Source organism: Mustela nivalis (assembly GCF_964662115.1).
Source record: "Mustela nivalis genome assembly, contig: HAP1_SCAFFOLD_2299, whole genome shotgun sequence".
Taxonomy (NCBI): Eukaryota; Metazoa; Chordata; class Mammalia; order Carnivora; family Mustelidae; genus Mustela; species Mustela nivalis.
The window spans coordinates 1-68,663 of record NW_028134366.1 but is presented as its reverse complement, the minus strand read 5'-3'; the positions used below and the strand labels follow the sequence as shown (position 1 = coordinate 68,663).

The 68,663-nt window shown below is 36.4% G+C and overlaps 1 protein-coding gene across 1 annotated transcript; it reads left to right on the top strand.

The window, feature by feature from the left end:
* The first annotated feature begins 34,215 nt into the window (after positions 1-34,215).
* Positions 34,216-64,864, top strand: LOC309858389 (complement factor H-like). The gene is made up of 7 exons (XM_082751091.1): positions 34,216-34,392; positions 53,942-54,127; positions 54,468-54,573; positions 58,458-58,534; positions 60,004-60,195; positions 61,914-62,084; positions 64,598-64,864. Exons 1-7 carry the CDS (start codon positions 34,335-34,337, stop codon positions 64,822-64,824), a joined length of 1,017 nt encoding a protein of 338 aa, XP_082607217.1. The 5' UTR covers positions 34,216-34,334; the 3' UTR covers positions 64,825-64,864.
* The last annotated feature ends 3,799 nt before the right edge of the window (positions 64,865-68,663 follow it).

The window sequence follows — 68,663 nt, the reverse complement described above, 5'->3', positions numbered from 1 at the left end:
ACCGCCCCCCCATCTTTTCCTTCTGTCAAACCTTATACTCGGGGTTCGTTTTGGCTGGGTTCTTTTTTTTCTTGTCATTTACTTTTGTCAATCTCTTTTTGTTTGTATACTTTATAAATCATAACTTTGGAGCCCATTTAGGCTGGGTCTTCTCTTTTTTTTTTTTTTTTCCTGTCTCTCTCTCTCTCTCTCTCTCTCTTTTTCCTTTCTTTTGGTGGGGACTCCCGATTGCTCAGAAGCATTCCACCTTGCCTGGATCATGGTTGATACATTCAGCTACACATTCCCTCAGGCCATCTCTCACCAAAATGCCAAGGAGGAGGAATGCCCAGCAGAGGAAAAATTCAGAGACTGTGTCCTCTCCCTCAGAGCTTTTGGATATGGACATAAACAGTATGTCGGAAAGGGCATTCAGGCTAACAATTATCCAGGCAATGGCCAGGTTGGAGAAAACCATTAATGACAAAATGGAATTGATTAGGGCAGAAGTGAAAGCCACCAGAGAAGATGTTAACAATGCTATCACTGAGTTTCAATTTAATCTAAATTCTCTAACAGCTAGGGTAACTGAGGCAGAAGATAGAATTAGTGATCTAGAAGACAAACTGATAGAGAAAATTGATCAGGAGGAGGCCTGGAACAACAAGCTTAGAAGCCATGAAAATCGAATTAAGGAAATAAATGATTCCATGAAACATTCCAACATCAGAATTATTGGAATCCCTCAGGGGGAGGAGAAAGAAAGAAGACTAGATATAGTTGAACAAATTCCCCATGAAAATTTTCGCAATCTGAGGAATGGAAACAGTGTTTGTGTGCTAGAGGAAGAAAGGTATCCCCCCCAAGGTCATAGAATCTAAAAAGACCTGGAGACACCTGATTGTGAAACTGATGAATCATAATTTTAGACAGGAGCTCTTAAAATGAGCTGGGGGAAGAGATTCTTTACATACAGAGGAAAGCACATCAGAATGATGTCATACCTGACCACAGAAACCTGGCATGCAAGATGTAATCAGGGCACTAAATGAAGAGAACATACAGCCATGTTGTTACCCAGCAAGACTGACATTCAAAATGGATGGAGAGATAAAGAGCTTCCAAGATGGGTAAGGTTTAAAAGAGCATGTGACCACCAAGCCAGCACTACAAGAAATATTAAGGGGGGTTCTATAAAAGAAGAAAGAAACCAAGAGTGTCATTGAACAGAAATTTATGGAGACAACCTATAGAAACAAGGACTTCACAGGTAACACGATTTCAATAAAAATGTATCTTTCAATAATCACCCTCAATGTGAATGGCCTAAATGCTCCCATAAAATGGTACAGGGCTGCAGATTGGGTAAAATGACAGGACCCATCCATATATTGTCTACAAGAGACCCATTTTGAACCTAAGGATACATCCAGACTGAAAGTGAAGGGATGGAGAAGCATCTTTCATGCTAATGGGCCTCAAAAAAAGGCTGGGGTAGCGATTCTCATATCAGATAAATTAAATTTTAAACTAAAGACTGTAATCAAAGATACAGAAGGACACCACATCATTCTTAAAGGGTCTATCCACCAAGAAGATCTAACAATTGTAAATTTTTATGCTCCCAATATGGAAGCAGCCAACTACATAAGACAACAGTTAATCAAGATAAAGAGTCATACTGATATAATACATTAATAGTAGGGGAACTTGCCACTCTCAGTGCCACTCTCAACATGCCACTCTCAGTAATAGACCGTTCAAGCAGAAAATCAATAAAGAATCAAGAGCATTGAAGGACACATTGGACCAGATGGACCTCATAGATATATACAGAACATTCCACCCTAAAAACAGGATACTCATTCTTCTCAAGTGCACATGGAACTTTCTCCAGAATAGACATACTGGGTCACAAATCAGAACTCAACTGATGCCAAAAGATTGAAATTATTCCCTGAGTATTCTCAGATCACAGTGCTTTGAAACTGGAACTCAACCACAAGAAAAAGTTCAGAAGGAATTCAAACACCTGGAAGCTAAAGACCACCTTGCTTAAGAATGTTTGGATCAACCAGGAAATCAAAGAAGAACTTAAACAATTCATGGAAACCAATGAGACTGAAGACACTTCAGTCCAAAATCTACAGGATACTGCAAAGGTGGTCCTCAGGGGAAATACATAGCCATCCAAGCCTCCCTCAAAAAAACTGAAAAATCCAGAATACACCAGCTGTCTTTACACCTTAAAGAACTGGAGAAACAACAATTAATTAAGCCAACTCCACACACAAGAAGGGAAATAATCAATATTAGAACAGAGATCAATCAGCTAGAAACTAGAGATACAATAGAACACATCAACAAAGCTAGAAGCTGGTTTCTTGAGAATCAATAAAATCAATAAACCATTGGCCAAACTAATCCAAAAGAAAAGAGAGAAGACCCAAATTAATAAAATTATGAATGAAAAGGGAGAGATTATGAGTAACACCGAGAAAATAGAAACAATCATCAGAAATTATTACCAAAAGTTATATGCCAAAAAGTTAAGTAACCTAGATGAAATGGATGCATCCCTGGAAACCTATAAACTTCCAAAACTGAATCAGGAAGAAATTGACAACCTGTATAGACCAATATCTAGAAACGAGATTGAAGCAGTGATCAAAAACCTCCCAAAAAACAAGAGCCCAGGACCTGATGGATTCCCTGGGGAATTCTACCAGACTTTCAAGGAGGAATAATACCTATTCTCCTGAAGCTGTTTCAGAAAAAATTGAAGCAGAAGGAAAACTTCCAGACTCTTTTTATGAAGTCAGCATTACCCTGATCCCCAAACCAGGCAAAGACCCCTCAAAAAAGGAGAATTTCAGACCAATATCCCTGATGAATATGGAAGCTAAGATTCTCAACAAGATCCTAGCTAATAGCATCCAACAATACATTAAAAAGATTATCCACCAGGCACCTGGGTGGCTCAGTGGGTTAAGCCGCTGCCTTCGGCTCAGGTCATGATCTCAGGGTCTTGGGATCGAGTCCCGCATCAGGCTCTCTGCTCAGCAGGGAGCCTGCTTCCTCCTCTCCTCTCTCTGCCTGCCTCTCTGCCTACTTGTGATCTCTCTCTGTCAAATAAATAAATAAAAAATAAAAAATAAAAAAAAGATTATCCACCATGATCAGGTGGGATTGATCCCTGAGTTGCAAGGGTGGCTCAACATTAACATGTGATGGAACAAATCAATAAGAGAAGAGAGAAATGCCACATGGTCCTCTCAATTAATGCAGAAAAAGCATTTGACGAGCTACAGCATCCATTCCTGACTAAAAACTCTTCAAAGTATAGAGTTAGAGGGAATATTCCTCAACTTCATAAAATCTATCTATGAAAAACCCACAGCGAATATCATCCTCAATGGGAAAAAGCTGACAGCCTTCCTTTTGAGATCAGGAACATGACAAGGATGCCCACTCTCACTACTCTTGTTCAACATAGTATTAGAAGTCTTAGAAACAGTAATCAGACAACAAAGAGAAATAAAATGTATTCAAATTGGCAATGAAGAAGACAAACTCTCTGCCTTCACAGATGACATGATACTTTATATGGAAAACCCAAAAAACTCCACCCCCAAACTACTAGACCTCATACAACTCATTAATGTAGCAGGATACAAAATCAGTGTACAGAAATCAGTTGCTTTCTTATACAATAATAATGAAAATACAAAAAGGGAAATTAGAGAATCGATTCCATTTACTATATAGCACTAAAAACCATAAGATACCCAGGAATAAACCTAACCAAAGAGATAAAGGATCTGTACTCAAGGAACTACAGAACATTCATGAAAGAAATTGAAGAAGACACAAAAAGATTGAAGACCATTCCATGCTCATGGATCAGAAGAATAAACATTGACAACTATCATATGATCTCCCTGATATGAGGAAGTGGTGATGCAACATGGGGGCTTAAGTGGGTACGATAAGAATAAATGAAACAAGATGGGATTGGGAGGGAGACAAACCATAAGTGACTCTTAATCTCACAAAACAAACTGAGGGTTGCTGGGGGGAGGGAGTTTGGGAGAAGGGGGTGGGATTATGGACACTGGGGAGGGTATGTGCTTTGGTGAGTGCTGTGAAGTGTGTAAACCTGGTGATTCACAGACCTGTACCCCTGGGGATAAAAATATATGTTTATAAAGAATAAAAAATTAAAAGTAAAAAAAAAAAAATGTCTATACTGCCTAGAGCAATCTATACTTTCAATGCCATTCTGATCAAAATTCCACCAACATTTTTCAAAGACCCAGAGCAAACAGTCCTAAAATTTGTATGGAATCAGAAGGATGCCAAATTGCTAAGAAAATGTTGAAAAAGAAAAACAAAACTGGCAGCATCATGGTGCCTAATTTCAAGCTTTACTACAAAGCTGTGATCACAATACAGCATGTTAGTGGCACAAAAACGGGCACACATAGACCAGTGGAACAGAGTAGAGAGCCCAGACATGGACCCTCAACTTTATGGTCAAATAATCTTCAACAAAGCAGGAAAAAATATACAGTGGGAAAAAGACAGTCTCTTCAATAAATGGTGCTGGGAAAATTGGACAGCTATGAGTAGAGGAATGAAATTTGACCATTCTCTTACACCATACACAAAGATAAACTCAAAATGGATAAAAGACCTGAATTTGAGACAGGAATCCATCAGAATCCTAGAGAACATAGGCAGTAACCTCTTTGACATCAGCCCAGCGAATTATTTCAAGATATGTCTCCAAAGACAATGGAAACAAAAGCAAAAATGAAGTTTTTTTGTTGTTTTTTTTTTTACTTCATCAAGATCAAAGCTTCTGCAAAGCAGTCAACACAACAAAGAGGCAACTCATGGAATGGGAGAAGATATTTGCAAATGACAGTACAAAGGGCCGATATCCAAGATCTATAAAGAATTCCTCAAACTCAACACACACAAAACAGATAATCATGTCAAAAATGGGCAGAAAAGGGCGCCTGGGTGGCTCAGTGGGTTAAGCCGCTGCCTTCGGCTCAGGTCATGATCTCAGGGTCCTGGGATCGAGTCCTGCATCGGGCTCTCTGCTCAGCAGGGAGCCTGCTTCCATCTCTCTCTCTCTCTCTCTCTGCCTGCCTCTCCATCTACTTGTGATCTCTCTCTATCAAATAAATAAATAAAATCTTTAAAAAAAAATGGGCAGAAAACATGAACAGACACTTCTCCAATGAAGACATACAAATGGCTAACAGACACATTAAAAAATGTCCATCATCACTAGCCATCAGGGAAATTCAAATAAAAACTACATTGAGATACCATCTGACACCAGTTAGAATGGCCAAAATTAAAAAGACAGGAAACAACATGTGTTGGAGAGGATGTGGAGAAAGGGGAACCCTCGTCCACTGTTGGTAGGAATGCAAGTTGGCACGTTCACTTTGGAAAACAGTGTGGAGATTCCTCAAGAAATTCAAAATAGAACTTCCCTATGACCCTGCAATTGCACTACTGGGTATTTACCCCAAAGATACAGATGTAGTGAAAAGAAGAGCCATCTGTACCCCAATGTTCACAGAAGCAATGGTGACAGTTGTCAAACTGTGGAAAGAACCAAGAGGCCCTTCAAAGGATGAATAGATATGGAAGATATGGTCCATATATTCTATGGAGTATTATGCCTCCATCAGAAAGGACGAATATCCAACATTTGTATCAACATGGAGGGTAGTGCAAGAATTATGCTGAGTGAAATAAGTCAAACAGAGAGAGTCAATCATCATATGGTTTCTCTTACTTGTGGAGCATGAGGAATAACACCGAAGACATGGGGAGATGGAGAGGAGAAAGGGGTTGGGGGAAATTGGAGGGGGAGATGAACCATGAGAGACCGTGGACTCTGAGAAACAAACTGAGGAGAGTTTTGGAGGGGAGAGGGGTAGGAGGTTGGGTGAGCCTGGTGGTGGGTATAATGGAGAGCACATATTGCATGGAGCACTGGGTGTGATGCATTAACAATTAATTCTGAAACACAGAAAAGAAATTTAAAAGAAAAGAAATTTACTGGAGAATACAGAATGCAGGTAATAAAAATTAATGTGTTGGAAATTCACAATTTGATAGGTGAAGTACAGAGGATTATTTCTAGGGCAGGAAAACTTTTGTAAGGTACTCAAGTGTTGGATACATGACATTATGAATTTGACAAAATTCATAAAACTTTACAGCACAGAAAGTAAAAATTCATATATTCAAAATGTTAAAAATCAGTTAGGAGGTTGAAGGGTCTCAGAATGGAATGCAAAATGTAACAAAACAAATAAGCTACATTATAAATTCATTATATAACATAACTGAAGAGGGAGGGGTAAAGGGTACTTACCTAAATAACTTAAGAAATTATTGGGAATGTAAGACTAAAGCCAAAGGAACTGTACATAAAGAGTACTATAGTTGGTGAAGCTATTTCTCATGTGGGTGTGGATAGATGAATCTGAAAATATTATATATGTATACCGGAATTAAACAAAAGGAAATCAATGTCAAATGGTAAGGGCCAAGCTCCTTAGTGTTAGAAAGGGAGCTTACAGATAAGCAAGGAGAGAGAATAGAATGAACTCTCGAGTATTGGGTTAAAGTCAGAGCCATTGGTCTGAACATGAAAATACAAAGAAATATGGAAATATGTTTATATATAGGCTAGTGTATATACATATATTTCTTAGTTCTGGTGGCTGAGAGAGCCTTGAAGCAAGAACTCCAGTAACAATAAGCACGTCAGCATCTGGATCATGGTTTCTAATATTGTCCTCTAATAAAAGGACCCAGGACTCCCAGAGAAATTGTTGGTTCTAGGTCTGGAGCAGGAAATGTACAAGATGATCCTGAGACATCTTGTACGGTTAGAAAATAAGGAAATGCTAAAAAAAAAAATCAAAATTATAGGGATATGATAAAAGTACACAGAAGTCACCTTAAAGAGTTCAAAATGGCCAAAGCTGGATTTGAGAACAAAATAAATAATATAGCATTCATGAACATAAGTAGAGCCATTTTGAAATGGAGCCAGAGCAGCCATTTCAGAGGAAATGCCTTGCATGTAAAATTTCTGAATCTTTGAATTGGACTAAAATACCAGCATTCCAGGAAGTCAGCAGAAAAGCAAATACCCTGTTTGAGAAGACTGATAAAACTGAGCATTTGCCTAATGATCCCTTTGCCTGACCAATCAAGGAAGTACAAATATAGCCCTGCTTCTCAGCACCAATGAACTCTTTTCAAAAACAACTTACCTAATCTTCCTTTTTTCCCGTAAAATTCCTAAGTCCACCTTCTGTAATCAGTACACTATTTGAGTTTCTACCTAAATCGGTACCCTAAATTGCAATTCTTTGATCCCAGGTAAAAGCTTTGCTTCTTGAACTGGTTTCTTGTTTTTAAGTTCAAATATAAGGTTATCATTTGAAGTATAAACCAAACATCTAGAAATCCATACAGATGCTCATAAATGACTTGAGTGAATAAATGGGAGTAAAGAAATGAGTTTCCATGCTGAAGAATTCTAAATAATTTATGGAAGTACTCCCCAAAAGTTGGTGGAGCTTAATTCTTAATTCCCAACAAACACCATTTCATCTAGGTAATTCAGGTTAACATCACAATGATGTCATGTTGATAATATGTAACTTTGAAATGATGTAATAAGAATGACACTTCCATTCTGTGATCTTCCTCCAAGAATGCATAACCTAAATAAAATGAAGAAAAAAACTTCAAACTGCAACTGAGGGACACTTCAAAATTTCTGAACAAATTGTCAAGGAGACAAAGAAGACATAATGACTAAAGTAGTATGATGTGATACTCTGGATGGGATTTTGGTAAAGAAAAGTGATGTTAGTAAAAACTAAGAAAATATGAGTAAAGCATGGAGCTTAGTTAATTACAATGTATCACTATTGTTTCATTAGTTTTGACAAATGTGCCTTAGTAATCTAAAATGTTAACCACAGGGGAAACTGAATTGAAGTATCCAGGAATTCTCTGCACATATTTGCGACATGTCTTTAAATTGAAAATTATTCTAAAGAAAGTCTATTGAATGTTAGCACAAGGAGAAATGGCAATATGGATATTCTTATATCGATTTTAAAAATGTACTTCATAATTAAAACCTTTCCATCAAGAAAAGAGAAGTGGAATAGAAATTTAAGAAATTTAGCCTTTGTAACACTCAGTTTTTTTCCAAAATTCAGTTAGAGTATGTTCTCTATTTTTTTATTTATTTAATCATTTTTATTAACATATAATGTATTATTTGTCCCAGGGGTACAGGTCTGTGAATCATCAGGCTTACATAATTTCACAGTACTCACCATGGCACATATCCTCCCCAATGTCCATTACTCAACCACCCTCTCCCAAACCCTCCACCCCCCAGCAGCCCTCAGTTTGTTTTGTGAGATTAAGAGTCTCTTATGCTTTGTCTCCCCCCAATCCCATCTTGTTTAAATTTTTCCTTCCCTACCCCCAAACCCCTCGCCCTGCCTCTCAGATTCCTCATATCAGAGAGTTCATATGATAATTCTCTTTCTCTGTTTGACTTATTTCGTTCAGCATAATACCCTCTAGTTCCATCCAGGTCCTTGCAAATGGCAAGATTTCATTTCTTTTGATGGTTGCATAGTATTCCATTGTATATATATACCACCTCTTTTTTATCCATTCATCTGTTGATGGACATCTAGGTTCTTTCCATAATTTGGCTATTGTGGACATTGCTGCTGTAAACATTCAGGTGCACATGCCCCTTCACATCACTACATTTGAATCTTTCGGGTAAATACCCAGTAGTGTGAATGCTGGGTACTAGGGTATTTTCAACTTTTTGAGAAACCTGCATGCTGTTTTCCAGAGTGGCTGCACAAGCTTGCATTTTCACCAGCAGTGTAGAAGGGCTCCCTTTTCTCTGCATCGTTGCCAACATCTGTCACTTCCTAACTTGTTAATTTAAGCCATTCTGACTGGTGTGAGGTGGTATCTCATTGTGGTTTTGATTTGTATTTCCCTGATGCCAAGTGATGTGGAGCACCTTTTCATGTCTCTGTTGGCCATCTGGAAGTCTTCTTTGCAGAAATATCTGTTCATGACTTTTACCCATTTCTTGATTGGATTATTTGTTCTTTGGGTATTGAGTATGAAATGTTCTTTATAGATTTTGGATACTAATTCTTCATCTGATATGTCATTTGCAAATATCTTCCCCCATGTCAGTTGTCTTTTGGTTTTGTTGACTGTTTCCTTTGCCATTAAAAGCTCTTGATCCTGATGAGGTCCCAATAATTCATTTTTGCTCTTGCTTCCCTTGGCTTTTGTGATATGTCCAGGAAGGAGTTCCTGTGCCTGAGGTCAAAGAGGTTGCTGCCTGATTTCTCTTCAAGGATTTTGATGGATTCCTTTCTCACATTGAGGTCTTTCATCCATTTTGAGTCTACTGTTGTATGTGCTGTAAGGAAGTGGTCCAGTTTCATTCTTCTGCATGCAGCTGTCCAATTTTCCCAACACCATTTGTTGAAGAGTTTGGTTTTTTTTTTCCCACTGGAAATTCTTTCTTGCTTTATCTAAGATTAGTTGACCATAGAGTTGCGGGTGCATTTCTGGGCTCCCTACTCTGTTCCATTTATCTATGTGTCTATTCTTGTGCCAGTACCATACTGTCTTGATGATGACAGCTTTGTAATAGAGCTTGAAGTCTAGAATTTTGATACCACCAATTCTGGTTTTCTTTTTCAACATTCCTTTGGCTATTCGGGGACTTTTCTGGTTCCTTATAAATTATAGGATTATTTGTTTCATTTCTTTGAAAAAAGTTGTTGGTATTTTGATAGGAATTGCATTAAATGTGTAGATTGCTCTAGGTAGTATAGACATTTTCACAATATTTGTTCTTACAATCTATGGGCATAGAGTGCTTTTCCATTTATTTGTATCTTGCTTAATTTCTTTCATGAGTATTCTCTAGTTTTCTGAGTACAGATTCTTTGCTTCTTTGGTAAGATTTATTCCTAGGAATCTCATGGCTTGGGGTGCAATTGTAAATGGGATGGGCTCCTTAATTTCTCTTTCTTCTGTCTTGTTATTGGTGTGAAGAAATGCAACTGATTTCTGTGCATTGATTTTATATCCTGACACTTTACTGTATTCCTGTCTGAGTTCCAGCAGATTTGGAGTGGAGTCTTTTGGGTTTTCCACATAAAGTATCATATCACCTACAAACAGAGAGTGTTTGACTTCTTCTTTGCCAATTCGAATTCCTTTTATTTCTTTTTGTTGTCTGATTGCAGAAGTAGGACTTCTAGTACTATGTTGAATGGCAGTGGTGATAGGGGACATCCTTGCTATGTTCCTGACCTTAGGGGGAAAACTCTGTTTTTCTCCATTGAGAATGATACTCACTGTGGGTTTTTCATAGATAGCATTGATGCTATTGAGTTATGTGCCCTCTATCCCTACACTTTGAAGAGTTTTGATCAAGAAACATTGCTGTACTTTGTCAAATGCTTCTTCAGCATCTATTGAAAGTATCATAGGGTTCTTGTTCTTTCTTTTATTAATGTGTTATATGGCACTGATTGATTCGTAGATGATGAACCAAGCTTGCAGCCCTGGAATAAATTCCACTTGGTCATGGTGAATAATCCTTTTAATGTACTGTTGGATCCTGTTGGCTAGTATTTTGGTGAGAATTTTCGCATCTGTGTTCATCAAGGCTATTGGTCTCCTTTTTAATGGGGTCTTTATTTGGTTTGGGGATCAAGGTAATGCTGGCCTCATAAAATGAATGTGGAAGTTTGCCTTCCATTTCTATTTTTTAGAACAGTTCAGGGAAATAGGTATTAATTCTTCTTTAAATGTTTGGTAGAATTTCCCTGGGAAGCCATATGGCCCTAAGCTCTTGTTTTGGGGAGATTTTTGATGACTGCTTCAATCTCCTTACTGGTTATGGGTCTGTTCAGGTTTTCTATTCCTTCCTGATCCAGTTATGGTAGTTTATACATCTCTAGGAATGAGTATTTCTTCCAGGTTGTCAAATTTGCTGGCATATAGTTGCTCATAATATGTTCTAATAATTGTTTGTATTTCCTTGGTGTTGGCAGTGATCTCTCCTCTTTCATTCAGGATTTTATTTATTTGGGTCCTTTCTCTCTTCTTTTTGATAAGTCTGGCCAGGGGTTTATCAATCTTATTAATTCTGTCAAAGAACAAGCTCCTAGTTTCATTGATTTGTTCTATTGTTCTTTTGGTTTGTATTTCATTGACTTGTGCTCTGATATTTATGACTTCTGTTCTCCAGTCTTTCTTTGCTGTTCTTTCTCCAGCTCCTTTAGGTGTAGGGTTAGGTTGTGTACTTGAGACCCTTATTTTTTCCTGAGAAAGGCTTGTACTGCTATATATTTTCCTCTCAGGACTGCCTTTGCTGTGTCCCACAGACTTTGAACAGTTGTGTTTTTATTTTCATTTGTTTCCATGACTTTTTTTCAATTCTTCTTTAATTTCCTGGTTGACCCATTCATTCTTTAGTAGGATGTTCTTTAGCCTTGATGTATTTGGGTTCTTTCCAAAATTCCTCTTGTGATTGAGAAATGGTTTCAAAGCATTGTCATCTGAAAACATGCAGGGAATGATCCCAGTCTTTTGGTACAGGTTGAGACCTCATTTGGACCCAGGATGTGATTGGTTCTGGAGAATGTTCCATGTGAACTAGAAAAGAATGTGTATTCTGTTGCTTCTGGATGGAATGTTCTGAATATATCTGTGATGTCCATCTGGTCCAGTGTGTCATTTAAAGCCTTTATTTCTTTGCTGAACTTTTGCTTGGATGATCTGTCCATTTTAGGGGGGGGGGGTGGTGTTAAAGTCCCCTACTATTATTGTAATATTGTAGATGTGCTTCTTTGATTTTGTTATTAATTGGTTTATATAGTTGGCTGTTCCCATGTTAGGGGCATAGATATTTAAAATTGTTAGATCTTCTTGTTGGACAGACCCTTTAAGTATGTTATAGTGTCCTTCCTTATGCATTATAATTTTTAAAAATTTTTAACAATTTATTTATTTATTTGACAGACAGAGATCACAATTGGGCAGAGAGGCAGGCAGAGTGAGAGGAAGGGAAGCAGGTTCCCTGCTGAGCAGAAAGCCCGATGTGGGGCTCAATCCCAGGAGCCTGGGATCATGACCTGAGCCGAAAGCAGAGGCTTTAACCCACTGAGCCACCCAGGCACCCCTGCATTATAATTTTTTACTTAAAATCTAACTTATCTGATATAAGGATTGACACCCCAGCTTTCTTTTCATGTCCATTGGCATGATAAATTGTTTTCCACACCCTCACTTTAAATCTGGAAGTGTGTTTTGGTCTAACATGAGTTTCTTGTAGACAGCATATCAATGGGTCTTGCTTTTTTATCCATTCTGATTCCCTGTGTCTTTTGATTGGGGCACTTAGCCCATTTACATTCAGGTTAACTATTGAAAGATAGGAATTTAGTGCCATTGTATTGCCTATAAGGTGACTGTTACTGTATATTGTCTCTGTTCTTTTCTAGTCTACTACTTTTAGATTCTTTCTTTGTTTAGAGAACCCTTTTCAATATTTCCTGAGGGGTAATTTGGTGTTTACAAATTCTTTTAGTTTGTTTTTGTTTTTTGGGGGTTTTTTTGTGTGTGTGTCCTGGAAGCTTTTAACCTCTCCTATTTTCACTAACAGCCTAGCTGGATATAGTATGCTTGGCTGCATATTTTTCTCATTCAGTGCTCTGAATATATCATGCCAGTCCTTTCTGGCCTTCCAGAAGTCCCCTGCCAATCTAGTCTGCTGCCAATCAGTCTGCTGCCAATCTAGTATTTTTACCATTGTATGTTACAGACTTCATGTCCCAAGCTTCTTTCAGGATTTTCTCTTTGTCACTAATGCTTGTAAGTTACTATTAGATGACCTATTTTTATTGATATTGAGGGGGGGTTATCTGTGCCTTCTGGATTTTGATGCTTGTTCCCTTTGCCATATTAAGGAAATTCTCTACTATAATTTGCTCCAGTATACATTCTGCCCCCTCTCTCTTTCTTCTTCTGGAATCCCAATTATCCTAATATTGTTTCATCTTATGGTATCACTTATCTCTAATTCTCCCCTCATGGTCCAGTAATTGTTTGTCTCTCTTTTGCTCAACTTCTTTATTCTCTGTCCTTTGGTCTTTTATGTAAATTATTCTCTCTTCTGCTTCATTTATTCTAGCAGTAAGAGCCTTCATTTTTTATTGTACCTCATTAATAGCTTTTTTAATTTCAACTTGATTAGATTTTAGTTCTTTTTTTCTCCAGAAAGGGATTTTATTTCTCCAGAAGGGGATGCTCTCATATCTTCCATGCCTTTTTCAATCCAAGCTAGCACATTGATAATCATTTTTCTGAACTCTAGGTTGACATATTACCAATGTCCATGTTGATTAGGTCCCATTTTTTTCACCATTTTCACCATTTTTGTCATTTTATCCAGTTTGGAATATATAAACAAAAGAATAAAATACTAAAATGTGCAAAGAGTCCAGAAAAATATACATTTACCAAATCAGAAGAGACATGAAAGCAGGGTGAGAGAAAAGGGAGGGGATTGATTTGGGGTGTATTATGGTCTCCTAGAAACCTACCTCCCATAACTTTAAAGTGAGAAATGCTTATATATATACAAAAATAAGGGTAACATGATGAAGGGATGGAATACGATTGTAAAGATGAAAATTTTAAAAAGATTCTTAAAAAATAATTGATAAGATAAGTTGGAAAGAGGAGAGAATGTGATCAGGCTGGAAATTAAAACAAAGCCATGTGCTAGATTTAGGGTATATTTTTATCTATTAGAAGAAATTGTATCCCAAAATTTTAAAGAAAATAAAAAACTTACATGTAACAAAAAAACAAGGTTATATACAATGAAGGGATAAAATGACTATAACAATTAACATTGGAAAATGTTTTTTTAATGATTTGTTAAAATAGTTTTAAAACGTTAAAAGAGAAAAAAGTTAAAAAATAGAATAAGAAAAAAATAAAATTTAAAAAAATTTGACTTTGCAAGACTAATCATGGGGGTGAGGGGAAGCCATGAAGTCTATGTGTTACTATCCCCTCGCTCTGGAGTTTTGCTGTTTTCACTGATTGGAGAACTTGGTCTTGACTGGATGTTCTTGCTGATCTTCTTGGCGAGGGGTCTGTTGCAGTGAGTATCAAATGGCTTTACCTGAGGCAGAATTGCACCACCCTTGCCAGGGGCCCAGGCTAAGTAATCTTCTCCAGTGTCTGTGCCCTGAAAGCTTTCTGTAGGGGTCTGGAGGATGGAATGAAAATGGCGGCCTCTCAATCTCCGGCCAGGTGGAGCTTAGAGCTCAGGGTCCCACTTCTCAGTGCGCCCTCAGAGAAAAGCAGTCAAGACCTCAGAGAAAAGCAGTCAATCCCTCCCATCTCCCTGGTTTCTGGCAATGCTCCATGCAAACCAGCCTGTATCTGAGCATTTCTATCTCTGGCTCATGGGCCCTGATTGGAGTCCCCAAACCCAACAGATTCCTGCAGCATGTTACTGTGCCACTCCTCCAAGAGGAGGAAATAGGGGATTTCTCTTGATCTGCTTCTTGAAGGGTCCCTGCTCAAAGAGCAGAGGCCCTACTATGCCTTGGATCACAGTTTAAGGTAACCCAGAGCTGAGATCTCACTTCTCAGCTTCTCAGCCAATTTCCCCACTCCAGTACCTGGGAGCTCCGCCACACTCAGACAGCCCAGGTCTTTCTGTGACCCTGTGGGTCCTGAGACCACCTTCTCCCATGAGGGCTCCACTGCCACTTAACCTCTGGAGTGATGTCCCTCAGTGGAGCAGACTTCTAAAATTTCTGATTTTGCACTCCCCTGCTCCATCACTTGCTGGGAGCTGGCCACAATCTATATTCCTTTCTCTTCAGATTCACTTCTCCACATGTCCTACCTTCCAGAAAGTGGTTGATTTTCTGTTCTTAGAGTTGCTACTCTTCTTCTCTTCTATCTCCTGTTGAGTTTGTAGGTGTTCTGAATGGTTTGATAATGATCTAGTTAAATTCCTGGGACCTAATGATATTTCAGTTTACTGCTCCTCTGCCATCTTGCTTCCACCCTTATGTTCTCTATTTTGAAGGATTCCCTATTGCATGACTGCATGACTTATGTTCCTTTTCTACTCAGTGTTACACATATTGGTATGTTTACCTCTGTCCCTCTGTTTTACCATAAGTTCACAAGTAGGACTATCATTATTTTTCTGTTTATGGTCATCATCCAGCTAACATAAGTACATGTAGTTACCAGTATGTCCTTATTAATGCATGGAGATTGAGACTATTGAAAAGAAAGACCTAAAAACAACAATAAAGGAATGCCATATGGAAACAACAACCAGAAAATGAAACAATTAAGAAAACATAACTGAACAAAGTTAGAGAAGACTAAGAACAAGAAAAATTGAGTATCATGAAAGACAAGACGAAGGAGTGTCAAAGAAAAAAAATCAAAATGTCAAAGGCATCAAAGAGGTTATCAGGAATTTTAATAAGATTAAGTGTTGTTGGTTGAATTATGTCCCCCAAAATATTATGTTCAAGTCCTACCTCCCATAACTTTGAATGTGACTTTATTTGGAAATAGTACCTTTGCAGATATAATCGAGGTAAGATTAGGTCACACTAGATTAGGGTCCATAATCAGTGATTGGTGTTCTTGTAAAAGAAAGAGGGATATTTATACACAGAAATATGGAGAGACCAAATGAAGAGGAAGGCCACCTGACAATGGAGGCAGAGATTGGAATGATGCCACTGCAAAGCAAGGAACTACAAGAATGACAACAACCATCAGAAGCTAGGAAGATCATAGAAAGATATTCTCTAGTATCTCTGGAAATAGTGAGGCCCTGCCAACACCTTCACATCCAACTTCTGATCTCTGGAACTATGAGGAAACAAATTTCTTTTCTAAACCACCCAGTTTGTGGTAATCTATTGTAGTAGCCTTAAAAAAAAAAAAACAATAAACTGAAAAGGACTAAATAAATGATTAGGAAGCTCACTGGGAGCACTCCAAGAAAACTGTTTTAGATGGGAGACAGAAACCAAATTTACAAGTAGCTGGGAAGCTCATGAGTGGTGAAGAAATTAATTTCATAATCAAAAGCCATCACTTCAAAATTTTTGAATTCATCAAAACAAAATTAAATTATGCTTTTTCATTTATAATAATTATTTAAAATTTTTATATTAAACAATTTTGCCAGGTTATCAAAATCCTTAACAACATGTTTTAATGTGTTATCAGGGTATTGGGAAATCGGATGACATTCTTGAACAACAATGTAAAGAGATTTTAACATAAAAATTCATAGCATCTGTAACTTCACAAATCTATTCTCATTTTAGAAATTTCCATCCTAAATTTATTTTAGTCAATAATACATAATCAATGTTCACAGTTAAATTCATAATGAAGTAAGACGTATCTCTTTCTTTTTCTCTCTTTCCTTTATTTCCCTACTGTGTAATCTGATTCAACTTTTATTCATAGCCAGTTCTATGAGGAAAGACCAGGATACCATTTCATTTCTTGTTACTAAGGTCAATATGTAATTCAATCTTAAAATACTATAAAGAATAAAAGAATACTTCTTTTTAGCTCCACTAACCCAGAATCCTCTACTGTGTTTGCCATCAACTAGGTACTGCTGTTAGAGAGATTATATCCAAGCTAGCAGCAGCCATTTTTTTCATTAAGGATAGACTTCAACTAATTTTGACCATTGTTTTTAAGAACAACAGAAAGTTATTGATTACATAACTTTTTTTTTTCAAAGTTTTTATTTAAGTTCAAGTTAGCTACCTAATACTGTAGTATTGGTTTCAGGAATAAAATTTAGCGATTCATCACTTAAAACATGAAGTGCTCATCACAGCAATTGCCTTCTTTAATGCCCATCACCCAATTAACCCATTGCCCTGCCCCTCCCCTCCAGCAAATCTTATCACAAAGCTGCTGGGTTTAGCCAGTTTTTCCCCACTTTTAATGCTTTTTAAAATTAAATGCTGTAACCATTTCAGGATGTCAGTATTAGAACAGTCATTCTTCCTTCATGGCACGTGAAACAGAACACTGCAGTAAGCCTCAGTTTATACCACAACTGAGGATAACAGGACTAAAGATAACAAATGAGAGAAGGATGGCTGACTATTTTATTCAACAGTTCAACTATTTTTCATATATAAGTTCCCAGAGTTACACCCTTCAGGAAATGACAATTTTAATCTGTGAATAATTAAAAAATTGATTTTTATATACAATCTAAAGGGATCTTTATAACCTTGGCCTTCAGATTTATTTCTGATCATTTCAGTTTATTTCTAATCATTTCATTACAGAGAAAAATAAAAGCTGGAATACCATTAAGGAGGAGCCCAAGGAATTGAAAGTATGTTCCATCTTTTTGTTTATTGAAACTGTGCTATGGGCTGGTTTTTAAATTATGGCATTTCTACAAATTAAATTTTGGAGATGATTACTATAAATTAACTCTTGAAAAATACTTTGTGAATGGAATTTTATTCTCCCACAATACCTAAAAGAAAAAAAATCTCTGCTTTATAATCAATTGTATTTTTTGTTGATTTACTAGTGACATTAGAAATATTACAGCATGATGTTTAATTACTAATTAACAAGAGTTCTTAACAGAATATAAACTTTAACAGTGGAACTGGAAGCAACCACATTTTTAAAATATAAATAGAACCTTATATCTAATCTACTAAAATTTGGTCATGTATGCAGCCTGACTTTTACATATGTTTTATTCCCTTTGATTTTTAAATACCTGTCAAAACTGAACCAAACAGAAATTCTCAGATATCATTTTATGTTTGAATTTCATTTAAGTGATGACATATAAGCTGACTTAACTGGCTGTATTAACTGGGCTATTAACCATTTACTTTCAACTAACTACACATCATAGGCAAGACTTATTTTATTTTCCCAAGAAATATTCACTTCCCTCTTGCAGTACATAATTTAATGGATATTTCTAGAAAGGTAACTTGCAAAAAGAAACTATATTCTACCAAATACAGCTTAGTATCATTACACAAAATCTTACATTGTGTTCCTTCCTGTAAGTCTTCTTTAAAGACAAGAAAAAGATTAATTGTAAGAGTTTCCTCAGCCCAGAGCAAAAACTGGTAACAGAGTTTGGGGATAGGGTAACCCCCCACTTATCTGTAGGGGATACATTCCAAGATTCCCAGTGGATGCCTGAAATTGCAGATAGTATTGTGTCACAAACCAGTGCAAGAAGTCCCAGGAAAGACTGAGAGTGAATGGTAGGGAATTAAGAAAAACAAGAGACTGAAAGCTGGGATCAGGAGGTCTCTGGGCAGATGACCCAGTGAAGCCAAAACATGCCTAAGAGACTTTATTTTATAATTCAATAACAAGAATGTTTATCAAGGAGCTTGAGGTCAGAGGACCACAAGTCCCACATGACCACCTTGCTTCAAAACAAGAGAGTTTTCTCAAGCATATTTACAGAGGAGCTCAAGAACTGTGTCAGCATGACCCAGACTGATCCCGTGAGTGAGCCAAATCAAGTAGTGAGTGAACTGCAGGGATTGTGGGAGCTAGTCCTTGGCAAGACTCCCTTGACTGAAGGACTGTGTCAGCTTGCAGTTAGTTCCCCAACACTATGGACCCTATATTTGATGTTTTTCCTGCACATACATACATATATCACCATGATAAAGTTTAGTTTACCAAAAAAATGATAAAAAATATGATAAAGTTTAGTTTACAACAAAAAAGTATAATAAGAGACTAAAAACAATAACAAACCATGAAATAGAATAATTATAACACTATACTGTGATAAAATTTATGTGAATGTGGTCTACCTCTCTCTCTCTCAAAACATCTTACAGCACTATACTCACCATTCTTCTTGTGATGATGTGAGATGATAAAATGCCTACATAGTGAGATGAAGTGAGGTGAATGATGAGACATTGTGATCTAACATTAGGCTACTACAGACCTTCTGATGACATGTCAGAAGGAGGATCACCTGCTGCCAGATTGGGGGTGACCATGGGTGACTGAAACGATGGCTAAGAGGGGACTACTCTGTATATACTAGAAGTCAGAAAAATGGTTACCCTAGTGGTAAATTTTCAAATATGATACCAGGCAGCCTGGCTTCTAGTCTACTTGAGGAATCTACATAATTCCCTCTGAAATTCATCCTTCTTTATGTGCAAAAGGGAATGATAGAACTATCCTACAAGGTTTATAAGGAAATAAAAGCAAATAGTACATTTAATACAGCACCTGACACACAAAAAATAATCATTAACCAGCAATTATCATTAGATCAGTAGAGTTTGGAAAGTTGAAACAGTGTCACTGCAGGGCCAAACAAGAGACTTTGCTCACAGATCTTTTTTTTTATTATGTTCAATTAGCCACCATATAGTATATTAAAAGTTTTTGATGTAGTATTCAGTAACTCATTGGTTGCATATTAACCCAGTGCTCGTTAGATCACACGCCTTCCTTAATGCTTATCACCCAGTTATCCCATCCCCCCGCTTCAGCAACCCTCAATTTGCTTCCCAGCACCAAGAATCTCTCTAGGTTTATCTCCCTCTCTGATTTCTTCCCATTCAGTTTTCCCTCCTTTCTCCTATAGTCTGCACTATTCCTTATGTTCCATATATGAGTAAAACCATATGACAATTGTCTTTCTCTGATTGACTTATTTCACTCAGCATGATACCTTCCAGTTCAATCCATGTTGATATAAATGGTAGGTAGTCACCCTTTCTGATGGTATAGTAATATTCCATTTTATGTCTGAACCATATCTTCCTTATCCATTCATCTGTTGAAGGACATCTCAACTTCTTTCACAGTTTGGTCATTGTGGGCATTGCTGCTATGAATACTGGGGTGCAGGTACTCCTTCTTTTCACTTCACCTATATCTTTGGGCCAGTAGTGCAATTGCTGGGTGGCAGTGTAGCTCTATTTTTAACGTCTTAAGGAACCTCCATACTGTTTTCCAGAGTGGCTGTACCAACTTGCATTCCCACCAACAGTGGAAGAGGGTTCCCCTTTCTCCGCATCCTTGCCAACATGTGTTGTTCCCTGTCATGTTATTTGGCCATTCTAAGTGGTGTAAGGTGGTAGCGCATTTTGGTTTTGATCTGCACTTCCCTGCTGGCAAGTGATATGGAGCATATTTTCATGTGTCTGTTGACCATTTGTGTCTTCTTTGGTGAAGTGTCTGTTCATGTCTTCTGCCTATCTATTAACTGGATTATTAGTTTTTTGGGTGCTGAGTTTGAGAAGTTCTTTATAGATATTGGATACCAGCCCTTCATCTGTAATGTCATTTGTAAATATCTTCTCCCATTCCATGGGTTGTCTTTTCTTATTGTTGATTGTTTCCTTTGCTATGCAGAAGCTTTTTATCTTGATGGAGTACGAGTAGTTAATTTTTGTTCTTCTTTCCCTTGCCTTTAGTGATGTGTCTTGTAGGAAGTTGCTGGGCCAAGGTCAAAGAGGTTACTGCCTGTGTTCTACTCAAGTATTTTGATAGACTCCTGTCTCACATTGACGTCTTTCATCCACTTTGAGTTTAACTTTGTGTATGGTGTAGAAGAATGGTCCAGTTTCATTCTTCTGCATGTGGCTGTCTAATTTTCCCAATATCATTTATTGAAGACCCTGTCTTTTTTCCATTGGATATTCTTCCCTGCTTTGTTGAAGATTGGTTGACCATAGAGTTGAGTGTCCAGTTCTGGACTTTCTATTCTGTTCCATTAACCTATGTGTCTGTTTTTGTGCCAGTACCATGCTGTCTAGATGATCACCGCTTTGTAATATAACTTTAAGTTTTAAGTATAGATCCTTTACCTCTTCTGTTGGGTTTATTCCTAGGTATCCTATGGATTTTGGTGTAATTGTAAATGGGATCAATTCCTTAATACCTCATTCTTCAGACACACTGTTAATGAATAGAAATGTAACTGATTTCTGTGCATTGATTTTGCATCCTGCCATGTTACTTGTTTTTAGAGTTCTAGAAAATTTGGGGTGGAGTCTTTTGGGTTTTCCACATGAAATGTAATGACAACTACTTCCTTTCCAATTTACATGACTTTTACTTCTTTTTGCAGTCTGATTCGTAAGGGTAGGACTTGTAGTACTATGTTGAACAAAAGTGGTGAGAGTGGCCATCAGTGTCCTGTTCCTGACTTTAAGGGAAAAGCTCTCAACTTTTCCCATTGAGAATGATATTTGCTGTAGGCTTTTCATAGATGGATTTAATGATATTGAGGTACGGTCTCTATATCCCTATACTTTGAAGAGTTTTCATCAAGAAATGATGTCGTATTTTGTCAAATGCTTTTTCTGCATCAGCTGAGAGGATCATATGGTTCTTGTCTTTTCTTTTATTCATGTGCTCTATTACACTGATTGATTTGCAAATGTTGAGCCACCCTTACATCCCAGGAATAAATTGCACCTAGTCATGGTGAATAAACATTTTAATGCACTGTTGGATCCTATTGGCTAAGATCTTGGTGAGTATTTTGGCATCCATGTTCATCAGGGATATTAGTCTGTAATTCTCCTTTTGATGAGGTCTCTGTGTGGTTTTTGCGATCCAGATAAGGCTGGCCTCATAGCTGAGTTTGGAAATTTTCCTTCTATTTCTATTTTTTGGAAGAACTTCAGTAGAATAGGTATTATTTCTTCTTAGATGTCTGGTAGCATTCACTTGGGAAGCCATCTGGCCCTGGAATCTTGTTTTTCAGGAGGTTTTTGATTACTGTTTAAATTCCTTACTGGTTATTGGTTTGTTCAGATGTTCTACTTTTTCCTGTGTCAGTCTGGTAATTTGTAAGTTTCTGGAATGTATCCATTTCTTCCATGTTGCCAAATTTGTTGGCATATAGTTGCTCATAATATGTTCTAACAATTACCTATATTTCCTTGGTATTGGTTGTGATCTCTCCCATTTAATTCATGATTTTATTTGGGTCCTTTCTCTTTTCTTTTGGTAAGTCGGACCAGAGGTTTATTGATCTCATTGATTCTATCAAAGAACAAGCTTCTAGTTTCATTGATCTGTTCTATGGTTCTTCTGATTTCTATTTTGATTTCTGCTCTAATCTTTATTATTTCCCTTCTCTTGTTTGGATTGGGCTTTATTTGATGTTCTTTCTCCAACTCCTTTAAAATACACTTAGCTTGTGTATTTGAGACTTTTCTAATTTTTTTGAGAATGCTTGCACTGCTTTGTACTTCCTTCTTGGGACTGCCTTTGCAGTATGCCATAAGTTTTGAATCGATGTGCTTTCATTTTCATTAGTTTGCATGAATTGTGTAAGTTCTTCTTTAATTTCCTGATTGGCCCATTCATTCTTTAGCAGGATGTTCTTTAACCTTCAAGGGTTTGAGATCCTTCCACATTTCTTCTTGTGATTGAGTTCCAGTTTGAAAGCATTGTGGTCTGAAAATATGCAAGGAAGGATCTTAATGTTTTGGTGTCAGTTGAGACCTGATTTATGACCCAGTATACTATATAGTCTGGAGAAAGCCCCATGTGTACTCAGGAAAAATGAGTATTCTCTTATTTTAGATGGAATGTTCTGTCTATATCTTTGAAGTCCATCTGGTCCAGTGTGTCATTCAAAGCCCTCATTTCTTTGTTGATCTTCTGCTTAGAATTTCTGTCCATTGTTGCGAGTGGGGTGTTGAAGCCTCCTACTATTAACATGTTATTATCAATATGTTTTTTTACTTTGGATATTAATTGGTTTGTATAATTGGCTGCTCCTGCATTAGGGGCATAAATATTTACAATTGTTAGATATTCTTGTTGGATAGGCCCCTTGGGTATGATATAGTGTCCCTCTATATCTCTTAGTACAGTCTTTGATTTAAAATCTAATTTGTCTGATATGAGGTTGCTACCCCAGCTTTCTTTTGATGTCCACTAGGATGATAAATTGTTCTCCATCACTTCACCTTCAATCTGGAGATGTCTTTAAGTTCAAAATGAGTCTCTTGTAGATAGTATATGGATGGGACCTGCTTTTTTATCCAGTCTGATCCTCTGTGTCTTGTTGGGAACATTCAGCCCATCTACATTCAGACTATTAAAAGATATGAATTTAGGGGTGCCTGGATGGCTGAGTGGGTTAAGACACTGCCTTCAACTCAGGTCATGATCTCAGGGTCCTGGGATTGAGCCCCACATCAGGCTCTCTGCTCAGCAGGGAGCCTGCTTCCCCCTCACTCTCTGTCTCCCTCTCTGCCTATTTGTGATCTCTCTGTCAAATAAATAAATAAAATCTTAAAAAAAAAAGATATGAATTTAGTGATAGTATATTTCCTGCAAAGTCCCTGTTTCTGTAGATTGTCTCTGTTCCTTTCTGGTCTATGTGACTCTTGGGATCTCTCTTTGCTAACGTATCCTCCTTAATATTTCTGGCAGGGCTGGCTTGGTCACATATTCTCTCAGTTTCTGCCTGTCTTGGAAACTCTCTCTCTCTCCTTCCGTTCTGAATGACAGCCTTGCTGGATAAAGTATTCTTGGCTGCATGTTCTTCTCATTTTGTATCCTGAATATAACCTGCCAGCCCTTTCTGGCCTGCCAGCTTTCTATGCATAGGTCTGATGTTATTCTGAAGTTCCTTCCTCTGAGGTAAGGAATCTTCTCTTCCTAACTGCTCTCAGGATAACTTCTTTGACTCTAAGATTTTCAAGCTTCACTATTATATCTCAGGGTGTTTATCTGTTTTTATTGATTTTGGGAAGGGTCCTCTCTGCCTCTTGGACATAAATGTTCATTTCCTTCTCCAGATTAGGAAAGTTCTTAGTTTGCTCAAATATATCTTCTACCCGTTTCTCTCTTTCCACCCCCTCTTAGATCCTGATGATTTTTACAGTGGTCTTTTCAATGCATCATTAAATTCTTGAAGACTTTCTTCATGGGCAATTAGTTGTTTTTCTCTCTTTTCCTCAACATCCTTCCTTTCCATCAGCCTGTCCTCTAGATCACTTATTCTTTCTTCTGCCTCATTGATCCTAGCTGTTAGAACATCCAATTTAGATTGGATCTCCTTCATAGCATTTTTAAGTTCAGCCAGATTAGATCTCATTTCCATGCTTAAAAATTCTGTATAGGCATTTATGCTTTATCCACGCCTAGCTATTATCTTTGTAATTGCTATCCTGAATCTCTGACTTCTTGCTTATATCCATATTGATTAGCTCTATGGTGAAGAATATTGCCTCTGGTTATTTCCTTTGTTGTGAGATCCTCCTTCTATTCATTCTGCCCAAGGAAGGATGGGTAAGCAAATGAACAGAGTCCAAAATATCAACCATTGCCCAAGCAAAATGTGCCCTAGAAAAAATCCAAACTGGTCAGAAAGTGGTCATAAGTCACCACAGAAAAGCAAACAAAGCCAGCATGAGTCCAAACAATAAAAAGGGGGTGGAGGTGGAGAGACACTATAATCTCACAGGGTGGACAAAGCATGGTGATCTTCTTGTTTCTGATTGAAATTTGGTCCCTGTGTTAGAAGATACTACACCCCAAAATTGCAAGTAAAGCAAAGCTTTGAGATATATATATATATATATATATAGAGAGAGAGAGAGAGAGGACTAAAATGAGGCATAAATCTATAAAATGTTGATGAGAAAATCTATAAAGATATATAGAATGTAAAATGAGAAAAAGTTAAAAACTAACTTAAAATCATAAGCTGGTAAAATATGAATCTAGTCGAAACGGGGAAAATTGGGGGAAAAAAAGAAATGTTAAATTTTAAACTGAAGATTAAATGAGTCTTGTGGGAAAATCTGGAGCTCAATATACTATTCTCCTGTGGGATTGAAGTTTTCCCATCCTGTGGGATCTGTAACCTTGTCATTCCCCTATTCTTCTAGTCTGTCTTCTGGGGGACGAGCCTGCTGTTTTGCTTCTCAGGTGTCTCTGCCTGGGTGAAGTTGCCCCACCCCTCGTTAGGGGGATGGGTTCAAGGTGAGCTGATTGTCTCTGTGGCTTTTGTTCCCTGATTGCTTCCTGCACGTTTTCAGAAGGTCAGAGCAAAAATGCCTGGGCCACAAGACCTCTGTCCCTCTCCTTCATAAACTCCCTAGGTCAAAACTTCTCCACTTCTGTGTGCACCAAAACTGCAGACTCCCAAGATTCACCCCCCACAGTGGTACTCCCAGGGGAGTCCCCACAGCTGTGAGGAACACTTCACTTTGTGTCTTTGTGACCAGGTGTACTGTGGGTTCACATGAGCACCATGATCCACTCCACTTAGGTCACAGCTGGGGGCCGTCTTACTGTTCTTTCTAGAGTGACCACTGCCCTGAGAGCTATTACCCAGTCATGGGTGCAGCCTCTGTGTGAGCCACTCCTCAGAATATCAAGGTTTGACCCCTCTTCAGTCCTCCTGAGGGAAGTTCCAGGGGCCCATGAACATCCCTGCATTTTGTGTCCTTGCTCTGCTGCTCCCAGGTCATGGCTGGGTGGCATCCTACTGTACTTTCTGGGACCTTCACCAACCTGAGGACTGTTAATCAGTCATGGACATAACTATTTCATCTTTCCCAAGGGATATTAAATGACCCCAAGTTCCAGTCCTTCTGAGGGTGCTCAAGAAAAGCGCAGTCTTCCTACTGACCCAGCTTGAGGTTTATGATGACCTGGGCTGAGATTCCCTTCTGGGCTCTCTGATCATAACCAGGGTCTCTGCTCCACTGCTTGGGCACTCTATTGGAACAAGCACCCCCATTTTTTCTGTGTCTCTTAGGATCATGAGCCCATAATGACCCACCTAGAATTCTGCTATTTCATTCTCTGTGTCCCTTTCAGAAAGAGATGTCTCTCACTGTCTCTCACTGGAACAGATTCCTAAGGTTCTGGTGTTATATCACTTCTCAGGAGCCAACTTATGGAGGCTCCCTCCCCCCTCTGTTTATCTTTTGAGATTTCCCAGAGATTCATGATTCTGTACCTCCTATCTTGAAAAAGCAGTCATTTTACTACTTGTACAGTTCCAGATCTATTTTCTTACATCTAAGGCTGAATTCATGTGTGTTCAGAATGGTTTCATAGATATCCAGCTAACTTCAAGGGACCAGATGAAACGAGGTCCCCAACTCTGCTGCCATCTTCTAGAATGCAACTTTTAACTAATGTGCTCACAGATTTTGTCACCACACTGTCACCACACAGTGCTATTTACAATATCATTAAGTATATCCTCTAAGCTGTGACTTTGATTCACATGACTTATCACTGCATAACTGGAACCTTGTATCTGCCACTTCTCTTCACCATTTTTCTCATCACCCCATTTCCCCCATCCCCTCTGGCAACCACCAGTCTGTTCTCTGTTTTCATAGATGGAAAGACCCAGTTTTTTTAGTGTAACATGCAATTTGGATGGACGTCCCTAAGGAAAAGACCACAAACTGAAAACAAAAATTGAGCTTAAAAGTAAAGTTTTTTTTAATTAGAAATAAAAAAAGTAATTAAAATTAAAAATGAATTATTACAAATTAAAAGCTAAAGAAGTTGACAAATACCACAGACATCATAAAAACCAGAAAGTTAACATAGTATGTATATTGTCTTGTACAATTCTATGATACCTTAAATTCTTACACTTGTGACTGACTACTCTTGGAGATAATATATCCTCACATGACATAATTTTCTAATACTTTCAAATTTAAAAAAGTAGAAAAATAATTCAGTCTTTCCTTTAGCGTGTTTGATTTAAATATAGTATTGTTATTGAAATATTAGAAAAGTTCTTTCAGGTTCATAACTCATGCTTTGTAATGTTCTATAAATTTTTAAGATTGTTGTCAAGTTTTGGAAAACCTCTGTCAAGTTTCCCTGATATAATGAACTATAAGATTTCAGGGTATTTAGAGTTTTGTGTTATCATTAATATTAAATATTGGATTATTATATTATAATATAACATTTTATTTATTTATAATAATATTTATATTATAAATATTTATAATATTATTATATTTAATTATATTATTATTATAAATATTGGGTTGAATTGAGTGAGGTATTATAAATTAGTTTGCTCTCAATGTCCTCATTATAGAGACATAAGAGTTATGGTATTTCTATTGATGTTAATATATCATGTGTGGCAGAAGCAAACTTCCATTTTCATTAGGCAGCAATGAGAATTGAATCATCTATTTAAAATTGTACACATGCTATGATTGTCTCCATACTTTCATAAATATTTTTCCCTTAATAGCCATATCCTTCTGGTGCCAGGCATTATGCCACATATCCATCCATATGTGCTGTGTCTTTCATCCTGCATCTTTGCATCCTGAAGTCAATCAATTTGGCACAGGAGTGATAAGAGTATTTCTAGAAGCCATTCATAAACTTAGATGGCCATCAGTAACCAAATTATATTCAAGAGTGTATCTCTCTGATATCAAACTGAATATACTGTCTCCTTGACTTCTTGATTGAGTCCTCCAAAGCCTGTAATTCTCTGATGTCAACTATCCCAGTGGAAGTATGATGAAGGGGAAATCAGAATAGAAAAAGACAATACCTTATTTCTTGCAATTAAGGTACAATTTTAAATTTTTACAAGAAAGAAAGAAAGATCCCTCCCATGTCCTCAATGGTATTTGTTCAAATGAAAAGGCCTAAAGCTTAAACTTCATTGGACTCAAAGGAAATCAAGCTTTTACTGTATTCTTCAGTTTTTTGCCCTGTTCTTCTCATTGGGCTTCCATATAATTGTTTCATGATGAATTCATTCAGTCATCTGCTTAATTTGTATCCATTCTTCTAAGTCCTTTTCCCTCCAGCCATTGTAATGCAACTGCCAAAGCAACATTAAAATACTGCATATCCTACATTCTTTTCCTTGATTAGATCTGTTAAAGATTACATATTGCCTATAAAATAATATGGAAATCTTTTTTGCAAAATTCAAAACCTCTTCTCCTTCAAAGCTCCTCTTCTTTCTTCCACATCTTCCTTTTGCAAAACCACAGCTCTGGTGTTAGTCTTCTCATTAATTCTAGAACACTCTCTTCACTTTCCTTTACCTAAGAACCCTTGCTCAGGTGTACTTGTCCCTTAAACTACAATTTAATAACCCAATATTCTTGAGATCATCCCATATAAAGCCTTTTGGGAAAGTAATTTCTCCTTTCTCCTAACTTCTATGGTACATATTGACCACACCAGTCATTTTTCACTAAGCATAGATGTTACATACTTCTAGTTTGAACAATATGAGATTTTTCTCTAACACAAATTTACAACTCTCTTAGTATTAAGTTAACTATTTGTTGTCTGTAATTGTTAATGGTAATCTAGTACTACCTAACAACTTTATGTTATTAAATAATAACATGTTGGTACTTTTCTTATGTTCTTCTTATGTTCTTTTAAATAAACATCTGGTTTTTTTTTTTTAAGAATTGATGAAGACTAAAAAGACAACAATAGCATTCAAATAATACCTTATCTTTTTTAAAAAGATTTACTTATTTAGTTTAGAGAGAGAGTGTGGGGGACAGGGGAAAGGAGAGGGAGAGAATCTTAAGCAGACTCCATGCTGAGCTCAGAGCCTGATGCTGGGCTCCATTCCACAGCCCTGAAATCACAACCTGAACCGCAACCAAGTCAGACACTGAACCAACTGCACCACCCAGGCACCCCAATTAATACCTTATCTATTGATCTTTGAATCACATGAAAGAGGAAAAAACAGTAAAAATAATGCTGCTAAAAGATATTATCAAAATTAATTCAATTATTTGCACTTCAGTAATGTAGTGGCATCTGACATTCAACAATTTCAAGTAAAAGAAAAATTGTATAGTAAATTCACCCCTAAGCATACTTTAAATTTGTCATAAATGTGTGTATATGTTAAAAAATCTTTATAATAATATGCATGTATAATTATAAAATACATAGGTAACTATGATGCATATGCTAGAATATATAGTAAATATTTTATAGTATTTTAATTATATAAAGGAGTTATTTATCGACAGCTAAATTTATGTAAAATTAGTAACATCAGAACTAAATTATTTGAGAGGCATATCTGCATAATTTAAAAAGTAAGATTCAGGAGATCATCTCTGGGTTTGATACCTGGTCCTATCTATATCTCGTGACTTTGACAAAATTGCTTTAATGTTCTACAGCTCAGTTCACTCATCTATACATTGAAGATAGGAATAGTCTTCTATTTAATTATATTGTTATAAGTACAGTGTTGCTAAGTGTGCTTAGATCCGTGTTTGCTATACAGTTGGAATTCACGAGTGTTAATCATGATAACATTCTAAAGTATTCTTTAAGTGTTAAGTTAGTATTGTTATTAGACAAGAACTACTAGAAATCTAAATAATGCAAGATATTTGGATTCATACTCAGAGAGATAAAATCTAGGAAAAAAATAAAGAGGATGTTTAAATCTATGCTGTTAATTTGTATACCACCAGTTAAATGAAATTCAACTTTCACAGCTAAAAATTCATATTTGCTTGATTTTCCACATATACTATTTAATTTCTTATTTTTCTCAAAATAAAAGACAAGTTTGGTTCCGTGTACCAAATTTTTGAATACACAAGCAAAAAGAAAAGAAATAAACCAGAAAATCATACTGTAAGCAAAATTAAATGTAAGTAGGGACATCTGATGATAAAATGATCAATGCAAAAGAAGGCAATCATGATTTTATATAAATATGCAGACATCATCATAGCTTTAAAATATATTAAAAAGATTGATGTAAACTGAAAAATAGACAAATCCACACTCACCATAGAGTATTTAACACATCTTTCTAATACCTAATAGAATAAACAGATTAAGACATAGTAAAAATATAAAAGATTTGAACAATGGAATGTTAAACTTCACCTACTAACACAGGTAGAATATTGACCATATAATGGCAATAAATAAAATCTCATCACATTTTCTTCATTATTTAAATATCAATTAACATACAGTATAATAATAGTTTCAAGAGTAGAATATAGTGATCCAACACTTCCATACACCTCCCGGTGTTCATCACAAGTGCACTTTTTTTTTTTTTAATTTATTTGACAGACAGAGATCACAAGTAGGCAGAGAGGCAGGCAGAGAGAGAGGAAGGAAAGCAGGCTCCCTGCTGAGCAGAGAGCCCGATGTGGGGCTCAATCCCAGGACCCTGGGATCATGACCTGAGCCGAAAGCAAAGGCTTTAATCCACTGAGCCACCCAGGCGCCCCAACAATCCCCTAATCCCCCATTTAACCCATCCCCTCATTCACCTCCCCCTTGGAAACCATTAGTTTTTTCTCTATAGTTAAGAATCTTTCTTGGTTTGCTTCTCTCCCTCTTTTTCCCCGTTTGCTTGTTTGTTTTGTTTCTTAAATTCCACATTTGAGTTCAATTATATGGTATTTGTCTTTCTCTGAAAGGCTTATTTCCCTTGGCCTTATATTCTAGCTCCACCCATGCCATTGCATTTGGTAAGATTTCATTCTCAGCCAACTCAGCAAGAGCTGAGTAATATTCCATTGTATATTCACACCACCTTTTATTTATCCACTCATCAATCAATGGGCATTTGGGCTGTATGCATAATTTGGCTATTGTTGATAATATGGCTATAAGTAATGAGCATATGTAACCTTTGAATTAGTATTTTTGCTTTCCTCAGGTAAATATCTAGTAGTACAGTTGCTGGATCATTGGGTAGTTCTATTTTTAACTTCTTGAGGAACCTCCATACTGTTTTCCAGAGTGGCTGTACCACTTTGCATTCCCACCAACAGGGCAAGAGAGTTCTCCTTTCTCTGATTCTTGTCAACACCAGTTGTTTCTTGTGTTGTTGACTTTAACCATTCTGACATCCTGAGGTAACATCTCATTGTGGTTTTGATGTGTATTTCCCTGATGATAAGTGATGTTGTCCATCTTTTCATTTGCCTGTTGGCCTTCAACATGTCTATTCAAGCCTTTTGCACATTTTTAATTGAATTATCCATTTTGGGGATGAGGAGTTTGATAAGTTTTTTATATATTTTGGATATTAATCTAGTCAAATTTTGAAAGAATAGAATTACTGAGAGTACATCTTTAGATCACAACAGAATTAAACAAGAAAACAACTTTTTTGAAATTTTTTCTTCCAAGTTCTTATTTAAATGCCAGTTAGTTAACATACAGTGTAATATTAGTTTCAGGTGTAGGATTTGTCGTTCATCACTTACATACAATACCCAGTGTTCATCGCGGGTGCTCATCCTCATACCCATCACCCATTTAACCCATACCTCCTACCCACCATCCCTCCAGCCACCCTCAGTTTATTCTCTATAGTTATGAGTCTCTTTTATGGTTTTCCTCTCTCTTTTCTCCCCCATGTTCATTTGTTATGTTCCTCAAATTCCCCATATAAGTGAAATCATACAGTATTTGTCTTTATAAGAAATCAACTTAAAAGATAACTAGAAAATCCCCAAGTTCCCAGATGTTGACACTTCGTCAGAATTTTTTACAAAAATTAAAGTGGGACTTGTAGATATTGCTGTATGAATTCACTAAGCCTAGAGAAGTGATTAGGAAATGGACTCACACATATCCAGTTGTCTGATTTATGATGAAAGTCAGAGTAAAGCAGTGTCCTAGGAAAGAGATGATATTTTCAGTAAGTAGTGCCAGAAGAGTTGGATCGCGGTATTTTAAAAATATATCTGTTGCCCTTCATTATACCATACACAGATGTCAAATGCAGTCTTAAATGTGAAAGAGAAAACAATGCTTTTAGAGGAAAGCATCATTGTATCCTAGGAGTAGACAAGAAATCCTTAAAAAGGACACAAAATGCACTAACCCCAGTAGAAAAAAAATGAAAATTTGTTCTATTTTAAAATTTTAAAAATGTCTTTTCTTCTTAAGTCTCAAGTATTTTTTTTCCATTGCAATTGTTATATCCTGTGATATTTACAAGGAAATGCTCTCCTGTAGTTAGAACAATAAACATGCAAGGGACCTTAGTGACCCACAATTTTTTTTCTGCTTAAACATGGCAGTGAATTCAGAATGACTTTGCGATTTGAACCCTCTGAAAAACCATCCACCTTCAAAAGCAGGCTATCTTTGTCAGTTGGACTCTTCAAGAATGTGTTTGAAAAAATGGGAGTCAAGCACACTTATGCAAACAAAACATTTAATTGTTCAATTAGGAGGCAGAAATTCTACCCATTAAGAAACGCTGAGCGGGGCACCTGGGTGGCACAGTGGGTTGGGCCTCTGCCTTGGCTCAGGTCATGATCCCAGGACCCTGGGATCAAGCCCTGCATTGAGCTCTCTGCTCAGCAGGGAGCCTTCTCCCACTCCCTCTGCCTGCCTCTCTGCCCACTTGTGATCTCTCTCTCTCTGTGTCAAATAAATAAATAAAATCCTTTGAAAAATAAATAAATAAATAAAAGTAAAAAACACTGAACAAAATGACAACCCACTGACTGAAGAAGATGTTCATAATAAATATGTCCAGAATGTCTATGAATATAAAAAGAATTCCTACAATGAGATAAGTAGAAGATAGATAACTCAATAGAAAATATATGTGTGTATATACGCAGAAGACTTGAATGCATAGTTCACCAGAAAATCTCTAAATGACCAATCACGACATGAAAGTCGCTCAACTTCATTTGTTCTCAGGAAAATGCATACTAAAGTCCCAGAGAATTACAGCTCTGTGTTCACCAGAATGGCTAAAATTACACAGATTAAAAACATCAAGTGTGTTGAGGATTTGGAGCAGTTCATTCACTGCTGATGGGAACACCAACTCGCATTATCCTTTCAGAAGACTTTCTGATGCGACTTCTTACACCTAGACATGTTCATCGTTCTGTCCTACCATTCCCCCCCGAGGTGTGCACTCACCAGAAATGAGGACATGTCTTTGTCAAAACCCTCACAACAGCAGCCCTTTTTCTATCAGCTCCAAACTAGAATCTACTCAGATGCCCACGAACAGATGCACAAATGAAATGTGGTACATTCACAGAATTGAATATTACACAGCAATAAGAATTAGTAATCTGTAATTAAACACAGCAGTGTGGTTGAATAACAAGCATAAATTTTCATGAAAGGCTCTACACACTAAAAAAATATATTTTTCAATTTATGTAAAATACAAAATAGACGAATGGATTCCATATTCTTAGAGATCAGGACACTGGTCCCTCTGTGGGTGGTGAGGGAGAGGTTGAGAGGGGCTCACCGAAAGGGACAGCTGGGGCTTCCTGGAGAGCTAGTGCTCTTCAGTGAACTAAACTTGGTGCTGGGTTCATACATGTCTCCACCATCTCAATATTCATTAACCCACTTGTTTAAATGTTCCCTATGCATACTATGTTTCAATAAAAGGTTTAAAAACTCAGTGTTCAAATTTCTTGATTTTTGAATTATTAAACGCAGTTATGACCAAGGAGAGTGATCCTGTTGCTTCACACACATATATAAGAAGGCTTTAAAAGAGTAATTTCCTGGATTGTGGGAAAAGCAGGCCAGCACTACATTCTTGGCAACGTTTACCCACATTTTATGGGTCTTATTTGTGGAAGCATTGACTCACTCCAAGTTCTGTAAATGATTTTTTTCATTTTTATGAATTATTTTTATTAACATATAATGTATTATTTGGCCCAGGGGTACTGGTTGGTGAATCGTAAACGATTTTTAAAAGAGCTTCTTTTAAGCTCCTTTTGAGGGTTTATGAAATCCAGAGGATATCAGCAGTTACTGCTTTGCACATTCCAAGAACTTGAACGTGTTCCAGCAGAGAACATGCCTGGGTTTATGAAAACAAATGAAAAGCAAGTCACAGCATTAACATTCCGTGGGAATGCAGGAAGAATCAGATTCAAACTCTGACACTGCTGGGGTTTGGGGTTGAATTTTCTCTTCTACCTTGCAAAATTTCTGAGGGGCGGAGCATCTGGTACTCCCTTTAATTCCCGAGTTGTGTTTCAATTTCCTTTTGAGCAAGTGCTTTCCTGCACAAATCAGATTTCGTAGAGGAAGAAAACTTGACATCGTGTGAGCACTCTCAGCAATTAAATGTACCCCTAAAAGACCTCAGAATGAGATTTCTAGGGGAGATCGTTTGGCTTATATTGTGGGCGGTTTGTGTTGCACAAGGTAAGAGTAAAAAAAGGCTTTTTTCTATATTATGAGACATTTGCTAACACGCTTTTCACAGTGGTAACAGGAATTTTGTCTAGAAAATGTGATTTAATTACTGTTCTATAGATTTGTGTGTGACTAGCTTTTGACATTAAGTTTTAAAAAATGTAAGTAGTTTATTTAAGTGATATTATTATTTATCATGGTTTTATTTAATGTACACACTCAAAAAAGGGGTTTTTTTTAAGAGTTTATTCATTCACTTGAGAGAGAGAGAGAAGTAGAGGACAAGCAGGGGGAGAGGCAGAGGGGGAGGGAGAAGAAGACTCTGTTGAGCTGGAACCCCCCTACCCTTACCCCCACCGCCACCCCCACCCTCTGGGGCTCCATCCCAGGACCTGGAGATCATGACCTAAGCCAAAGTCAGACGCTTAACCATCTGAACCTCCTAGGTGCCCTCAAAAAATGTTTTAATAAATGTTTTGAAAACTGTACTATATCATAATAATTTCCCTTCAAATCATCATAACTTATTCTGTTTGTTTAAAATTTTCACCAAAATGTTTTGTATGAAAGTGTTAAGAAGCATATGAACATATGTAGAACCAGAACAGAAATTAGAAGTCTTGTAGGCAAGCAAGCATTACTTGCTTGTCATTAGAATGAAAATATCACATAAGTGTGAAAAACTTGAACATGCAGTGTTTGTAACATCTAAGTTATTCTAACGGGTTTTTTTCCAATAGTGTATTTGAGATATATTCTAGAAGACCAGTCTTTAGAGTAGTGAATATGAATGTAGAAGTTTTCTTTCTGGTATCAGTAAGAAAATTACTAGATTTATATTAAATTTTAATTGTAACACTGCTTCTCAATAGATTAAGAAGTTTCTTTGGAGGAAATTTTGTTTCTAATTCATGATAGGCAACTAAATTATGTGATAATATTTGACTGGCATTTTTAAACCAAATCAGTTACCTATCATCCATAAATTTCCAAAACTTTTCACTAGGTCAACAAATTTTGATTAAATGCTTACTTCATGTCAGCCTCTAAGCATGGAGAAATGTTAGCAAATAACATAAAATCTCTCTCCTTGAACATCTTTCAATCTAGAAAATCAAAGTAAAGATATCTCTTTAATTATATCCTTTAGTCATTCTTGTAAGGTTGATTTAAATGTGTTTAATTTTTTTCTAGGATAGAGATTTTTTTTTTTCAGTTTCTCATTCTAATATGCTACTGCTTGATTTTTAGCTTAGAAATCTTATATCCAAACCTAGATATTCCATTATTCCCTGCACACATAAATATTACAATTAGTAAAATATTATTGTATTGACAAAGAGTTTCAGAACCCTGTTAATGCTATCAATCGTAGCAAACATCTTTCTTTTTTTTTTCCCTAAGGTTTTATTTATGTATTTGACAGAGAGAAAGAGCACAAGCAGGGGGAGTGGCAGGGGGAGAGGGAGAAGCAGGCTCCAGGGTAAACAGGGAGCCCAGTGTGGGACTGGATCCCAGTCCTCTGGGATCATGCCTTGAGCAGAAGGCAAATGCATAACCAGGCGCCCCACAAACATCTTTTTCTTTACATAAGTGTTTTTTTGTCTTTCCTTTAACAGGAATAATTTCAGTGTCTCAATATTTACATACCGTTTGCTGAGGCTTTATGCAGATACCATTTGTCATATAAAGAAGACTTATTTTATTTCTAGTTGATGTTCAAAACTCAAGAATAGAGGGCAAGTTTAATTAAACTTTTTAAGTGATTACAAAATGGAATTAGAAATATTAAAATTGGGTGCTACAAAGTATGTAATAAAAATTAAATCGTAGTGATTTAAACTCCTTATGTAATTGATTCCAGCTGATTCATTTCATCTGTATTTTATATTTCATCAAAATGTGTTTAAATGTGATATCAGTTTCTGCTGGTTGAATACAGGTTTGAATATTTTCACAATCTGCTTTACTCAACCAGGTTTGACATTTTAGCATTTCATAAACGGCATCTGCTCTGTTTAAAGTGAACATTCTTCAAAAAATATTAGTCACCATTAAAGAGAAATAACAGCTGATAAGAAGAATTTATTGGCTCAAATTCTCAGAGACCAACTAGTTCTGCTTTAATACAATAGGCTCTCTGCATTCCCATTCCATTTGTGTAGAAATATGAGTTACTTCCTTATAAAACACTGTGTTTGCAGGAGTCCCCACAGGCTGCTAAGAATCTGGTCAGATTTACAGGACAAAGTTGAGAATAATGTTCCCTTAAACATACTCTTTGAAATTAGCCACAGTCCAGAAATTCCTGACTTTATTTATTTGACAAACAGAGAAAGCCCAGAAATTCCTGTGAATAAAGTAAAACCCACTGAAAAATGTCCAAGTACACACTGGCTATTTTGTGTGGAGATATATGTATTTTCTAATTCGGGATGTTTAAGGTCAAAAAAGTTCTTTCGGGGCTTTAAATATATAATAGGTCAAAGGAAGAGAGATTCTCTTCTATTAGAAAGAGAAGGAAAAAAAATATGTATTGTTTCAAGTACAAGAAGGTTTCAAATTTGAGTTAACCCTAAAAAGGAAAAAATAATTGACATTATAAATCATAAGAATTAATTCTAAAATATCCTCTTTTATGAGGTTATATGTAAATACACAGTTAACTAATCCAGAAAACTTAAGGTAGAGGTTTTTAATCCAAAATTTTTAATCCAAAAATAATCCAAAAATAACAAATATTTTGGATTAAATATTTTTGGATTAAAATTTTTAATCCAAAAATTTTAATCCAAAATTCTGTTTCAATTCCAATAAGAAAAAAAAATAAGATTTCTCCTTCTTTCTTCACCAAAACCCCCCATTTTCAGAGATAGTTGTGTGGTGTTTACCCATAGAGTGTGATTTAAAGCTGTGCATTGACCCAACTGTCTCTAGTATCCTCTCTTCTTCAAAAATTTGATATCATCAGATTCAACAAACCTGAAGTTTATGTGGAATGACAAATACTCTGAACAAATACTTTAGAAGAGTGAAAGCTAGTGTTCCTCACTGCAGTTCACTGTGAATTATCAAAGTTGGTAAGTTCTCTGGAGCATTTTAGTGAGGAAAGGTAGAAAGGGAAGATGAGGGTGAAGAACTGGACTAAGCAAGTCTGGCACGTGGGGTATTCCTGAGGGGAGATCTGAGGAGAAGAGCCCCATGAGAAGGGTCAGAGCAGATGCCCCAGAATGTCATGAGAGGAGGAGGTCAGCCGAAGCAAACCTTGTTTATTTTAAGGGTACACATGTCCAGAGAACGCACATTCTACTCTTCTGCCTGCACGTAATGTTCAACTACAACTGAATTATTGAGTATCGCTGAAATTATTCTTAGCCAGAAGTAAGTTCCCAAATGACACACAAATTAGTAAAAGTCTTCATTTTTGGCCTTTGATTGCTAGGGCTTGAGCCAAAGTCTAAATCAATTCATATTTCTTTGCTCAATCCCTGATTGTAGGACAGCCTTTGCACTTTTCCTTCTTCCCAGCAATGCCTCCCCGTCCTCACCCCACACAACATCCCCCACCTGCCCAGGCCTGTGAGATTCTTGCCAACTGATCTCTCCTGTGCTCACTTTACCCATTTAACAACTTTAACTGGTTTCAGATACCGTGCATAGAAAGGTCATGAAGTAATCGGGCAGGAAAAAGTGTTAACATTTCAGCTTAAAATTATAAGAAAACATTATAAAAATGGCTCAAAGAAATTATTGTAATAGAACAGAGAAAAAAATCACAAAAATAACAGAAGGAAAGGGGTAAAAATATTTGTTAGAACACTTCTATTTGCTTTGGCATTTTAACTCAGTGCACAAGTTTCTCAAACCTTGTTGACCAAAAATGTAATAGACAGAAAAGTGGTTACTGAAATGTTCACTTCATAGCTCCCAAAAGTTTTTATTTTTTTATTTTTTAAATAGTTTGCATTTTAAAGATTTTATGTATTTATTTGACAGAGAGAAATCACAAGTAGATGGAGAGGCAGGCAGAGAGAGAGAGAGGGAAGCAGGCTCCCGGCTGAGCAGAGAGCCCGATGCGGGACTCGATCCCAGGATCCTGAGATCATGACCTGAGCCGAAGGCAGCGGCTTAACCCACTGAGCCACCCAGGCGCCCCATGTTTTTATTTTTTGAACTGACCTAAAATCATTCCTGACTTCAGAATTATAAATTAAAATTTAGGACATGTGGACAAGACATACAATGGAATTACAGATATCAGAGTTTCTTGAATTCATGCAGTACGGCTTTAAAATCACTAAACGTATATTCCCAAGTCTTATCTATTACATTTGCTACCATCCACTATGCTCTTTCCTGAGGTTGTCTACAATCTGCAGATGTAATGGAAAGGCTCCATTCATTTTCTTATTTCGTTTCTTTGTTCATTCAATGATCATTTTTTGAGTGACTGTTAAGTGCCAGGCCCTATGATCAGCATTTTCCAAAAGACCATTTTTAGTGGGGAAAACAAAAGGAATGGCTTTGGATTTTATTAACATGCTGTATTTTATCATATAAGGTATTGTGATGGAGATAAGCAAAAAAAAAAGAGAGAGAGAGAGTGAGAGTATAGGATCACTTAGAGGAGGCAAGAAACCCAAAGAGCAATGAGAGGATGGAGTGGGATAGGGTTGAGAAGTTGATTTGTAAGAGCCCGAATGGAGAGAGGGAAACAGGTCAGGGCCACGATGGCATCTTGGGTAGGCTTTGCAGGTTGAATAGGAGTTAACCAGATAAGTGTGATAGGAAGGAGGACATTTAAGACTGAAGAAACATCAGTTGGTGTACAACAGACTAACAGTAGATCTGCAAAAATGGGGGATTGAGATCAGCCCCCACATTTCTAAATCTTTCATCAATGACATTTCCACAAGTGCTGGGTATGTTGTGTGTGTTGTTTTTCTTCTTTTTCTTTTTCAATACTTATCCTTCGAGATCATCATGAGTATTATTCAGATGCAAATCATTCCTGCTACACAGTTTTTTGAATTATGTCACTCTCTGACCCAACTCCACTTTACAGCAACCAGTCGGTATAGACTAACTATTTTAAGAAGCTACCATTTTGACTTGAACAATCATTGGCATTGTTTTAGTGATCCAAACACTACACATTCCAAGAAACTTGATTTCAGTGATGTATTCAAGTTGTATCCTGAGAGTAGCTTGTTTCAACCATCTTTATCACATACTTGTTTTCTACCTGACTTCTTTTAGCTATTATCTGTTCTTCCATTTGCTTTTCATAACCCTGGAATTATCTTCATGGCATTTACACTGTTAAAATTTGAAGAAGAAATTGCATAATCATACTTCTAAATTTTAAACATATCACTTTACTTCTTCAAATGCTTCAATAATGCAAAATAATTTCTGTTTTCTCTAGAGTTATTTTTTAAAACTCCATTTGTGCGAACCTGAGTGGCTCAGTCAGTTAAGCAACCACCTCTTGATTTCAGCTCAGGTCATGATCTCAGGATCATGGGATCAAACCCTGAACAGTGCTCTGCAGTCAGTACAGAGGGCCTGAGATGCTCTCTTCCCTCTACCCTTTCCCGACAACTCCCCACCCCCAGCTCACATGTGCACACATGTGTGCTCCCTCTCTCTCTCTCTCAATAAATAAATAAATAAATAAATAAAATCTTTTTAAAAATTAAAATAAAAAATAAAAACTTTATTGCAATTGACGTTTTCTTTATACAAGTATATATATTTGCCAAATACCTTTAATTATTTTCATGTTACTTGTAAAATACTTTGAATATGTTCTATTTTGAAAAGCTAATCATATATATATGCAAATATAACTAATATGCATATAAACCAATAAGAAGTTGGGAAAGAAATTTAACATAAAATATCTACTTTTGCTATTTCCATTTTGTCTATTTGATTTATATTTCCTAAATTGATTTTTGGTTTTCTTCTATAATATATTCCAATATTTACTAAATTTAAAATTAGGCTAGCTGAAATATAGTATCTCCTGTTATTTTTTTCCCAAAATTATTTTAGAAAAACAGAATAATTGTATGAAGAGAACAACTTTAGTCTACCAAAGCAATCTGGTACACATTTGATAAAGGTTTTTTAAAATATATAATTTTATTATGATTTATTTCACTTGATTAAGAATACTTATCAAATAACAGCTTATAGATACACCAATTTAAAAACAAGTAATTAACTCTTGTTATATGTTAATAATATCCCTTTAAAATTTGAAATTGGAGGGGCGCCTGAGTGGCTCAGTTGTTAAGCATCTGCCTTCAGCTCAGGTCATGATCCAGGGTCCTGGGATCGAGCCCCGCATCGGGCTCCTGGCTCAGCGGGAAGCCTGCTTCTCCCTCTCCCACTCCCCACTTGTATTCCCTCTCTAGATGTCTCTTCTTCTCTGTCAAATAAAATTTAAAAATTTTTTGAAATTGGAAAAATTAAATAAATGATAATTATTAAATTATCAAGGATAATTGTTTTTAACTTTAAGCAATTTTTTATAACTATGTCTCTCAAATAAAAGCAAAGTGAATGCTATTCCTATCCAATAGCCAAAACCATTCACACTCTTATTTATGGACAGAATAATTTTAAATTACAAAATCAGACCAAAAGAATAAAAAGTACATCCAGGTAGTGCTTTATAAATTTTTTTTAATTTAACTGTCATTTAAGTGACTACATAAACACTTAAGTTGAAATATTTGTTGTTTAAACCTAAGACTTTAGAAAACTTAGTTCACTCATTAACTTAGAACTTGAGAAGCGAGATGCTATTCAGACAAAAAAAAATAGAATCATCAGCCAAGTCTTCCTTAAAATGCTTGTATGCCTTTGAAATATGTTTATGTTACTTATTTAATAAGCTTCCTGCCCTTCTCTTCAAAAACTGCCAATTTAGTTCAAGCAAATGTGGTTACTACACGTTCATGCCAACAGTTTGACTACACAGGCTGAAATTACTCTTTTTGTCTCCTTAAAAAATTTTTTTGAGAACACGGTTTAACTGAACTTGAACGCTTTTTTATCAATTCAAACAAAAATTATGTTGTAAGATTCACTTAATTCTTCTTTTTTAAGAGTTTATTTATTTATTTGACAGAGACTGAGAGATCATAAGTAGGCAGAGAGGCAGGCGAGAGAGAGGGGGAAGCAGGCTCCCCACTGAGCAGAGAGCCCCATGCAGGGCTGGATCCCACGATGCTGGGATCATGACCTGAACCCAAGGCAGAGGCTTAACCCACTGAGCCACCCAGGCCCCCTATGCCTAATTCTTGTTAGAACACAAGATAGTGAATCATTATCAGCTCGTTATGACATGAACTGATAATGCTCAGTGTATTGAAGATTAGAACCAAAGCAGACAGGAGGTGAATTTGAAGTTAGAGGATCTGAGTATTATTGAGAATTGATCCTTCTGTAAAACAGGATGGAGATGGTCATTCTTCTCAGGGAGCTTACATTTTGATGGCAGGATAGATGAAATCCTTATAAAAACATTATGAATAATAATTATGAATCGTGAACTATGTTGGGAAGGAAATAAAGTAGGGGCTGAGGGAAAACAGAGATGGGGTAGTGGGGTAAGAGCCTTTGGCTGGGCTGGTCTGAACTGGGTCACTTTGAAGAAATAATATTTGAGCAGAACCTGAAAGATGAGACAAAGGCAACCACCAAAAGTCTCCAGTGCACGTGTTGCAAGAGAGAAAACAACCAAAAGACGTACAGGAAAAAAATACATTTGAGATGCTGGACAAAACATGAAGAAACCAGGGAGGCTTTGGCACAGTGAATATGTGGTAGAGGAAACAAGATGATCCCAGAGGGAATGGCAAGAGCCAGATAGGGGGTTCCAAGGGCAGAGTAAGGAGTTTGGAATGTCTTACACGTTAAAGGGAAAGTCACCAAAGAATTTTAAACACAGGAGCGGTGTGACCAATTTTGCAGTAACTCCTGTGTAGCCCTGTGGAGAATGGGAGGATGGAGGCTTGGAGACTGGTTAGCAGGCTGTTTCCCAGTCAAGGTGGCAAAGGACCATAATCAGAGCTGAGATTCTGGAGATGGCAGTAGAAGGATGGACAAATAGAGTAGGGGGTGGTGATACCGTTTTCTTACATTCAAGAGCTGCCATTTAAAATTCATGGAAATTCTTACAAATTACTTGAAGTAAAAAGACTAATCGATAGGAGAACTCTTCCTCTATAGTAAACATATATAACAGTAAATACCATGAGAAGGTGGTAGGAAGATGACATCAAAGAGATATGTCCTTGTCTTTTATATCTGGTTGCTAAAAGCAGTTAATAAAGTTGAAATTAATAAAATTGAAAAATCAAGAATTATCTTGAAATACAACCAAGAGGGAATGCATTTGCCTCAGGCTAGCTAATGGGCTGACCCCATGTGTATGTGTCTGTGTATTGATTGCTGTTTTGTGGTTGGATTATGCCTTTGGTAGATGCGTTACTTTAAAAAAAAAAAAAAAAAAAAACTAAGAGGAAGCTGCATGGCACAGCCCATTAATCATCTCAGGGTCCTGAGATCAAGCCCTCTGTGGAGTTCAGAGCTCAGCATAAAGTCAGGTTAACACTCTGTCCTTCACTTCCTCAGCCCCTCCCCCTTCCCCATCCCACCTCCTCCCCACCCCATGCAAGCCTGTGCTCCTTTGCTTTCTCTATCAAATAAATAAATCCTTTAAAAACTAATAATTTTAGTTGAGTAAATTAATTGATAAAAAAAAATTATTACTCTTCCCTTGCATTAACTTAGTAGGATAGGAACTAATTCTATCAAAATGTTAATATGCTAATGAAAAATATTTCTGTACGCACAATATAGCAACATATTTGAAATTTGACTAATTTATTTTTCCAGTAATCTTTATGCCATGAGGTGGATCTGAATTTCTAAACTGAAAAGCACACATATTAGCCTGTAGCCAAGCATAAAATTTTCATATCAAAACATGAACACTAAATTTAAAACAAACAACAACAAAGATCTGGCTGGAGGGGCAGAAACGCCGAAGAAGGGGTTTGCATTGTTTTATAATAGGGCATCAGCACCATCTAGTGGAGAAAAAGTACGTTTACCTAAATCTAAAAATCAAAACTATACTGTGGAAATCATTTATTAAAAGTTCCCTAACACATCTTCTTGATCCATTCATCTGTTGATGGACATCTAGGTTCTTTCCATAGTTTGGCTATTGTGGAAAAAAAAATAAAATAAAAGTTCCCTAACATAAATGTGCTAAAAATTTGCTAAAACATCAAAGAAAAATGAATGTATATGAAAACCGACACAGGTATTATTTACGACACAAAATACAGTTTTATATGGAGCTTCTATGAAATGATAAACACTTTCACAATGAATATGTTCCATGATGGGATTCAGCTCAGTTGGTTATTTGCCCCTTGCCTTTTAAAAAGAAATTCTAGAATGGACCGTTAAGCCATTGTCATAAAACCAAGTAGAGAAAGGACTTTAGCAATTAAAGTAATGCTAATAAATATGTATGGTGACCAGTATTATTGAATTTCCCATTTTTATTTTTTATTTAAATTCAATCAGCCAACATATAGTACATCATCAGTGTTCAATGATCCATCAGTTGCATAAAGCAGCCAATGATCATCACATCACGTGTCCTCCTTAACGCCCATCACCCATGTACCCCATCCCACCTCCCTTCTGTAACCCCCAATTTGTTTCCAAGAGTCAAGAGCCTCTCGTGTTTTTTTTTTTTCCTCTCTCTGACTCTTTCCCATTCAGTTTTCCCTTCCTTCCCCCATGGTCCCCTGCACTGTTCCTTATGTTCCACATATGAATGAAACTATATGATAATAATCTTTCTCTGATTGACTTATTTCACTTAGGGTAATACCCTCCAGTTGCATCCATGTCAGTACAAGTGGTAGGTATTCATCCTTTCTGGTGGCTGAGTAGTATCCCATGCATATATAAACCATATCTTCTTTATCCATTCATCTGTTGAAGGACATCTCGGCTCCTTCCACAGATCGGCCATTGTGGACATTGCTGCTATGAACACTGGGGTGCAGGTGTCCCTTCTTTTCAATACATCTGTATTTTTGGGGTTAAATAACCTGTAGTGCAAATGCTGGATCCTAGGGTCGCTCTATCTTCAACTTTTTAAGGACCCTCCATCCGTTTTCCACAGTGGCTGCACCAGCTTGCATTCCCACCAACAGTGCATGAGGGTTCCCTTTCTCCACATCCTCACCAACACCGTTGTTTCCTGTGTTGTTAATCTTAGCCATTCTGACAGGTGTGAGATGATATCTCATTGTGGTTTTGATTTGTATTTCCCTGATGACGAGTGATGTTGAGCATCTTTTTAAGTGTCTCATAGCCATCTATACGTCGTCTTTGGAAAAATGCTTCTTCATGTCTCCTGCTCATTTCTCGATGGATTATTTGTTCCTTGGGTGTTGGGTTTGATAAGTTCTTTATATAGTTTGGATGCTAACCCTTTTCCAGAGGTGTTATTTGCACATAACTTTTCCCATTCTGAAGGTTGCCTTTTAATTTTGATTGTTTCCTTCACTGTGCAAAAGTTTTTTATCTGATGAAGTCGCAATATTTCATTTTTTCTATTGTTTCCCTTTCCTCTGGAGATCTGTCTAGTAAGAATTTGCTAGGTCAAAGAGGTTGTTGTCTGTTGTCTCCTCTAGCACTTTGGTGGTTTCCTGTCTCACACTTAGGTCTTTCATCTATTTTGAATTTATTTCTGTGTGTGGTGTAAGGAAATGGTCCAGTTTTACTCTTTTGCATGCGGCTGTCCAGTGTTCCCAAGACCATTTGTTGAAGAGACTGTCGTTTTTCCACTGGATATTCTTTTCTGCTTTGTTAAAGATTAGTTGACCTTATAGTTGTGGGCCCATTTGGGGAGTTTTATTTTGTTCCATTGATTGATCTATGTATCTGTTTTTGTACCAGTACTAATCTGTATGGATGGCTACAGGTTTGTAATACAGCTTGAAGTCCAGAATCGTGACGCCTCCAGCTTTGCTTTTCTTTTTTAAAATTCCTTTGGCTATTTGGGGTCTTTTGTGCTTCCACGCAAACTTTAGGATAGGTTGTCCTAGCTCTGTGAAAAATGCTGGTGGTATTTTGATAGGGATTGCTTTAGATGTGTAGACTGCTTTGAGTAGTAGAGACATCTTAACAGTATTTGTTTTTCCGATCCATGAGCATGAAATGTTTTTCCAAATTTTTGTGTCATCTTCACATTCTTTCATCAGTGTTCTATAGTTTTCAGAGTACAGATCTTTCACCTCTTTGGTAAAGTTTATTCCTAGGTATCAGATGGGGTTTGGTGCCATTATAAATGGGATCAATTCTTTGATTTCTCTTTCTGCTACCTCATTATGGCTGTATTAAAATGCAAGAGATTTCTGTATGTTGACTTTGTCTCCTGCAACTTCTGTGAATCGTGTACCATTTCTAGCAATTTTTTAGTGGCGTCTTAAGGGTTTCTACATGGAGTATCATGTCATCTGCAAATAGTGAAAATTTGACTTCTTCCTTCCCCATGTGAATTCCCTTTTAGTTGTTGTTTTCTGATTGCTGAAAGCTATGACTTCTAGTACTATGTTGAATAACAATGGTGAGAATGGATATCCCTGTATTGAGCCTGGTGGTAGAGGAAAAGCTCTCAGTTTTCCCCACTGAGAATTATATTACACGTGGGTTTTCATATTCAGGCTTTATGATGTTGCAATACATTCCCTGTATCCCTACTTTATTGAGGATATTTATCAAGAATGGTTACTCTAATTTGTCAAATGTTTATTTTTAGACAAAAATGCCAGGACCGAGGAGGAATTCATCCCAAAAAAAAGGAACAAGAAAAGTCACAGGGGCAGGAAATGCTGCCAGCCCTCTCCCTTGTCCCTGGAAAGGGGAGTTCGTGCTCACTGCTGCCTGGGAAGCCCTCACAAAAGAGGGAACAGTCTCCCCTTATGCGTTCCAGATGTCCCTCAGATCCTGTCTTGACCCTGACTGTATCTGGGCTGTCTGCCTGCCCAGCAGCACAGTGCACCTGTGTTCTATCCAAGACAGGCCAGCTGAGTTTTAGAACTCAAAACTTTAGGGACCTGGCATGGTGCAGACCCATGCTGGTCCTCTGCAGGAAGGTCTCACCATGCAGGGACTGATGCACATTTATCCCAGAAGGGCAGTCACACCAAAGCACAAGGGCATGGTAGTTTGGAGACAAGTGTGTCAAAGAACCAGTGTTTGGGTTAGCTGCTCTTAGTGGGTGTCTTGGGAAATGGTGCCTGTTTTTTCTCCCAGAGAGACAATGAACGGCACCTCTCCCAGATGTGCTTCAAGAGGAGGGAACAGTCTCTCCCAGAACATCCCAGCGGATCCTCAGACTGCATCTTCTGCCCCCAGACTATCTGCCCTCCTCCGCAGGACCACTGCAGGGCCCTCAGGGCTCAGCACTGGCCATGCTGCAGACTTCTAAAACTCTAGTCTTTGAACCCACTGGTTGTAAAAACTCACAAAAATCAGCCCCTCTCTTTTTCCCTGTCAATGCCTTTGGGGATGTGTTTTCCTTGTGCACTCCCCTGTGTACTCCTCTCTCTCTCTCATTCCCTCTTTCTTTCTCCTGCCTCTCTCCATGACCAGGGCTCCCCTCCACAGCACTTGTGATCCATTTCTCCCCTAAATCCAGTCTCCGCACCTCCTACCTTCCATGATGTGGCCCCTTCTCTCCCTAGTTGTGCAGTTTATCAATACGCAGGTCGATTTGGTGGGTGTTCAGAATGATTTGATATTTCTCCAGCTGTGTGTAAGGGATGAGGCAAGCCTAGGGTCTTCCTACCACCCTGCCATCTTAACTCTTCCTGTCGTCATTCTAGTAGCAAGGGTACTTATACCCAAATTAAACAGCAGGAAGTATTAAAAATATTAGCAGTTACACTCAGTAGGCATGAGCTTCCTATTAACATCCTGTGATCTCTTTATATGTCAGTTAATTTTTGCAAAATAAGAATCATACTCTATATGCAGATTCTGTTAGTTTAATACATTTATTGTGAGATATAAGATGTAAGAGTGAATAAAATATGAAGGTACTGTGTTACAAATATAACATATCACCCATATCAACACATAGAACATTCCCAGTATCCCAGAAAATCCCAGTGGCTTTCTATTATGTCAGTAGCCCTAACTTTCCTCTAGAAGAAAACATTTTCTTAATACTTCTGGTAATTACACTTTTGTTCTTCTTTAATAGCTTCACAGCCCATGGACACATCCCTAATATATATGTTTGTTCTTGAATTTTATATAGGTGAAATCATCCTATAATATCAATGTACCTATGTGCCGTTTTAGTGCATGTGATCATTGTTTTATCGCTTCATGTCATTTTGTAGCATTGGTGTACTATTCCATTGCACAAATACATCATAATTTTTTATCCACTCAACTATTGATAGATACTGTGAAGTTGTTTTCACTTTTAGCTATTAAAAAATCATATTCTGTAAATACCATCACACATGAAACCTAGTTGGCATGGGTGCTATATGTGACATGTGCTCTCAGTGACATATTCCTAGAAGTAAAACTGCTAAGTAATAACCAATGCATGTTTTCAACTTCACTGCAAGTTGCTAAACTCTTTGCTGTTGTGGTGGTTCCCATTTTCCTTTGGACCAGTAGTTCCTAATGCTCCACATTATTTTCAAATAGTGGGATTTTTAGACTTTCTAAACCAATGTCATGTTGTTTTATTCATGGTTTATTACGGTTTTCATTTTCATTTTCAGTTTGAGCAACTTTTCATCAGTTTACTGATCACTTGCATTTTCTCATTGGAGAAATACTGGTTTAGATCCTTCACCATTATCCTTTTTTCCCCCTAACTTTTTCAGGTATTAATATCAAGGTTGTTTCTCCTTGCATGTTGTGTGGAAATGGTTGGGGAAGCCAACTAGTTCTCCAAACTGAGCCTAGAGGGGGGTTTTGACATATTTTTGTTATGGAACTGTTAAGGTTTGTTTTGTTTTGTTCTAAAGATTTTATTTTTAAGTAATCTCTACACACAATGTAGGGCTTGAACCTACAACCCCAAGATCAGGAGTCACATGCCCTACAAACTGAACCAGGACTCAAGGTTTTTGAAATCTCCTGGCAATAGCGATATCCTCCCTCCTGAAAGATTGTCGCTTCTACCCACTCAGGGGAAGGACTGAAAATCGTCCAGAGCCAGACCCCTTCCTGCACTACCTGAGGTCATAGTGCAGGGCTTTTGTGGACAGGGCTCCTGGATGGAAAGTTCAGGAATTCTGCTTCAGTTTCATCCCACAAATTTTGATATATATCATATTTTCAATATTGTTTAGTGCAAGTTGTAGTCTAATATGTATTGTGATTTCTTCTTAACCCAAGAGTAATTTAGAAGAGTTCCTTAACTTCAAAACTTATGATCGGGGCGCCTGGGTGGCTCAGTGGGTTAAGCCGCTGCCTTCGGCTCAGGTCATGATCTCAGGGTCCTGGGATCGAGTCCCGCATCGGGCTCTCTGCTCAGCAGGGAGCCTGCTTCCTCCTCTCTCTCTCTCTCTGCCTGCCTCTCTGCCTACTTGTGATCTCTCTCTGTCAAATAAATAAATAAAATCTTTAAAAAAAAAAACTTATGAGATTATTCCAGTTATTTTCTGTATAAGGTGTGCTCTTAGGGTGATTTCAATCTTTTGAAATTTGTTGAGCCTTGCTTACAGTCTATTTTGGTGAACATTCCATGTGCACTTGGAATGAATCTGTAGCTGCAGCTGATGAAGGTTGCATTCTATCCATATGTAAAAGGTCGATTTGGGGGTGCCTGGGTGGCTCAGTGGGTTAAGCCGCTGCCTTTGGCTCAGGTCATGATCTCAGGGTCCTGGGATCGAGTCCCACATCGGGCTCTCTGCTCAGCGGGGAGCCTGCTTCCCTCTCTCTCTCTCTCTGCCTGCCTCTCCGTCTACTTGTGATTTCTGTCAAATAAATAAATAAAATCTTTAAAAAAAAAAAAAGGTCGATTTGGTTGATAATGTTCATATATTTGGGGTGCCTGGGTGGCTCTGTTGGTTAAGTGTCTGACTCTTGATTTCAGCTCAGGTCATGATCTCAGGGTCATGAGATTGAGCTCCACATAAGATATCGTGCTGAGTGTGTAGCTTGCTTAGGATTCTTGCTTAGAATTCTTTTTCTCTCTCCCCTCCCCCTTCCACTCACTCTCACTCTCCTTCTCCCTCGTGTAACAAAAAAAAAAAAAAAAAAAAGTTCATATCCTTATTTGTCTATCTCCTTGTCTATCAAATACTTGGAGACGTGTATTTAAATCTCAAGCCATGAGATTTGTTACTTTTCTTACTTCTGTTCTATCTTGAAGACATATTATTAGGTTTATGTACAGGGGTATGCTGGCAAGTATATAACAATCAACTATGTAAAAAAGAGTCTTGATTTGAAAATTTTCCAGCACCCAATGTGTTAATACACATGATATGGTCAATTTCAAGTTATCAATATGATATCACTCAATTCTTCATTGGGAAGAGATGTTTATAATTATCTCCTGTGAGTTGGTATGAGCCAACTCCAGCAATCATTCTAAATGTTCATACACATTTAGAATTATTGCATCTTTCTGTTCAAATGGTTCTTTTATTATTGTGAAAAGCCCCTCTTTTATCTATCAATACATTCTGCCTTCAATTATTATTTGCCTGAAATTATATATTAACCCTCTCTTTTTTGGCTAACATTTTCATAGAGTATTAGTTTCCATCATTTACTTTCAAATTATCTGTCCCATTTTTTAAGGATTTATTTATTTATATGAGAAAGAGAACCCTAGCAGGAGAAGGGACAAAGGGAGAGAATATCCAGGAGGAGTCTGAGCAGGAAGCCCAGCAGGAGGCTGGTCCCCAGGAGCCATGAGATCAGGTTCTGAGCTGAATCCAAGTCAGATGCTTGACCAACAGAGCCACCCATGAGCCCAGGTTCCATTTTATTAAAAGTAATCAGCATATACTTCAGTTTTATTTTCTGTTTTTCTCCAGTCAGTTAATTTATACCTCCAATTAATTTATACCCTAACGGGGGTGGTAATCCATTTACAGTTATTGTAATTACTAATACAGTTAAGCTCAAGTCGAACATACTGCTATTTATTTTTTACGTCATGTCTTTGTTCTTCTATTCCACCTCTCCTGCCTTTTAAAAATGTTAATCAAATATTCTTTACTACCTCACTATATCATTTCCATTAGCTATATAACTCTTAATGTTTTACAATAAGCATACTCAAATTATCACAGTTCACCCTTAATCGATACTTTCACTACATTCTAAACTATGGAAACATTAAATCCATTTAACTTTATTTGTTATCTCTTGGCATTTTTGTTATTATTTTTATGTATTATACTCCTGAAACTTTTTGCTAACACTCTAAGACGTTGTTATTGATTTTAAACGAAGGCTTTTTAAAATTTTGTTAAAATATACATAGCACATTTTTTATTATTTATCAGTAGTCTTTTTATTAATCCATATGTTTATTTTCTTCAGTTCTGCTCATTTACTGTTACCCTTTTTTTTATTAAATTAATTTATTTAATTTCAGAAAAACAGTATTCATCATTCTTTCACCACACCCAGTGCTCCATGCAATCCGTGCCCTAATACCCTTTGTTTACTTATGGGATCATTCTCCTTTCAGTCTAGAAAGTTTTAGTGGGGCTTATTGTTGTGTCAGTCTGCTATTGTTAAATTCTCTCTCTTTTTGGTTTGTTTGAGAATGTGTTTCTATTCTCCTTCATTTCATAGTATGTTTTCCCTGGGTTCAGTTCTCTGTTGCCATTTATTTTTCAGCAGTTTTGTAATGGCAGAACATTGTCTTCATGCCTCAGTTGTTACTGTTACAAACATACTGCTATTTTTATTGTTCTCCTAAAAGAAATGTGTTCCTTTCTCTGTCTGCTTTTAAGATTTTGCCTTTATCTTTGGTTTTCTGCAAAGCCTCTGTATAGTCTTTCTTCGTATTTACCTTTTGATTTGTTGTGGGTTATTTGTTTTTGTTTGTTTGTTTGTTTGTTTTTCTTGTTTTGTTCAGTTTTTGAGCTTTTGAATCTGAGAGTTGATTTTTTTCATCAATTTTAGAAACCTTTGAGCTATTCTTTCTTCAAATATTTCTGCCTTTTCTATTCTCTAGTTTTGGAATTTTATTTAGACGTACACCTATCACTGGACTCTGCTCCACACATTTCTTGTACTCTCCTTTATTTATTATTGGTGTTTTCTATACTTTTATCTTTCTGTATTCATTTTGGATAGTTCTACATCAATATTCTTCAGATTTAATATGTTTTTGTTCTGCTATCTCCATTTCATTCTTAAGACCATCCAATGCATCCTAATTTTGGATATTTGTTTTGTAATTTTAGTATAACACATGATTATTTTTAGAGCATCAATTTTCTTTTGGATATCTTTGTCTTTTTTACTCCTTTCATCTATTATTTTCCTGTATTTCCTTTAACGTTCTTAAAACAGCTATTTTAAAGAAACCTTGACACTATTTCCAACATCTGGATCTGAGTGTCTGCTCCTATGAGCCATTTATTTTTGCTTTATTTCTTGATCACATGTTTTTACTTCTTTATGTGTCTTTTAATTTTTATCCAAAGCTATACATTTTATATAAAATAAATGTAATGATAATGTTTATATTATTTGCCTCCCATTGACAAGTGCTTGCTCTTGATCTAATCAAGAAGTGAACTCAGATGGGTTGGGGTTGCACTTCCATGTTGAGTTAGTCCACTTCTGGTTTCAAAAGTCTCAAGGTAGAGACCTTCTTGGGTTTTTATGAAGTACCTGGTTGGTCTCCTCTTCCGCCATCCCAGAACACTCTGAGAGATTGATACTGCTTTTCTGATGTTTCGATCTCTGCTCTTAAATCTCACCCCGAGTGACTTTGAAATATGTCAACTGTTTTGATGAGGATTCAGTTGTGTATTTGAAGTAAGATTCTTTTCTTACCAGGACTTTTTCTATGAGACTATAGGAACTTCCATTCCACTCTTAAGAAACAACTTCTGCTCCAGCAGAGCACCCTCATTCTGCAGGGTTTCAGAATTTTTCATGTTAGACATGCTTCCAAAAGTTTGTCTCTTTTCTTTTCCTATCACATTCCTCTGTTCAGGCAAAGCCTGGCAAACATGACCAGTTAAGAAATGGCCGAAAACTTTATGTTTGCATAAAACGGGCTCTTCCCACTTTGGTTTAGTTCATTTAATCCCTTTTCTCCTCACAATTTCCAGTTCCTTTCAACACACACACACACACACACACACACACACGAGTTTGTTGTTTTTCCAATTTGCAGTAGGAATGTTGTTCTGTTCCATCCTATTCCATCGTCCTTGGAATGTTCCCATTCAAGTTTGTATCATCTTGCCAAGCTTTATTTTTCTAAATAGAATTTATCTACCTGCAATGTATATTATACATTTATTTATTTACTTATTTAATAAATAACTTCCCTAGTAGAATGGGAAAACTTGAAAACAGGTACTTTGTCTCTTTTAAAATTTATTGTTTTATCTTCAGAACTTAGAATAGTGCCTAGTACGTATTTTCCAAATCAATGAATGGATAGTAGAATGCAGTGCAGCAATAAGAATAATGTATAATAACAAATAGCATGGAGGACATGGGGAGTTAGAGAGGAGAAGGGAGTTGGAGGAGATTGGAAGGGGAGGTGAACCATGAGAGACTATAGACTCTGAAAAACAATCTGAGGTTTTAAAGGGGGGGGGGGAGGGTAGGAGGTCGGGGTACCAGGTGGTGGGTATTATAGAGGGCACAGATTGCATGGAGCACTGGGTGTGGTGCAAAAGCAATGAATACTGTTATGCTGAAAATAAATAAAAAATAAATTTTTTTAAAAAAGAATAATGTATACACTATCTCCCCCAAACTCCCTGGCTACGAGGTCAGAGGTAGGAAATGTTTCCTTATGTTCATTTTAAAACTTTCCATTTGTACATAAATTTCAGCTGGCAGATATTGCCAATAATCTCACCTTTAATGACTTTTGTGTGTGTTGGACTTGCATTCCCAAAGGAAGTCACTTTTAACTTTCTACAGTGGATGTCTCTATTATTCCATAATCTTCATGAAGTGGCATGCAGTTGCAGCTTTTCAATTTATTTTTATGTCTAATGTAGTGATAAAATATTAAATAGAATATTTTGATTAAAAATATAGAAAAGGAAAACAATTTCTTTGGAAAGTTTTTTTTTTTTACAAACTTATATTGTTTCAATTTCTGTAAGGTAAAATTATATATGTTATATATTTTAAGACATAATTTTGGATGGACCTGTAACACCATAGGTATTTTTAAAAGCAAAAGTAACTTAAATATATTGTAAATTTAAATAAGCACTTTAAGCACTTACTTTGTTTTTATTGTTTATAGATTGCAAAGAACCCCCTCCAAGAAAACAAACTGAGGTGTTGTCAGGTGCCTGGACTGCACAAACATATCCAGAGGGCACTCGGGCTACCTATAAATGCCGACCTGGATTTAGAACTCTTGGAGCTATTATAATGGAATGCAGGAATGGACAATGGGAGTCTCTTAATCCATTGAGGATATGTCGGGGTAAATAATTCATACATTTGTGAAATTTGTAAAAACTTTAGTTATGAAAATCCTGAGTGTTTGATATTGTAGCAGTATCAGCTGAATTATATCACAACTGTCATTTAAATACAAAATCATATGCCATCATTATTCTTAATAAGGTGTTGTAATCTTCTAAAATTTAAAAAAAACAACCATACAGATAAGTTTAATTTTAAAATGATAATTGACATTTTTCACTTTTGCACATCTTCAATTATGTTCACTGATATAATATCAAATGTAATTTTTCTTGAACTCCTACATAAAATGTGTTTCCCCATGTTACGTAATAATATCATTATTTTTTTCATTTTAGAAAGGCCCTGTGGACATCCTGGAGATACTCCTTTTGGTTCTTTCCAACTTGAAAGAGGAGAAGAGTTTGTATATGGTGCAAAGGTTGTTTACACATGTAATGAGGGGTATGTAGTCAATATTAAAAGAGGTTTATGATTGAAACAGTTATAATTTAGGTAGCAAATAAGAACTGTACTAATTAGTATTTTTGAAGTTACTTTATTTTTCTATGAGCATTTTTATAAATACCATATAAGTAGTCTGAAAAATTAAACTATAATGGAAATGATTATATTTGGATACCAAGTTACCTCCTCAACATTGAAAAATTAAAATGAATTATAATTACTCAGGTTGAGTGTAGTTATAAGAGGGCTAGAAAATAATATACATATAGATAAGAGTTTATTCCAGCAAGTCCTGACTACATTCTATTATGTGCAGAGTATATGGGAGTTCAATATATCCTGGACAGAGGGAATGATAAAATCAGATTACACACCTCCTTTAATAAAAGCTTATAAAATGTAGAAGAAGCAAATATTTTACACTGATATAATAGTAAATACCATTCTTTAGGTCTCCATGGTCTGCAAATTATTCTTGTCACGTGGACCAAAAATGCTACTACATTCATAGTCATCAACTCTCTGTTCTCTAACCACCAACTAGATGTTCACGACTAATCTTAACACTATGATACCTCTTCAGTGTTCTTGATTTCTGTTATTCCTAGGCACATCAAAAATTGTTTTGAAGAAAGTTTCATACATGAGAAAAACAATATCAGTTCAATTTTATGATACATAAATATAAATAGGATCAAGAAATTACAAACTGAGGCCTCCTGGGTGGCTTATTCAATTAAGTAAGGGTCTGCCTTCAGTTCAGGTCATGCTCCCAGGTTCCTGGGATTGAGCCCAGTGTGGGGCTCCCTGCTCAGCAGAAAGTCTGCTTCTCCTTCCCTCTCTGCCCCTTCTTTTTGCTCTCTCGATCTCACTTTCAAATAAATAAATAAATACATTTTTAAAAAGGAAATTATGAATTGATTCTAATTATTTTCATTTATTTCTTAGTTTGAGGCAATAAAATATAATATTTTAAAGCTTAGGCTTTGGAGTAAGCCTGCATTCCAAAACTCCACAACTCAGTAACTGTATTATCATTTTAATGACTCTTAACTCCCATTTTCTCAATTCTAGAAATAGAAACACAGTAGGTGCATCATAGTACTGGTCTAAGAAATAAATATGACACACACTGAATGAAGCCCTTTGAAGAGTGCCTAAGATATTGTTACCCAATAAGTCTTAGTTCTTATGAATTAGACTCTCCTTGGCCTACCTGAGGGAGATATTTCCAAGACTTTTTCAGCCCAACTTTCAATTATTACTGCTGGCTTTAATTACACATGACAAAATAGATTTCCAATTGCCTCACTCTTCACCTCTGAAATATCCCTCTCAATCCAGGCTAGTCTGGCACCTTTAGGTTCCGCGTTTGACCTGGAAAAAGGGATCAAAACTCGGGACACCTGGATGGCTCAATCGTTTAAGCCTCTACCTACCCACTTAGGTCATGATCCCAGGGTCCTGGGATCCCAGCCCCAAGTGGGACTCCCTGTTCAGCAAGGAGCCAGCTGCCCCCTCTGCCTACCGTAGACCCTGCTCATGCTCTCACACTCTCTATTTCTCTCTTTCTCTCTCTCTTTCTGGTAAATAAATAAAATCTTCAAAAAGAAAAAAAGAAAGGGTCAAAACTCATAGACTCTTTCTACTAGATTCCCTAAATCTCAGTAATAAAAAATACTTATAATTTGATAAAAGAAATTTTCCACATATTAACCTCTGACTCTGACTCTGCTTAATTCATCTTTGCTTCCTTCTGCTTATGTAAATTATGGGTAAACTCTGCTAGAGACTAAGAGTAACAATCTCCACTGCTCACCTTGAGCCTCCAAAAAGGACTAGATATTCATCAGTGAATTAAAAGTTCTTGGACCTTACAAATAAGCAAGCATCATTATTTTATGCTATTTTTATATTTCTGAGGGATGATTTTACCTATCTGAAGGACTTAACTCTTTTGACCCAGCTGTGGAATCAGTGTAGAATGACTTTACTGTGCCTATTGTTCTGCCAGTCAACTGACCCTCTTTTGACCCCTTGTCCTCATGCAGTTTTCTCTTCTGAGTACCAATTTAACTGAATACTAACCACTTACCAGGATATTCAACTTGGATATCCAGTTTCAGTATCCTAGAGGTGGGTAGTTTTAAGGAAGGATTCTACAAAAAGTTTTTCTGGTATTTTGCCTGGCCAGGATTGCAGAAACATGAGCTGTTACTTTTCCCCAACCAATGTGGACAATCTCTTTTTCTTCCCTCTTTATATATATATATATATATATATAAATTTATATATATATATGCCTTAGGCAGTTTTGTGTAGCATTTTGCAGAATTCCTGAAAGAGCTTTGGGGAAATGGATGGGTTTCTGGAAATATACTTTCCATGTTGGAAGGGGTTACAAGGAGAGGAGACAGAGAAGGAATTTTAATAGCCAATTGTTTTTCCTTTATATAACAGAGTCATAGAGTAAATGTTTGACTTCAAGTTCTGTGACTCTCATTGAATCTATTGAAATGTTTTCTTCCTTTAGAAAGTTAGGAACAAACCAATAACATTCAAATAAAGCTTGTTTTTTGAGGCAGAAAGCATTTCTTTTCTTGTGTAATGGGTGAAACAATCCTTATATGCACATAAAGGAAATAATTGTCTAGGTATAATTATCTAGAAGTTTATAAAAATTCTGTTCTCAAAAGTATCTCTCTTGGATTTATTAAAATGCTGTCCATTATTTTGTTTTTGAGAAAAAGTTTTTACCTCTGACTGTTCACTATAATATTAAGAAGGATGCTTTACCTTGATCTAAAGCATCTGGTAATGATTGTACATTTTGCATCTGTTCCAAGGATATCTCATTCAAGTAAAGCATTGTAGATTTTTAAGGATAGGCTTAAAGTGTTACCACAGTTAGATAAATTTGACATTGAATGTGTTATATATACAGACTTGTCTCGATGACTTACACTCTGGAAAAAGTTAATTAAAAGTAATAAAAATTTTAAAATAAAAAATAAACCACATGCTAAGAAATTTGGACTAGTGCTATCCTTGATTATGTTAAAAGTCCAAAACGTTTCACAAATATCATAATTATGGAGGGTAGGAGTATAGAACAAAACTGGAGGAAGGGTAACATATTGTTAGCTCTTGTTTACTACCATGTTTCTGGTTTGGGGTTTGGGTTCAAGGAGATTATAACATTGTTCAGTGTAACTAACTGACTGACTCAGTGAAAAGATAAAAGATATTGTGCACAAAATCATAATGAGTTTGCGTTATGAACCAAGAATTATGATTATTCCAAGTCCATGTGCCTGAGGACTTGAGGGCCTTTCTTAAGTGAAAAAAGCTAAAGAAAGAAAGAAAAGAAATTTAAGAAAAAGAAAGAAAAGAAAGAAAGAAAAGGAAAAGAAAGAGGAGGGGAAGGAGAGTGGGAAGATGGAAGGAAGAAAGGAAGGAAGAAAGGAAATGCATATGCTGTTAATTGTCTCTGAAATGGAGTTTCCGGACATTCAGAATGGTATCAAAATTGCATATGAGGAAGTGGTGATGCAACATGGGGGCTTAAGTGGGTAGGAGAAGAATCAATGAAACAAGATGGGATTGGGAGGGAGACAAACCATAAGTGACTCTTAATCTCACATAACAAACTGAGGGTTGCTGGGGGGAGGGGGTTTGGGAGAAGGGGGTGGGATTATGGACATTGGGGAGGGTATGTGCTTTGGTGAGTGCTGTGAAGTGTGTAAACCTGGTGATTCACAGACCTGTACCCCTGGGGATAAAAATATATGTTTATAAAAAATAAAAAATTTAAAAAAGAATTTTAAAAAATTGCATATAAATATACATTAGCTCACCACTCTGTTATTTTTTATTTTCAGATATCAGTTGCTAGGTAGGATTAATTTCCGTGAGTGTGAACCAAATGGATGGTCCAATGATGTTCCTCTTTGTGAAGGTATATGTAAAATTGATTTATCAATATATTCAAATGTCAAAGATTTTTTTGGATGTCCTACATTAAAATATTCTTAAAATTTGTAATTAAATTTTTTTACTTAAAGTATTTTTGTTGCTTCTAATATAGTACAGAATGGATACCTAGGCGTTATTTTGTGTTTCATTAACCAAATATGAATACAGACTCATCTGATCTAATAGTCTAAGTATTTGAACTTGGGGAATCTAAAACCTATTTTCTTTTCCTTTTTGATTCTAACCACTAGAAAGAAAACATGAGTATCGGAATTTCAGCTTTATTAATGAAAGGATCTCTGATAACAGCTGAAGTGAAGAACATGATTTAGACATTTCTCCCCTCTTGTGTGACAAGGAAGATTTTCCTGTGGTCTTAGTCTTATTGAAAACAGACGGGAAGTGAGGGAGAGCTCTGCTTTTTCTTAGTGACTCATAAATCCAAGAATGAGAGTGAGAAAATGTAGATCCTGTCTCCAAATTTTTAGCTAGTAATCCCACTCTCCAGTCATCATGGGAATAAGAGAAATGAGTCAGAATAGTCTTTCTTAGTTCCATGCTGAGGAATAAGTCAAGAGGGAAAGGGAAGGAGGAGTAACAGAGGAAAGGAGATAGGAAGGAAGGAAGAGGTGCAGAGGGAGAGGGGGAGGAGGAGGGAAGGGAGGAGGAAGAAGAAATGGGACCACTCAAAAATCCTGTTATCTAAAGAAGAGAATGAAAGATCTTTCATCTATGGAAATGTGGAATGAAGATCTAAATGCTTTAAGAAATTTCTAAGCTGGAATCACCTGAGGTGTTTATTTAAAGCTGAAAATTTTGGTTACTAAAAACCTACTAAACCAGTATCCCTTGGGTAATAGGGCAGGGAGACAGGGAGATAACCATAGAATTTCCATTTTAATTCTACCCTGGATGATCCCACTATAAAATCAAGTTAAAATGGCATAACCTAAGAGATATTGGAAAATATTAAGTAAAATCAAGAGTATTACTCAAATTACTTTGAGCACTGACATGGAAAAGGAAGGAAAATTAAGTACTATTTGTCTATTGAAGTAAATAGAATCAGAAAGTTTGCTTCTATACCTTTTAGGAATACAGCATTATATTATTCTGGAGTTTAGGTGAAAATTTTTGTTTAATTATCCCAAGCTTTATATTTTTCAATTATTTAAGAAACACTTGTTTGTTAACTATAACAATGTAAACTGTCATTCAAAGAAGTAATTTTCTTTGTCCACTCTCACAGAAAAGAATGAGAGAAGCTTATTGTTTTTTTTTAACTTACTAGCCTTTATATCCAACAGTTTTATCAAATGCTTCTTTAAAAGAATTAAGTAATTTCCCCAATCTTACTTTGCTGATGATTTTATCCATCTATATGAATATATACATACAATTCATAGTAAAGTTGTTAAATTCTATTGGGAAAATTTTTATTTATTTTTTCAGTTGTTAAGTGTTTACCAGTGACAGAACCAGAGAATGGGAGACTTACCAGTACTGCATTGGAACAAGACCAAGACTATACTTTTGGACATGTAGTACATTTTCACTGTAACTCAGGCTACAAGCTTGATGGACCTGCAGAAATTCATTGCTCAGCAAATGGTGTTTGGAGTGGAGAAACACCAAAATGTGTGGGTAAGATACATTTACTGTTCATGGGATTGATTTTAGTTTTTCTCATGAAAATATGCATTCTCATATATTGTGCATCCTTAAGAATATGAATAACACTAATACGTAATATTTATTGAGCACTTACTATTTGCCAGTAATTGATCCAAGTTCTTTACATATATCATTCCACGTTACTTTCAAAATGTCTGTGATTTCTGCACTAAACTCTGTTTTATAATCAAGGAAATTGTGGTGCAAAAAAGTTAAATCCCATGACCAAGGTTATCATGGCATAAATGGCAGAGTTAAGAGTCAAACCTTGATCATCTGAAACCAAAGTCTGTGGTCTTAACCATAATTAAATTATGATTGGTTTTCATGCTCAAATAGAAGAGTGGTCTGCACAAATACAGGAGGGCAATTTTTAATATTAATTAATAATATTAATAAAATTTAATAAGGTCCTCCTGGTCAGCAATTTTTTATATTGGCCTATAGAATAGACTTTCTTTTCATTTGAAAAGTGAAAACATCATTATTTATTTCTACTGAGGAATCGCAATGACCTTCTGTGCTTGAATAATTCTTCTAGAAAAGGGTCCTGGCTTCTATATACACTGCAGGTTTAGATAAGTATGTGGAACTGAATTGCATCCACTAAATAAATTTTTGCCTTTTAAAAAAAGTTCTATAGTAAACTGTAAGTCAAGATTTCTTTAGTTATGATGCTGCTAACTGGTCTATCATGACCAGTTTGATGACTGGGGTTTTTGTAATGAAACATTATGGTCAATTTATTTAAAAGTGCCATACTTCATTTTACCAGTACTTGTGCAAAAGAAATTTCTGCCATATTTATTTTTTAACATTATCTAAAATCTCTTGATTATTTTCACTGTCTTAGTCTAGCTATCCAACAGTGAGATGCAGAGAAAATCATCCTCTTCTTCAAAACTCTTTCTAACAAAACTAGTTCCTCAAATCAGAGATGGTAAACCTCTTTATATTCAGCACAACAAATACTGTATGTTCTAGAGGTTCACAGACAGGGTTTCCTTCTTAAAACTTAACTTCTGTGGTTAGTGAAACTTTCCTGGAATAACTGAGGTATATTATTCAAATGAAGTTGAGGAAGGGAACGCATACCAGTCATGGGAACACACAGAGAGGAAAGTACAAATACAAGGACCCTGTTGTGACTATGAGTCTCCCCTGCTCTCATGTGCTTGGGGGACATGTAGGATGCAAGTAAGGGTAAGTCAGTGATGGAACTGAAGATAGGCCAGTAGAAGGTTCTAAAGTGCTCCATGTCATGCTGAAAAGTTTGGCTTTTACTCAGACTGAATTGGGAATCAATGGAGGATTTTAAATGGAGCAATGAAGGGACAAGAAAAAGGCCATTAAGTTACAAACAGGAAAACCGAAAGATGGGAAAATTGGATTTGGGAAATTAGTTACTGTTGCTATAATCCCAGGGGGAAATGTTTGAGAGAAGATGGGGTCAAAGATGATGGCCAGTTTTTGTTTTATTGTTTTTGGGTGGTTTTTTAGAAAGAAAATTTGAATTGATAGTGATGCCGCAAAAAAACAAGTCAGTTACTTTTCAATAATGTTAGAAATTTTGATTGGTTGCCTGATTTGCCTAATGGAAACATAATTTGTGTCTAAATATAACTATGTCTTTGACAAGATCATTTAATATATAACAAACATTTTGGAACTTAATCCCTTCCATTTAGAAATTTCCTGCCAAAAGCCAGCAATTGCAAATGGACAGTCTTCTTCTCCGAAGCAAGTTTACAAGGAAAATGAACGACTTCAATATAAATGTAACAGTGGTTATGAATACAGTGATAGAGGAGATGCTGTATGTACTAAATCTGGGTGGACTCCAAGTCCTTCATGTAAAGGTGATGTTATATTTTTTCCATACATTTTACCGTATAGTTTGTAAGTTGTTTTCATGCATATACTCCTTATAGTTAAGCAGGTTTTTTTCTTACAGTGGAGTATTAATGTTTATAGAAATCAACGATTATAAAGACAATATACTTAACACTTTGTGTGCAGTGCCCATTTTGAGATCAATTAGTATAATTCTCTCATTCTCAAGACAGAGATAAAAGGATGAGAGACATTCAATAGCTCATTAAGTAGTTGGTCTGTGGTCAAAAAGCAAGTCTAGAGCAGAGCCAGTGTTGTAATGGGCTTCCTAATTCCCAGCTATATACACCTCCCAGATTGTTCTTGTAAACCCAAGAATTTTGCTTTAAAAAGTAAATTTTATTAATACCAGAAGAGGAAACCCTTCATTGACAAAATGGCATTAAGTGGAAGTAACTGGAGATTTCATTAACCATAGACCTAATATGAATCAACAGTAATGATGATATTGGGGGGGAAAAACAAAAACAAAAACTCTTTTAGGCTTCAGAATGGAAGGATGTTGTACAGAGCTAGAATCCTTCTCAACTGTGTTTAGTGCCCACCAAAAGTTATGTCTGGAATATTGTGTTCTGCTTAGCCTACCTCATTTTAAAAGAGGTGGTTTCAAAACCATGACCTAAAAGAGAGAATGTAGATAGTTGAGTTTAAGAAATCATATCATGAGAAGAAGAGCAAGAAGATACCGCTTAGCATGGTAACAACTGTGTTGAGATATTTGCACACATATATGGAAAAGAGTGAGTCAACTTCTGTTGAGAGCTGCAGCAGTGAGTGAAACAAGAAACATAAAATCAGAGGTTGAGTGCCTTTCTAAAAGGGTGAGTTTTACATATATTGTCATACTGTGGGCCAGGATGGGTGGGGAGATGGTAAGAAGAGTTGAATTCTTAAGAGCCCTCTGAACTTTTAATCATATGATTCATAATTACATGTACACCTTGTTCAATGATCCTCTTCTGCAAAAACTAGTTAGCTTCTGAGTTGATTTTATTCTTTAAAAAAAATTTTAGTTGACTTTTTCTAATTTTAAGTAAGTTCTACACCCAGTATGGGGCTTGAACTCACAACCCTGAGATCAAGTATCACATGCTCTACTGACTGAACCAGCCAGGAACCCCCTCCCCCACAAGGGAAAAAAAAATGGTTGAGTTCACAAACAGCTCCTTGGAAAATATACCCTCCTACAATTGAGCGACCTCCATTTTCAGGCATTATTAAGAAAATATTTTATGAAGAGGTTAATGAACACAGAACAATAATCACGCACATTAGATCCATGTTCAGCTGTTGGTGTGTGGGGTCCATGGGTCTTCATGGCATTCATGGTTCCTACACAAAGAACATGGGTGCACAAATCCTCTGGCATTAACTTTTGTCACATGTTTTACTTCCAGAGCCGCACCAAAATATTAAATACTTAAGTTATCTATCCAGTCATCAAAATATAATTTATAAACCACTTACTTTGGATGAGTCCTCTTGTCCTTTATAAATATTAGAATAAATCATCATTCCAGGTGTCAAAGAACATTAGACTAAATCATCATTCCAGGTTTCAATGAAGTTACCTACTTTAAAGTAAGACCTCGGAATCTGAATCCAAATTTATTTTGACAGAAGTTAATTTCCTATTTATGCTCATTTCCAATGTAGGTCTGAAGGGATTCTCTTCATTATATTCATTGTGCAAACCAACGGATAGAGACATCATCTTTCCATGGCTTTCCCTAATCAATGCAGCTATGGAGAAGAGAACATTAAGAAAATAAAATTACAGAATGGCTTTTTAAACTTCCTCCCTGAAGGGAAACATGATACTTTACACTTATTTCATTGTCCTATGCAAATCATAGGGCCATGTCTATTTCAAATGGGTAGGAATATGCAGTCTTACTAAGCGTCTGGAAAGGAGAGTCCTGGAATATTTTTTAAGAGTCTGAATGAGAACCACATATGTCAAGGCAGTTGAAGAACAGTTGGAAAGAATAGTCAAAGTGATATATCATGAATTTATTGCCACATATGAAATATCGTGATGTATGTGATGACTTGGAGAAAGAGGTTTCAAGAGTCTGCATGGCTCGGTTGGTTAAGCATCTCCTTTGGCTCAGGTCATGATTCTGGAGTCCCAGGATGGAGTCCTAAATCGAGATCCCCATGCAGCAGAGAATCTGCTATTCCCTCTGACCCTCCCTTCTCTCGTGCTTTCTCTCTCTTACTGTGTCATTCTCAAATAAATAAAATCATAAAAGAGAGAGAGAGAGAGCGAAAAGTTCAAGGGGCACAGATACATCAGATGAGAGATACAGTGGTGGGACATGAGTGATATGGTGGGAAGAATATGAGACTATTTTAATCCCTTTTGTGCTGTGACATGGACAAAAAAAAATATCCAGCTTCCTTTATTTTTATGTATGTGATTATTTTAATGGGTGGTGATTTCAGCATTATCCACATGTCCTTATTTCTTTTTCAGAAGTAGTATGTGGTCCTCCTTCTATTCAAAATGGTGACTACACACCAAAAGCCATCCAATACAGACCTGGAGATAAAATCACATATTTCTGTAATAAGGACTTTTATCCAACTGGTATGAATATAGCAATATGTTATGGTAAACACTGGGACCCTTCTCCGAAATGTTCTTGTAAGTTCCATTCATACCTTGACCTACTTTTTAATTCTGAAATTACTGTCTCTTAAACAACAACAAAAATGGGGACACAATAAATCCAAATATTTGCCTTACCTTGTATGTAAAGCAGAGGCTTCAGAGATATTCTTCTCTCTTCAAAGTAGACAATTCTAAGCAGGATCAAGAACATGGTATTTAATATTATAAATTCTTTCTTTTTGCTATTTAATGTTAAATATGCTGTGTATGAACATAAATTTCTCTAAAGTAATTTTAACATCTGAACTAAAACATTTGGTAAGACTAGAATGTATTATTTATTTCGGTGTAACAAATTCCCCTCAAAATACATTGTCTTCAAACAACAAACTTTTATCATTTCCAAGTTTCTGTGGGTCAGTCTTGCCAATGTCAGTGCTGATCAGACTAAATATGAAATATTATATTTGCTTCAGAGATGATCATGTCAGAGTATAAAAACATATTTAAGTGTGCCCAGATGAAAGAGGAATATAGTAAAGAGGTTCAAGCCAATACTTACTTTTAATTTTCTTTCCTTTGTATAGCTTTTGAGAAGAAATCTCATCAGGCTGTTTTCTTTAATTGACATCCTTTGAAACACCATAATAGGTAGATAACCATAATTGTTCTGAAATCATACCACCAGGATTCAAATCTCTCCTTTAAAATTTCACAGCCAATTTAGTCGAATTCTTTAAGACTCAGTTCTTGCAAATCCAAAGACTGAAGCTTGCACAAGGTAGAATTATTGGTAAATGAAACATATCTTGATGTATCATGATGAAATTCATTCAAGGATAGAGAGAAAATAATCTAAATCTTCCAAAATTAGTAGGAAAAAACCCTAAAAGTTTACTTAAAAGGAACTAAGAGTAAATGAGTATCTTTTTTTTTTTAAGATTTTATTTATTTATTTGACAGAGAGAAATCACAAGTAGATGGAGAGGCAGGCAGAGAGAGAGAGAGGGAAGCAGGCTCCCTGCTGAGCAGAGAGCCCGATGCGGGACTGGATCCCAGGACCCTGAGATCATGACCTGAGCCGAAGGCAGCGGCTTAACCCACCGAGCCACCCAGGCGCCCCAATAAATGAGTATCTTAATCTCAACATTGGAAGCTTGAAAAGAGATGGAGGGGGGATCTAGCAATGAGAGCTATGGACTGTAGGCCAAGAATCTATGCCTAGAAAAGGCATCATTTACAAATACTTATTAAAGGGGCACCTGGATGGCTCAGTTGGTTAACCCTCTGCCTTTGGCTCAGGTCATGATCCCTAGTTCCTGCTCAGCTGGGAGTCTGCTTTTCTCTGTGTCCATCCACCCCCCTTATGCTCTCTCTCTTTCTCTCTCAAATAAATAATAAAATCTTTTTAAAAATCTTTATTAAAGAAAAACATTAGTATATGCAAAGGATTCAAAGTGTATAATCCAAATAACAAGTCTGCAGAGACTACTAGAAAATTTATCTAATTAAACAAAAAAGAAAATGGATTGGTGAACTTAAGTATATAAAGATGATAATGAATACTTTGTGTGTGTGTGTTGGAAATTTTGTTCATGTGTTGGTCAAGATTCCTTGCAATCAAATCATTTTATGGGAAAAAAACACCTAATCTTACTCTGGTATTAAAGGTACTAGATTATCTCTAAATCATCCAACAAAAAGGAAAAATTTTTCTAGAAAATATTATACATAAATGTCTTGTAAACAACAGAACACTTAAACATATATGTAAGAAATATTCAATAAATAAGAATAACTCAATAAAATATAATTATATTATACCTCAATAAAAATAGGACACTTTCATTGTGTTTTAAAAGAATTGAACTATCGTGGCATCAAATATTCACTTTTCTCCTAAAATATACATATTATGACATATGACATGTTTGAAAACATCTCCTATATATGGTATATATGACATACTATGTAATTAGGACATTTTAAACACCTCACATACACTATATATATATACTATGACATGTGTGTCACATTATATATGATATATATGTAATATATGTATCTAATATACCACATATAATATGACATATTCTGTATGACATTTTTAAATATGCCATATGTATGATATATGTCATATATATTATGACATATGTATGACATTTTACAATATCTCATTCACCAATTAAGATTAGTAATAATCAAATTTTTACTATAATCTTAATTAACTATTAAGATATTAAGAAATATTTTTAGGGACACCTGGGTGGCTCAGTGGGTTAAGCCTCTGCCTTCAGCTTAGGTCATGGTCTCAGGGTCCTGGGATCAAGCCCCACATCAGGCTCTCTGCTTAGCGTGGAGCCTGCTCCCCTACTCTCTGCCTACTTGTGATTTGTCAGTCTCTGTCAAATAAATAAATAATACGTTTTTTAAAAAAAGAAATATTTTACTCCATTTCTCTGATTAAATAAATAGAGGAAAACTTGCCTCAATGACTGGTTTCAGGCATTATTTTTCTGTATAATGAGGCAAATGGAAAATTTTTGTGTTTCTCTGTATTTCTTACACCATTTACAATAAATAGAAAAATAAGTTAATGAATGTTAACTTACAAAAAAAAAAAAAAACACTATCTCCCTACATTGAGTTGGTTTGAGAAGAAAGACAGGGCCCTGATTTTCCATTGAGAACAGAAAAGAATGGAAAAGAAGATAGATGATGTGGACAATAAAATCAGTATTTTCATCTCTCAACCAAGATGCTCATTTAATCAATCAGGGCTAGGATATACAGACTCAAGGGGAATTCATTAAATAGGTCTGTACTGTCTTATTCCTCAAGAGTCTTCCTACAGGGGCACCTGGGTGGCTCAGTGGGTTAAAGCCTCTGCCTTCAGCTCAGGTCATGATTCCAGGGTCCTGGGATTGACAACCACATTGGGCTCTCTGCTCAGTGGGAAGCCTGCTTCCTCCTCTCTCTCTGCCTGCTTGTGATCTCTGTCTGTCAAATAAATAAAATCTTAAAAAATATTTTTAAAAAAAGAGTCTTCCTACAAGTTTATATATCGTATCACTCACAAGATATAATTTTAACTTCATTAACAATAACTTCATCACATATCTCTGTCATCTGAATTTTGCAACTTTTCTTGTCCTAGAAATCCTGTTGTCGTGAGTGAAATTATACTAATAAGAGGATATAATTCACCAAAGAAACAACTTTTTTCATTTTTTATTTATTTTTATATTTACATGAAATTCATATATATTTTTTTAGTACATCATAAGGTTTTTTTAGTTAACATATAATGTATTATTTGCCCCAGGGTTACAGGTCTGTGAATTATCAGGCTTACACATTTCACAGCACTCACCATAGCACAAACCCTCCCCAGTGTCTATAACCCAGCTACCTCCCAACCCCTCACCTCCCAGCAGCCCTCAGTTTGTTTCGAGAGATTAAGTTTTTTTTATTTAAACTTTATTTTTTCAATGTTCCAAGATTCATTGTTTATGCACCACACCCAATGCTCCATGCAATACTTGCCCTCCATAATACCCACCACCTGGCTCACCCAACCTCCCAACCCCCACCCCTCCAAAACCCTCAGTTTGTTTCTCAGAGTCCACAGTCTCTCATGGTTCATATCCCCCTCCGATTTCTCCGAACCCCCTTCTCCTCTCCTACTCCCAATGTCCTCCATGTTATTCCTTATGCTCCACAAGTAAGTGAGACATAATTGACTCTCTCTGCTTGACTTATTTCATCAGCATGATCTCCTCCATTCCCAGCCATCTTGATACAAGAGTTGGGTATTCATCTTTTCTGATGGAGGCATAATATTCCATTGCATGTATGGATCATATCTTCTTTATCCATTCATCTGTGGAAGGGCATCTTGGCTCTTTCCACAGTTTGGCGACTGTGG

What these genes read in the sequence shown, in the direction of transcription:
- LOC309858389 (XM_082751091.1), top strand. Translation starts at nt 34,335, where the DNA reads ATGAGATTTCTAGGGGAGATCGTTTGGCTTATATTGTGGGCGGTTTGT. An exon ending in TCCATTGAGGATATGTCGGG is followed by an intron (nt 54,128 to 54,467) that starts GTAAATAATTCA and finishes TTTTCATTTTAG; the next exon opens with AAAGGCCCTGTGGACATCCT. An exon ending in AGAAACACCAAAATGTGTGG is followed by an intron (nt 60,196 to 61,913) that starts GTAAGATACATT and finishes CCTTCCATTTAG; the next exon opens with AAATTTCCTGCCAAAAGCCA.